Source organism: Pistacia vera, unplaced genomic scaffold (genome assembly GCF_008641045.1).
Source record: "Pistacia vera cultivar Batoury unplaced genomic scaffold, PisVer_v2 Contig171, whole genome shotgun sequence".
In the NCBI taxonomy this organism is placed as follows: Eukaryota; Viridiplantae; Streptophyta; class Magnoliopsida; order Sapindales; family Anacardiaceae; genus Pistacia; species Pistacia vera.
This window is the reverse complement of record NW_022195801.1, coordinates 782,074-843,021: the sequence shown is the minus strand read 5'-3', so window position 1 is coordinate 843,021 and position 60,948 is coordinate 782,074. Positions and strand designations below refer to the sequence as shown.

Genomic DNA, 60,948 nt, shown 5'->3' with positions numbered 1-60,948 from the left:
AATTCAGATACCAATAAACTCACCAATGGGCCTGACCCAAACCCAGCCCATTTAATATGGGAAAGATAAGGTTGGGTTAGCATACTCATGAATCCATAAAATTTTAGTATATTTTAAGAAATTAAATGTCATCGGACATCTATACCTAATCAATTACAATAATACTAGGTCCACAACCTTCTCTCACAATCTCCGACATGACAGTCCGTCATTAGTTAGCTCGCAAATAGGCAAGCGAAACCCATACAAACAAACTAGACACATTTTGCGAGCTGACCAATGATGAACTTCCACGTTGGGGGTTGTAAGAGAAGATTATGAAATTGGATTGTAAACCTAACATTATTCAAATGGTCAAATAAATGATGATAACATAAGAGTCTAAATAAGGTTGGCTTAGGGATTAAAGATGATTATTTTGTTTACCCTTCCCAAGTTTGGTCTATTTAATTAAATAATCCACATATGACTCCCTTTTATAAGTGTTACCTAAATAACCAAGGCCTCACGGAGAGACATTCTGAGAATTAATACCAAAGAGGGAAGGGAAATATTATATATTAACTAGTTATTTTTTTCAATTTACTTTCATTCTTGTTAAATTGGAAATGGGTGGACGGCAACCTAATTTTAAATATGAATTCTAAACCTACACCCATAAATATAATTGGAACCAGCAGTACATGATTCAATCAGTCATCAATAACACCCACATCATGTAAATTGGCCAGTCTGAAATATGCTTGTAGACAGAATATTATGAGTCGTAATGGAGGCTAATAGACTCGGACAAAAGAAAAAAAAAAAAAAAAAGGAACCGAATACAGTCAAACTTGCTTTCATATACTAAAAAAAAATGTCTCACTTTCTTACAAGTTAATGGAGTTCTATACAGGGGACTACTTTCCTCCTGCAACAATACCAAGTTCATTAACAAAGAGGTAAAAAACACCACCCTTTTACACAAGAGATCCAATCAATTCATATTTAACATATGGAAATCATATTAAAAAGCAATATGTGTTTATGAATGAGTAGACACCTTGAATCCAATCTAAATTAGTTAGGACAGATATGTAACAAAGCCAATACTAGTAAAATCAGATAGAAAAGTTTAACATGCTGGAATAATTACTTCCATCTCTTGAACCCAAAGCCTTTGTGCTTCCCAAACATGCCATGCTTCCACCGCTTTCCAAACTTCCCATGCTTAAACTTGCCATGCTTGAATTTGCCATAACCATGGCCAAAGAAGGGCCTGTGCCCAAAATGATGAGCACCATGGGTCAAATGGTGAGCCCCATAAGCGGCAGCTGCTGCAGCAGCGCCACCAGCTAGCAATGCTCCCATACCAGATCCATGTCCTGTAATTATTGTTAGTCGACCAAAATTATGATGAACAAACTGCAAGTATTAAACTAACAGCATTTTAACTCTTCTTACGAGTTAAGAGAGAAGCAAAACAATTTATTTTATTTTTTTGTTCAATTCTTCCTGCAAAAAAAGTTTCCAATACAATAAGTTTTTAGATTTATATAATTCAAAATGGAAAGGTGTTTTGATTATGGTTTATATAGAACATAAAAGACAAGATAAAAGGTAAAAGCAGGGGGAATATTGCCTCTTTTTGTCTTTTACCTTTATCAACCAAGAAATCAAGGACCACAAAGACCAGTTATTACTTAGATTCATGACAATCAATTCATACTAACATATATCAAAGTTGTTCTTTTTCAAATTTATCAATTTACCAGGATAATGTGGAGCTGATGGACCAGGATAATAAGGAGCTGATGGCCCGGGATAACCAGCTGGAGGGTACCCGGCTGGAGGATATCCACCTGGGGGAGGATAACCAGCTGGTGGGTATCCGGCCGGAGGAGGATAACCAGCTGGTGGGTATCCACTGGGAGGAGGATAACCAGCCGGCGGGTATCCACTGGGAGGAGGATAACCAGCCGGCGGGTATCCACCAGGAGGAGGATAACCAGCCGGTGGGTACCCTTGCGCAGGATATCCATGTGGGGGATATCCCTGAGGAGGATATCCTTGTGCTGGATATTGCTGCGGCGGATATGATCCATGTGGAGGGTAGTGTCCAACAGCATACCCAGAAAGATGTGAAAACAGCCCTTTGTCAGTGGTCTCACTCTCATTCTTGTCCTTTCCACCTCCCATTTTTTTTCGAGTTAATGCTACAAAAATTACAAACCTTGCATAATTAGCACAAATGGAAAATAGGAATTCATCCAACAAACATCTCAAAGAAAATATTATCAAATTGAAACGAGTAATGGATGTTTCCCCAGCTCCTCAAATGCTTTAACCATCCATCGGGTTTATCATAGCCTATGTCATCACAATTATACTTCCCCATCTCTCATTCTCAAATAAGCATGGCAGGTAAGACTTCCCCCAAGATTAGACCATCATTTTTCTGGAAAGCGCAAGAATGCCCATCTTACATATTGTCTAATGGACACCTCATTCATGACACTAAACAAACATAAACAAGAGTGAGGTACATCCTAAAACAATTACAAAAAGAATATGACAATAATGAAGGAACAAGGAAAGGGCATCTTCTTAAATCATAAGTTAATTTCAACAACATAGATAGTCTAGCTGCAACACAATAATTATGCACATAATAGTGTTCTCTGCAAGTCCTAACATGAAAAACAAAAACCAAAAAAACAAAAACCAAAAAACCTGGAAACTTTAGAAATTTAAAATTCAAATTAGCTAGTGGAATTTTCTACTCCAAAAAAGGCAATAACAAACCACATATATGTTAAAAGGGGTAAACTTGGAAGGTAAATTTCTATTGATTCATGTTCATCCCAGTTTCTGGGTTTGTTCAGAAACAGACGAAATAAGAATTCTAAATACAACGAAAAGGCAAACATCATAAAAGAATGATAATTACAGCATTCAAACAATAAAAGTAAGAGAATTTATAAACATCAATCAATCGTATTCTTGAAACTAAAGATGAATATTTGAAGGATAATTAAAAGAAAAGGAGACAGGAATTGGTTACCGTAGAAAAATAATAAAGCAGCTGAGAATGGGGAATTGTGTTTTGTTTGGTTAGATTAAAAATATAAAGGCTTAAGGATTGACATTATTTCTATGCGTAGTCTGTCGAACGCATCTGCTTCATTCAGGCGTGATGTGATACGCTTTCTTTTTTTGTGTTTTATTTGTTTCCCCTCTTTTGTTCCCGTTGGATATGGGACCGAAGTTTAAAGGGAAATATTATATATTATTATAATAAAATTTTATATTAAATTTGTTCTGTTTTATTAGAATAAATTGATGGTAGATGTGTTAGGTTGGATTAAAATAAATTAGTGGGTATGTTATATTGATATGTTTGATAGTCAAGAATAAATTGATGGGTATGATATATAGATTACTAAATTTTTCTTACTTTTTAAATATTATTACTATTATTATTATTAATGGAACTTTTTTAGCTCTCTACATTTGAGATTTTGCTAAAACACCCTAACCATAATAAAAGTTTAAATTTTAACAAAATCACCCCTACCCACCTAAGTCATTGTCGATTGCCGGCCATCACTGTCAGCAGTCGCCAAAATAGCGCACTACTAGCCAGATCCAAGCCGATTGTGCGAATTTACAACCAGTTGCCGTTTTCGATCATTGATCTGATTGAAAACAGCCAGATCGATGCATTGTTGGCTAGGTCCAACCTGTCGTATATCATTCTAGTGACTGTCAGACGTGGCCGACAATGGTGGTCGGCAATAGTGGCCAGATCTAGCTGTGATCTTGGGTAATTTGGTTGAAGTACAAGGACAATAATATCTTAAAAATCTTGTATATAAGGTTAAAATTGTCCATGAAATTTCTTGTAAATTGTTTAGATAACAAGGGCAATATTGTCCTAAAATTTTATTAATAAGGGGTATAATTGTAATAAAAATAAGATTACCAAGTAATCTCTAAGCTACCTAAGAAAATGTGGTATTCAGATTACTACCTATATAACTAGTAGTGATTATTATTGGTATTGAAAGATTACCAGAATCTTATATTACTTAACAACCAAACATGATAATGTAAGTAATATAAAACCAAACATGATAATATAAGTAATATAAAACCAAACATGATAATGTAATTAATATAAAACCTCAAGGAGTTGGCCTGGTGGTCAAGGAGGTGTGCTCCCTTCCTTGGCTTCCTAGGTTCAAACCTTAGGGTCACCTATCTCAATACGTAATTGTGTCTTACTCGGTTTATTGGGTTTGTAGGGTATTCAATAGATCCCGAAGATTAGTTGAGGTTTACGTAAGTTGGCTCGGACACCCCAATTACCCCCCCCCCCCAAAAANGTTGGCCTGGTGGTCAAGGAGGTATGCTCTCTTCCTTGGCTTCCTAGGTTCAAACCTTGGGGCCACATATCTCAATACGTAATTGTGTCTTACCCGATTCATTGGGTTTGTAGGGTATTCAATGGACTCCGGGGATTAGTTGAAGTTTACATAAGTTGGCCCGGACACCCCAATTACCGAAAAAAAAAAAAAGAATAATGTCAAATACCTCCCAACTAAACACACCCTTAATATTAATACAATATCATGTTTGTATATTTATTTATAAAAATATAGAAAAATAATTAAATTCTTAAAATGTACTTATTGAAGGGTCGAAGAAGATCGGTCAGATTATCCAATCCTCTCACATAGACCATTAGTATGTGGCATCGTTATACCGGATCTACAGACAAAATCGTCTCTTTGTCCCAATTGCACTCAAGATTAGGTTTCTAGGCTTTATACCAAAATCTAAGTGATTAGACTAGAGACAATGGCGGAATCTCTTTAATCCTCAATGTTTGTTCAATTTTCCTTCTATAAGATCTCTACGATTTGTAGATCAGTTCACCGGAACTCGTATAGCTAAGAATTCTGGACCACTAACACATAGATCTCTAAATCAAAAGGATAATGGAATATTGGAAAGAGTAAACGACATATTCCCACCCAAGGTTTGACGAAATCCCAGTTGGTACCCCACCTTACATTTATTCCAGATTCCCACCCTTAAAATAATACTGATAGCAATTTTTAGGGTATAGAGGGTGCAATTACCATAATGCACTTAACCCTAAATTAATAAATTATGTTTTAACCCCTAAATTAGTAGAATTATAAAACTTACCATTTTATTTTCAAATTATCTCAATAACACCCTCAGTCACTGCACACCCTTTTGAGTTTTGCCTGATCTGGGCTATTTCCGATGACGACGAACCCCCTGGTCACCTCCATCACCTTCCCCGTAGTTTTTCGTCCAAAACCCCTTTGGTTCCTGACTAATTGGCCCCTCCAATCACTGGTGCCGTTAGGCTTAGGGTTTCTCCATTCTTTATCAGATTCCGGTGGTGAAAATCCAATTGGACACCATTGCAACCAGCGTCTCCAACTCTATAAAACCCCTACAACCCCAGTTTGTGTTCATCGACTGTTTTTGGTGAAGTGGTGGACGAAAAACGGTGAGCTGTCGTGGCTAGGAAGGTTAGGGGTTTTGTAGGGGAGGATGCGAGGAGTCAAATGGTGGTGGTGGTTGGGGTTGCCGTAGTTTAAAACGGTCGAAAACTGGCAAAAACCAGTCACGTGTCGTGGCTACTATGGTTGGCAATCAGCGAGTGATGAGGGGACGGGTAAGGTTTTGTAGAGAAGAGGATAGGGGTTGAAATGGTGGTGACAAGGGTGATTTTGGGTGGAAGAATTGTTGGAAAAAAAGCGAAAAACGTCGGAAACATCGTTTGCTAACGTAGATTGTTAGAGGCGACGATCTACTAACGTGCACCATCCATGCAAGATGACCAATTTACCCCTTTTTGTTACATCAAACACCTTTCTGTCACTTTAAGGGTCGGAATCTGGAATTAATGTAACCAGGGGTACCAACTTGGGATTTTGTCAAACCTTAGGTGGGAATATGTTGTTTACTCTATTGGAAATAAAAATTGGAGTCTTATTAACAAGTTGAGGGCCCCTCCTAAGTGGAGACGCTTTTGGAATTATAAAGACTATTTGGATACCTTCAAACTCAGTTTTCCTCTGTAAGAGTAGTGAGTAAAGGTCTTATGATATCCAAGACTCAAATGGACTTCTCGTTTGGACTTTAAACTTGTTTGAGTCCATCTCAAATAGTATTTTCTTGGAAAAATAAAAAAATAAATACTACTTTAGTTGACACACCCCAGTGCATGGTGTTCGGTGGACAACCCCACCATATAGCCTAAAGTATGATATTAAATGTTACTTTTTTTACTAACAACAAGCGCGTTATCTCACTTTTGGCTCATGGCTGAGAACTCCAAAGGTGCCTCTCTTGTGTCACGACCTTATTCCACAACGTCGTGACGACAGCAATAAGTATGGAGAGTCTACGAGGTTGAAGGTTTTGCGAAACATTCACGTGGGGTGTGATAGTAGAGACGTTAGGTGTGTTTCCTCTTGACACATTAGTGATGCTTCATAAGACTTTTCAGGAGGGAGGTGTACTGTAAAAAGGGAGTGTAGGAGCCATTAGAAGTTGTTCTTCATAGTCGATGATGAAAAAGGGATTAGACCATCCATGTACACACTAGGTGGGAGCTAGAATCGCTTCCCTAATGAGTCCATGGCAAAACAAAACTAGTAAACCTTGAGCCGATGAATAGGTACGTGTAGGCTTATCCACTCTCAAGTTTGATGTTGGGGTGTCGCACAGGCTGTTTGGCTACGTGGAAACTCTAGTCTTGTGACACTTGGTAGCTATGCAAAGTTGAATGTCATCTTGCAACTTCACATTATTTTTTTGCCTTTATTCATACTACTTTGAGGGTGTGCTGAGGCCCCGCAATGGGCTTAAGAATGCACCTAAAATCTTCCAAAAGATGATAGATGAAATCTTTGAAGACCTACATCAGATTTGCATGGTCTACGTCGATGACATATTAGTATTCTCTAAGTTGATGACATATCTAGGCTTTTGCTTCAATGTCCATTATGCAAGGCTCTGATACTAAGAAGATTGATCAGAGTATCCAATCCTCTAACATAAACCTTCAGTACATGGCATTATTATACCAGATCTATAGACAAAATCGTCTAGACTCCCCTATATACCTCTTTGTAGGTGGTATAAACCTTAGAGATATATTCCATTCAAAATCCTCATAAACCTGTGATAGTTCATGAGACTCTTCTATACTCCTTGGAGCAGATAGTTTCCTCTTACATTAATACTACACTCACAAACCATTCTCACTAAATTTCTCTCACAAACGTGATATGTCAACTCATGATTGGTGAGCTCGCAATGGGACCTGCTTGCCCAACAATGGGTTCCGTCTGCCCAAATGCTAGTTGACCAATTTCGAGCTGCCACGTCAGCATTTGTGAGAGAAGTTTATGAGAAGTGTTTGTAAGTCTATCTTTATTCTTCCACTTACTAGGTTATTGATTGATGTGTTCGATATTAAGATGATGTTTGGTATTTTGATATTTAATGTCGCTCTTAATATAGTGTTTTTGTTAAAGTGTTGATGAAATAAATGATACTATTTATGTCACATAATAATATAAGTTTGTATCAAATGCAACTTAAATAAGAATTATAGCTATCCACATAAAAAAAAAAAAAAAAAAAAAATCTGTTGTTATTTAATTTTGTTATTATTTTTATGTTGTTTATTAAGTGTTATTGAAGTTGATGCAATTTTGTGGATAGATATTTATCTGAAAGAGATCGATACATTGTATTTGCTATGTATTATTGTTAATGCAAAATTAATGTGAAGTGTGAGGAGTGTTTATCTGAATGTGAAAGGTTTTATACATAATTCTTGAAATTAATGTGTTTGTTATATATATATGTAGTTGTTTATGTTGTCGTACACGATTAAGAGAAATAAGTAAAGGTACTTGAAAGTAAATAGATCATTGTCACCCCCCCCCCCCCAAAAAAAAAAAAAAAAAACACCAAATTGCTGGCATAGTTGAGATATACTTCTTGTTACAGGTAATGTGATACCTTCAATTGTTTTTATCTTTCTATTGTAATGCTATATATGTTGCATTATGAATTCGTCTATAAGAGCTATTAATTTGGGTATAATAATATTATAGAATTGTAATAAAGAAATTGACGAACAATATTACAGTGACAATTGTAAATCAATAAATTCTTCTTGGAGTTTAAAATTTCAGTACCAAACAAAAAATTCCGCATACCGTTAAATTGTGATAAGAAATATTTATAGTATGAATTAGATTATAAAATTGAAACATTATTTTATTTATTTATAATTGTGATACACCAACATTTGCTTTAGTTGTAAAATCTCCATTGGGAATTGTTATTGCTTTTATTGAATTGTATTAAGGATGAATTTCTTTTTGCAGGCAAGTCATAACAATGTCTAATAATTTTCTTAAAGATATTGATGAATCAAGAGATGATTGGATAGTCACTGTCAGAGTATCTAGATTGTGGGAATGTAGGAATTTCAGACTGGGTGATAAACTTATGAGCCTTGACATGATTTTGATTGATCAATAGGTATTAAATATAGTCTGAAAATAATGTTAAGACTTTTATTTCTGATTTATACAGGTCTGTTTAAATTTGTGATTTCTATTGGTTTTTTAGAATCAAGTTATTCATGCCTCAATACCAAAGAATAGGATTGCAAAGTTTAAAAATCAGCTTCATGAAGGGTCGATATATTTGATCAGACATATAAAAGTCATACCAACTGCTCCCTCTTATAGACCTGTTGACGGTATATACTGTATACAATTTCTCATGATCATGACTGTACAAGAAATAAAAGAATCGAGAATTGCTATTTCGAGATATAAATTTGAATTTGCTGGTTTTCATGATCTTCAGAATAGAACAAATGATACAAGGTTATTATCCGGTATAGTTAATTTGAACATTTGTATTTTAAATGCATGAGAAATATCTTTGTACATCAAATATGATAAATTATATGCAGATATCATTGGAGTTTTGAATGCAATAGGAGAAATTGAAGAGATCAAATCAACAAAGACTAAAAAAAGAGACATCAGATTGCAGATGGCAAAGTAAGTTCTTTTGTTAATATTTTTACGTTCTTCTTCCACTTTAAATAATTTACACTAATATTAATTTCAGAGAGGCAGTTGACATTACGTTATGGGGAAAATTTTCTGAAGAAATAGGTGAAGTTTGCAATCAACAAGTACCAACCCAATTGTCATAATAGTTACTTCAACAAATGTTAAAGATTTCCAAGGTAATAAAAATATATTACATGAAATTGATATATTTTCGATTACTAACTTATGTTTTTTTCCATACAGGAAGATTATATCTCAATACAACTTCGACATCTAGAATTTATATAAATTTGGATATTGAGGAGGTGCATTCTCTACAGAAAGAGTATGTGTTTGAGAAACAGTTTTTTAAAGTAATTTCACGAATAGAATCATATTTAAAATTTTATCTACTCTTTGTTATTTCAGAATGGGAATTCTACCAAAATTCAATTACAGAAAAAAATTCTGAATCAAGTTCCGATTGAGAAGGAAATGTTTGAGGATAGAACATCATTGAAACATGTTACCAATCTCGTGTGGCATGATGTTAATGAGGTACAGTATTCACTAAAATGTTAAACTGATTATTATAACATAGTTTGTGAACAAAAATTATAATTGTATAGGTGATGGAGTATACAATTAAGGCCAAGATAATCGAAGTTGATGATAGATATGGTTGGTGTTACAATTCCTGCACCTATTGCAAGAAGAAAATTCCCGGTATTAATACCTATTTATATTGTGACAAATGCAATAAGGAATCGAAATCTCCTTAGATGAGGTATATCATTGTTTATTTTTTACTGTTTATAATTATGTATTGTCAATGCAATAACAAGTACATTCAATTTTAGACATTTATTTGTAATAATGTTTAGTTAATGTTACAACATGTACAAGGTAGAAATGAGAGTGTCAGATGGAACTGCCGAAGCAACTTTTATATTGTTTGATATAGTGACCCAGAGATTGGTTGGGTTATAATGTTCTCAACTATTGAACAAACAAGGTAATGATCAGAAGAATATCCCGAAAGCTTTAAGTGAGCTGTTTGGACAAATGTTCGTTTTCAAAATCAAGTTGAGAATTATGGATCTGACTGAAGGATACGAATCTTATACTGTCACAAAACTTTTTCTGATTGATGAGAATCTTGAGAACGAATATAAGTTGCGAGAATTGCAAAAGGTCAGTATAATTTTTAATCTTAAATAGTTAATTTTCATAATATTGAAGTGATATCAATGTTTTGTAAAAAACAACAGGCAAATAATGGAGAAAATGGATCACAATCCTCAATGTCAGACATGACTAAATATGAAATATTGACACAAAAAATATAAGATATGTCTGGAAAAATGGTGGCAAGAGTAGAAGCTGATGATGCTAGACACATCGAAAGAGAGAGAACGAGGAAATGAGCAGAAAGAAAGTGGTGATGAGAATGTTAAAAGCAGCAGTAGGGGTTACAAAAGCAACCCAATAAAAAAAAAAAAAAGTTGAGGTCTTGATAAAGTGATCATGTCACATTTGATAGAGTAAGTATATAATGTAATTAGGACTTCATTTGTGAAAATGCTTTGTTTTGGTTGATGCATGCCAACATAAATAAATATAGCATTAAACCACAATCCATGTACATTCATAGATTTCAATAAAACAGTGACCAAAATACTTCGCGTAAAAAAAATATCACACCTTTCACTCAAGAATAACAAAATTGAACCTTTGACTCTACGAACAATCAAGGTGTATGGTTGGAATATGAAATATGATCAAATTATATAACGTATAACAACAAAAGAAATAGAAAAATGTCATTTATAATCAAATATAATTCTAGATTCGACATATTGTTTACTATAATTAGTATAAAACGTTATGGTTTAGTTTTGATATTTTGAGCCAAAGCAGACAGTGAATTACTTCATAGATGTTACTGTGAAAGAATTAAATACATGTTGTCCCCTGAAATTCATGTTAGTATTTATCTGTGTTATTTATAAATGCGATGAATTTTATGTCAATATTTATTTATGGGATAAGATTTGTTTGAATTATAGTTTATTGATAGTAATAAATTATTGAGGAAATACAATTTTTTATAAATTATCACAACATTAATCGTTCGATATACTTTTTTATCTGAAAATCTTTATTTAAAAAAAAATAATAATGAAACTATGAAATTTCTAATCAATTATAGTTTTCAAATTATTAAAGTTTTTGTTATTGTTTTAAATGAATAAAATAAGTATAACAGCAAAAATGGAGATGTGAGTATGTCTGACGGAATTGCTGAAGTAACTTTTATGTTGTTTGATATAATAATCCAGAAATTAATTCGATTATCATGTTCTCAATTGTTAAACAAACAAAGTTTTTGAATGAACTGTGTGGACAGATGTTTGTTTTGAGAACTGGACTAACGGTTACTGATTTTAAAGAAATATATAAATCCCATATTGTGAGAAAGGTTTTAGTACACAATGTCAAACTTGAAAATTATTATAAGTTACAGAAATTATGGAAGGTTGGTATAAATTTAAAGTTTAAATAGTTGATCTTGATAATATTCAGGTAATATTAAATATCATGCACAATTCACTACGAAATATTGACATCAAATATCAAAGACATATATGCAAATATAGTATCAATTGTACAAGCGGATGATGCTGAAAATTTAATTAGACCATTTTTATACAAGCATATTAGGGGCATCACAAAAGAGGAAAATAGGAAATTTACAGCAAAAAAGTTACTACAAGCATTTTTTAAGTACACATAAAAACTATAAAAGCAATCCAAAAGAAACAACATTGAAATTTTCATAAAGTATTCATTTCATTTTTAATAGATTAAATACATAAGCGAATTGGGCTTCGTTTGTGAATATTCTTTCTCTTACTCGATGGGGGTCTACCTCTGCGACGAGGTTGTTGCTCATGCTCTGGTTGAGAGGATACATTGACTATATCTTGAACATCTATTGAATTTTCTGGCAAGACCGTGTTCTTCCGTTTGTTCATCAATACCAGACATAATCCAATATACTTCTCTGTCTGCAGGCAAACAAAATAAACACAATTTTTCTGATCTTCCCAAGTGTTCAAATTCATTTCACCAATTTCATATATAAAATATAGTTTGTGGAAAGACATATTATTTTTCTATAAAAATATTGTGAGATTATAAAAGTGATACAACAATGTATCTGATTAATAATGTGTTGAAGTCATACTGCTTCAAGTTTTCCAGATGCATTTTGTAGCTTCAAAGCCAACTGATGATTTTCTTCTATTAGTTTTCAACCTAAATTTGAATGAAAAAAAAATCATTAAAATCATTAACAGTACTTAAATAGATATAGTATTTGAAATCATCCAGAAAAGCGAATGATATTCTACCACAATCTCTATACCTTCTTTTGGGATTCGAAGTACAAATCTCTATATCTGGTTTGTTGATTTTTTATTAGGTTTATTAAATGGTCAACCTTTCCTTTCAAATTTTCAATTGTATTACTTGGTTCAGTCTGTTTCATCTGTTGAGGTGATTGCAGTTCAACATCTTGGTCGCTGTTAGTGAAAATCACTGATTCTATCAGACGCTGAACGTCGTCATTGTGAGTATCCACAACTATTCCTTGATGTCTTGAAGAGTGCCTATCAGGACCTCTACCAACTTTCTTCCGTTTAGTTTTTAGAGATAGATTCTTTGCATTTCCTTTCATCTCAGTTTGTGATTCTACCATCTTTGATGATTGATTTGTCTTTTCCATTCTACCAAGATTACAAAATAAAGCAGATCAAATATGAAACTGAAATATATTAACAAGAAAAACAAACGGTAAAAAAAAAAAAAAAAAAAAAAAAAAAACATCATTATCTCAAACATGTAAACAACAAATTTCTCTCTAAAGTAGTTGTAACAATTTTTTTTTTTGTTTTTTTTTGTTTCTTTCGTTCTTGTGATCCTTCAAGTATTAATTTCTTATGAATGGTAAACCTAAGTTTCATTTTTAATAACACTTGATCCAATTTTTTGTACAAGTGTTGTAACTACATAGAAATAACTTCAATTCGTAGGAATGCCCATCAAATACAATTGTATACTATAACATTAAACAAATTTTAATGATAAATTACACAAACAAATAGATGAAATTGCTACCAAAAACAAAAAATAGTATTAAAAAAAGGGATGAGATATACAATAATTGAATCAGCAATGTAGAAGATGTCAACACGAAAACTTCAAACTCTTCAAAAAAAATCGGCATCGACATAAGAGAAAGCCGAAACAATTACACTGATAGCATGTTTGATAGACAATGGGCGTGAACACACCTTAAAGAAATAGAATATGCGTTAAATAAAGAAATAGCAGATAAATGAATATATTAATGAAACATAAATCAGTATTAATCCGCCAACTGTAGAAAACCAGTTGGACCAATGTTTTTGAAATAGTAGGTGCACTTTTTAATAAAATAATATTTAATTTTTTACGAATACCCCGAACAACATTATTGTTACATATTGCAAAAATTAGGTGAAATATATTTAATTCAAGTAAGTCAACCGGCGAAACATAAATGGAATGAAAAACTAAAATGTCATTTCTAATTTAATAAACTATTTAACTGATTAATATAAAGCCATCAACCAAATTAAAATAACAAATTACTTTAATATACGATTTCATATTGATTAAGTTTGGTAATGTTTATAAATATTATATCATTCATTGAACTATAACATTCTGACCATTCGTCTACTGAACAAATTGTTATACTAATATCATGCTGTAACTGCTGTATGAAACAATGGACTTTAACTAAATATATATTATTGTTTCTTTTGAAACTATCCGAACAATTTTTTTTATCAATATACTTATTTATTACTATTTCTTTGTTGGTTTTCCAGATGTAATCATTTATTAAATCAATGAAACGTTTCAAGTCAGTGCATATAACCTTGGTTGGGTTTTTGATATTTTGGGGTTCTTCAATCGTTGCATTCATTTAATAGGACATGTTTGTTTGTTTTCCATATGTTTGTTTTCTCTTCTTATTTAAGCTCTTCTTGAAACTGTATGTATATATAAGTATCAATCTCAACTTCTATTCATATAACTTTTATACGTTTATAGACTCCCTTTATCACTTTTACCTTTAATTGGTTCAATAATGGCTAGAGAAAAAGGAGACTTGAAATGGATTTTAAGCGACATTGACCACAATGTTACTGATATAAATACTGCGAAAACAAAAATCAAAGAAGGCATGCATTTGCTGGTCAAGGTCATGAATTCTATAATTGTTGTTGTTTCGGATTTGAAAGCAAAGGATACTTTGCTTTCTGCAAATGAGGAGCGACTTGGAATGAGAAGGCGTCAAGAGAGAAGGTAATACAAATTTTGTGCAATATAAAACTAAACAAAAAATAGTATAAATTCTTTGTTATTTGTTGACTTATTTATTTAGAATTCAACTTTATATTATCCTATTATATATATATATAATGATATATATAGATATATATATATATATATATATATATATATATATATATATATAATATATATATATATATATATATATATACAATTATATGCATTTGCATTTGCATGTTTAAATATTTATTTAAATTCATTGTTTTTTTAAACCTGTTGGTGCGGCAATGCGTGACAGACAAAAGGAGTTCAACAGATACTACCTAATGTTCACAGCAACTTAGAAAATCTAAATGGTACAGAGAAAAATGCAACGATATGATTGATGCTTTATTTGAAATTTGGACGATGTTAAGCTTATTGTTGCTGATCTTAATACACGTGAGTATTCGATCGATCTTAAAAAGAAGAATCGGAATGTTCTACAGATGACTATAGAACCTAGACCTACACCATTTGCTAAACCTGATAAAATATAAACAATGCACACATGTATTTTGATATTAAAATATTAATAAATCTTTGTTCTCATATAAATGTTTTTTTTTTTTTTTGGTTTACTCTTTGAAATTATTTTGTATTGGTTAAACAATAGGTTCACAATATGGCAATACCAGTATTTCAATATTTGCTGATACAATCCAAATTAATGTTCTTAAAAGTGTACCAGTCATTAACCAAGTATAGCAGTTACAATAGCTCCACACACAGTTTAGTAATAATATATCAGGGAATATTTTTACAAATACAAACATATGTAATATATAAACATTCACAATAAAAAATAATCAAAATTAGTCTATACTATTCTTATCAATTGCGATGCATCAGAGATGAGGAATATCATATGAAAGACCAGTAGTAACAGGGTCTGTCTCTTCATCTTGCAGAATCAAATTATCTATGAAACTGAAATCTTCATCAGGAAATCTAGACTTAAATGCATCACAATAGACTTCTCGAGTGTTCAAGAACATGTGTGAGACAACATCAGAAGCTCTATCTATTTCCTTTTCAAATGCAATAAGGGTAGATTTCAGCTTGCTGTTGCAATTCAACAATGCTTTCTCCTTTCTTTCAAGAACATCATTTTCTAACTTTGCATTAGAACATGATTGTTCAATAATTGATAATTTCTTCTTATTAAACTCCAATTCATTCATAGCTTTTGCCATCTTTTTCTCTAAATCCACTATTTCTTGTGTGATTTTGGCCTTGTGAACAACAAATCTTTTTTTTTTTTTTTTTGTTTCCAAATTTGCAATGACCTTATCGGAGACCAGCCGTTGCCTCCTGATTTCCAAATAAGCCATAAATCCCTGTCCCACAAACATGTCAACAGCAACAACAACAATATAAAAATTTTAATAAACTAAAAGTAAACAAAATTCATCAATTTTAAATCACACAATTCACCTCTTTTGATGTATTATTCAAGATCTTTTTTAGACATTGTCTTTAACTTGTTGGGAGGAATTGAAACTTGAGCTTCCTCATCGGACACCTTTTTATGCTTGCTTCGCTTGATCAGTGACAGCTCTTCTATATCTTCATCTTTATTTTTGATTTCAAATGTAGATGGTCCCACAGAAATAGGGCCCATCAAATTGGGCGTAGAAGTTGATACTGATGCTGTTGAATTTGGGGAAGCTTTTTCGATATCCACTATAACCTAGGGAAAAAAAAAGCTACATGAGAAACTATTAATAAATAAATGAAAACTGATCATATAAAAAATTACAATGCCTCTTCTGAATTGAAGAATCGAGTATTTCTCCAACATATCAAAAACATCAAATGTTTGTTGATTACGAATAAAATTCTCCAATGTCTTGATCCCAGGTTCGCTCACATCTATTTTACTGAGATTGTAGTGGGGTATTGTAGCTTTTGTCCATTCAGTGGGTAATCCACCCCAACCTTTTTTGCAACCCAATATAAAATATCTATCATTCCATCGTTGCACTTTACTAGATAATCCAGTTAACAATCCTCGCCCTTTCTACCCTTGATAAAATAAAACGGACTATTCGGCCTCTTTTTCAATGCATAAAAGTAGTTAAAAATATAAAACATGGGTATAATATCATGCATCAAACACAGAGCTTCAAAACCTAAAACTATTTTCCAGGCATTGGGATGGAGCTGACTAGGAGTAACATTATAAGAAATCATAACTTCTTCGACAAAATGAAGAGAAAGGAGGAGCTAGACCACACTGGAGAAAAATTTCAAAAAACGTGAAAAACCTAGGTGGGGGCTGCGAATTTATAAAAAATTTAAAACCATCATATGGTAACAAATCAAAATCGTCGGTGATATTGTAATGTTTTTGGAATTGCAAAAGATCAGCGTAGGTAACTACGCTAGGAATTTCTATAATCAACATGGTCAAATAGAAAAATGAGATACAAATAAAAACCAGTAGGAAAAACTGAACTTACCCACAAATTGTTGGTTAATGCAAGTAAAAACAGAGTTGAACAGTGATGTGAGTCGATAAAAACAATCAATTTAGTCAACAAAGTAATGTAATGTAGTTTGTTGATACATATGAAAGCTTTTGAAGTGCCACTCTGATTACAAAGTCAACGGAAAAAATGCCCTTAATCCCTAATTTGCTTTTAAAGATGATGAACATGTTAAACGGCAACGTTTTAACCAAGCAGAAGATGTCCAACTCCAAATATAATTACACCTGATAAAAAATTTATTGTAGTAATTTAAAATAGAAACAAAATATTTAATAATTTAACAACTATAATTAATTATGAACTTCATGGTTTCATTATTGTTTAAAAAATATATATAAAGATTTCAAAATTGAACTATTAATTTCCTAATGACTTATTTTGTAAAATTTAATTTGCTCATTAATGTATTGCTCTTAATAAGCTGCAAGTGAGATGAATCTGAATCTGATCCTATAAATAAATGGTGAGGTATAATTTATGGCATTTATTGATACATATATAAATAGTTATGTGAATTTCAACGGACTCATACATTGTATATGTTATAGAATACTGTGTTTGACTGGTTACTGAAATTAATAACATTGCTATATATCTATATATTATATATATATATATATATATATATATAATAATATAATATTAATATATATATATATATATATAGGAGAGAAGAGAGGAGAGAGAGAGAGAGAGAGAGAGAGAGATTTATCTGAATGTTAGACTGATGTTATCTTATGTATGGTGTGTTTGATCTACTTTAAGGTTTAGATTTTCATTTTTCTCTTTATATCATACTGCTTTTGTTTCTTAAATAATTTATGCATAATAATATTTATATGCTTCTTACTGGTGTCTTTCTCTTACATCTTTACTTTATTGTTCGTTAATGTAGATGTATATAGTTGGATGGAACGATTACTCCTTATAGTTACAGTGTAGTTCCTATTAAAGGTAACGATATATTCTTTCTATGGACTATTTTTGTACAATTGTTAAATTGAATATTGATTGTGATATCAAATTCAAATTACTTAATTTTAATACAAGTGAATTTGACAATCCTAATTTTTGAAAATATTTATATAAATTCTTGGACAACCAATAAAGGACAAATTGAAAACTTCACGGTTCATCATAATTTTTCATCTGAATTGTCATCAATTAAGATTTCCATGAGATCAAAATTTAATTGATGAACCATTTATTTATATATAATGGGCCTGTAGAATTGTGACAAGTTAATTAGAATACCATAATATAAGTATAATTGTAATTGATGCAGGTATCTTTTTGGTTATAATGTTAGAGTCGAACTTATTCTCAGTTGTCAAACCAACAAATGGAAGACATAATTTTGATAGATCATTGACGAACCAATGATTTATTCATAGTTATAATAATAAATGTCTTCTTTGTTTCAAAATCTCTTTGTTGCCAAACCATTTTTAATTGTAGTAAATCATTTGTTATCAATTTTTGCATACAATTATAATAATCTGGACTCGGCAAAGGTCCAAAAAAGAATGCAATTAACATAATATATTTTTGGTTTTGGTCAAGTACACGATTGTAAGATGGTTCTTACTGATCAAGATGTAGCAGCTATATAGTCATATATTAAGGAATTATATTTATTGAAAACTACAGATTGAAATATGATTCTGGAAAAACAAGTATCGTTGATTTGAGAACAAAAATATACAAGGAGAATAGAAAATTGAGAATGTTTATATGGAACAAAAAAAGACCTAAATTTCCAAAGTCAATCAGAAAGTCAACCTCCAAAAGGAAAAAAAGTACTTAATATTAGAACTTCATATAATTATTATCTAGAGAGTAAACAAGTTCAGTGTATATCTTTGTTGTTTTAGTTATTTGTCAACTATCTTCAGAGCAAACTGATCCATAATAAAATTCCAAAGAAAAGTAACTAGCTTATTTATTTGGTATAGTCATACAATTATTTTGTATATTACATGGTTGTCAATACTAGATATGAAATAATTGTTAAGCGAATTAATTACTGTTTTCTTTAATCATATAATTTGTTGTGTAATATAGTCTCAATCATATTATTATTATTTTGAATTCCAGGCGAGACATTTGAAAAGCAAAAACAATGTGTATTGAAGACAAAGAAAGATCCAATAATTTCTTTAAATACTTCTATAAATATAAATGAGATATTTAATGACTGTTTTTGCCTTTTGGTTAAGCCTTTCTATTATATAATTTGTTGCATGGTATAGTATTAATTCTATTATTATTATTTTGAAATCCAGATGAGAGGTCTAAAAAAAAGAAACAATGCGTATCAAACACAGAGAAAGGTTCAACAAGTTCTTCCAATGCTTCTGTAAATGTAAATGAGATACATGAGGAAAATAGAACAGAGAGAATGTCAAAATTAAAAAGGAAGAGAGGTAAAAAATATCATATTAGTGGTTACCTATGTTTTTTAGATTATCATAAGTTAAATTGGTTGACTAAATCTATGTTTTTTAGGTGCTTCTCCATGTGCAGAGCCTGATTCTAATATTCCAATTACTAATTCAAAACAATACAATAGTGAGTTTTGAATATGACAACACACATTTAAACATTTAGTTTGTTATATTTTAAAAACATAATGTTATTTCATAGCATTGTAAAAATAAAGGTGTGGAACTTTGTTGAACCATTTTTAACATTGCAAATGTTGTTGAATATTGTGATGATCTTTTTTTATTATTTCCATTCCCCAGGTCAGACATTGAAAAAACAAAAGAAATCTTTGTCAAAGACAAATAGAGGTTTAAAATCTCGCTCAACAGAAAGAGGTAACAAATGTCATATTGTTAGTTAGATATATTTAAATGTTAACTCAAATATTAAAGTTACTTGCAAAAAAAAGTGTCACTGTGAGTTTCCAAATTAATAGAACACATCTAAATATTAACTTTATTACTTTCTAAAAATATCATGTTATTTCTTTGCACAGTGGAAAAAGAGTCCTGGAACTTTGGTGAACCATCCTACAAGTGCATTCATTATGGATTAGTCATGTGGTACAAAGAGCGAACTGTTAAGAACCAAGAGCCAGCCATCCCTTTGTTTTCATTATGTTGTATGGATGACAAAGTATAGTTACCGTTATTGAAAGAATCGCCAGAACCATTAAAAGGTTTATTGGATGTGGACAGTGGTAACAAAGAGATTAGTTTCAGAAGCAAAATAAGAATATACAATTTATTGTTGTCATTTACATCGATGGAAGGGCATGTTGACCATGAGATTAACCAAGGGGGTGGTCCATACGTTTTCAAACTTTGCTTATATAATTACCATTTAATAGGATCGTTACTTCCACTTGAAGGAAGGAAATCTCAGTTTGCGTAGCTTTATATTTATGACACAGAGTATGAAACCAGTCATAGATTAAATTCTATATGAGATAAACAGCTGATGGTGCTATTGACACATAATTAATGAAGGAATTGCAATTGATGTTTGATGTGAACAATGAATTGGTTAAAAGTTTTTGTTTTGTCAGGAACCATATGCATTGGAATGATATTAGAAATATGCATTTGCGGTTAAAAGTGAAAAGGGAAAAAGATGGAAGACAATACAATTTGCCAACTACATATGAAATTGCAGGTTTAATTGTTGGTGATATTGGAATTTCAGAAACTGGAAAAGATGCAATTGTTCATCATTAAAAAAAGGGTCTTCAAAGAATTTCTGACTTGCATCCAAGCTTTATGGCATTAAGTTATCCAATATTATTCCCATATGGAGAAGATGGATACAGAATTGACATAAACCATAGAGAGTTTGCCTGAAAAAAGTCTTCAAAGAGAAACAAGCTAAGCATGAGAGAATATTATACATTTCGATTGCAATATAGATTATATGAAGGGCATACTCTGATGAGATCAGGTAGATTATTGAAGCAATATATTATGGATGCATATATGGCTATTGAAGAGGAAAGATTTCATTGGATTAGAAATAATATGAAAAAATTAAGAAGTGATTTGTACAGCAGATTGATGGATGCCATTTCAAAAGATGATGTTAATGCATAGCATCTAGGGAAATCTACGTTGCTCCCTTCATCTCACACTGGTAGTCCCTGATATCGTGTTCAGAATTATCAAGATGCAATGGTGATTTGCAGATGTTTTGGATATCTAGATATTTTTCCGACGTTCACTTGTAATCCGAAGTGGCTAGAGATACAATATCTACATAATTGTATTGGACAATGTGATCAAGAAGGTAGAGTAACTATAGTTTGTAGAGTTTTTGAGATCAAATTGCTTGAGATAATGCGAGAGATAAAAAAAGAAGAATATTTTGGTGAAACAGTGGTAAGTAAGTACTACAATGAATAATATTTCTACTTTCTTTAAAAATTGTGGTTCATTGATAATTTATTATATGAAATTATATTATACCAACTATTGCTGAACATGTTATGATTTTTTTGCAGTTATCTACACTATCGAGTTCCAAAAGAGAGGCCTCCCACATGCTCATATATTGGTTTTTCTACAACCTGAATATAAGAATCCTTCGGCATCCAAAATAGATGAAATAGTTTCTGCTAAAATACCAAATAAGGAAACTAATCCTGTTGCCTTTGCAACTGTCGAGAATCACATGATCCACGGTCTGTGTGGTGATGTTAATAAGAATTCGCCATGTATTGAGAGAGGAAAATGTAAAAAACATTTTCCAAAGAAATTTGTCAATCAAACATCTGTGGATGACGACGGATACCCAATGTATAGAAGACGGAATAATGGAGCATTTATTGAGAAAAAGGGTATCAAACTGGATGACCGTTTTGTTGTTCCTTATAATAGGAATCTTTTGGTTAAGTTTGATGCTCACATAAATATTGAAATATGTAATCAACATAGATCAATCAAGCATCTATTCAAGTATGTCAACAAAGGGTTGGATGAAACGAGAGTTTCTATGGAAATTGAAAACAATGGTCAATAGAACAATCAATGCAACATTTTACAGGAGAAAGATGAAATAAAGGCATATCTGGACTGCAGCTATGTACAAAATACATCAAATATAATGTTTTTATATTGTTTGTTGATGTTTGTTATAAATATAATATTAATTAATTCAATAAAAAACATTACATATATATCTCTTCTATGGAAGCTTGCTAGAAGATATTTTAGTTTGACATGTACTACAGAGAACCGGCTGTTGAAAGATTGCCATTCCACTTAGAGAATGAACAAACAAATAGTTATTTTCGATCCAAATAAGTGTTTGGTTAAACTTCTGGAAAGCAAGGTTGTTACACAAATGAAATTGATTGAATGGATGAAGTGTAATCAACAATACCATTTTGCAAGATCATCGACTTATCCTGATTTTCCAAGCAAATGGGTTTGGAAGGATACAGAAAGACAGTGGTCCCCATGAAAAAAATCAAGGTGTATTTTGCATTTCCAGGTAGTGGTGAGAAATATAATTTGTGAATGCTTCTAAACTTAGTAAGAGGAGCAACATCATTTGAAGATATTCGAACTGTCAACGGAGAAACATTCAGTACATTCAAAGATGCATGTTATGCATTAGGATTGCTGGATGATGATAAAGAGTGGAATGATTGCTTGGATGAAACATCAATGTGGGCTACCAAAAGACAGCTAAGACAACTCTTTGTAACTATTCTTGTATATAATGAAGTGGTAAGTCTAAGAGACTTGTGGCGAGTAAATGCAGAATGCCTATCTGAAGATATTCCCTACATTCTTAAATAGAAAATATGGATGACAGAATTGAAATGTACTGAGGAACAGATTCAGAATCATGCATTGTTTGAGATTGAAAACCTAATAAAAAAGGCAAGAAAATCCTTGGCTGATTTCCCTGAAATGCCAATTCCAAACTGTTCCTTTTTTCAGAATTCACATAATAGATTAATTGCTGAGGAATTAGATTATGATATCGACAACATCAAAACCATGCACAATGATTTATACAAGGGTCTCAACAATGGCCAAAGATGCATATATGATTCAATCCTTGATTCGGTCAACAATTAAAGTGGAACACCATTTTTTGTTTACGGACATGGTGGAATAGGCAAAGCCTTCCTATGGTCAACAATCATGGCCAAATTAAGATCCGAGGGTAAAATGGTAAAATTGTACTAGTTGTAGCTACATCAGGAATTGCTGCATTGTTACTATCCGATGGAAGAATAACACATTCATTTTTGCGAATTCCTTTAGATATCACTGACGAAAGTACATGTGACATCAAAAATGGGACACAATTGGCAAAACTACTTGAACAAACAGCTTTAATCATTTGGGATGAAGCATGCATGGCAAATAGGTATTGCTTTAAAGCTCTTGATAGAACTCTGAAAGATATTTTGTCGGCAAAAGATCAATCAAATGCAGATAGAATATTTGGAGGCCTCACTGTTGCCCTGGGTGGTGATTTTAGAGAGATTCTACTAGTTATACCAAAAAGGAAAAAAAACATAACATAATATAGTCCTGTTTATCATTATCTTTCTTTTGGAAACATGTAACAGTGTTGAGACTTACAGAAAACATGAGGTTGAAAACAGACTTGGTAAACCCAACAGAATTAGATAACTTGAAGACTTTTGACAAATGGTTACTTGATATTGGAGAAGGAAAGGACATTGCAAAAGATGAGAGTTATATCCAAATACGCAATATTGACACCATAAAATGAGACAGTATATAGATTGAATGACTATATCACCCACAACCGACCAAGAGATGGAAAGACATATTTCAGCTCAGACAACACTTGCAGAGCAGCAGGTATCTCAAACGATAATGACATTCTCTATCTGACAAAATTTCTTAATTCTCTGATATGCTCCGGCATGCCCAAACATGAATTGCTTCTGAAAATTGGCATTCCAATTATGTTACTGCATAATTTGAATCAATCTGATGGTCTTTGTAATGGAACCAGATTGATTATAACCCATTTAGGAAAGTGGTCCATACAAGCAGTGATTATTACCAGGTCAAATATTGGTGACATTGTTACAATTCCCAGAATAATAATGTCAAATGCAGATATAAAGTGGCCTTTCAGGTTGAAGAGAAGACAGTTACCTATGATAGTTAGCTTCTGTATGACAATAAACAAAATCCAGGATCAATCACTCAAAACAATAGGATTGTATATGAAACATCATGTCTTTACACATGGTCAATTATACGTCTCACTATCAAGAGTAACTTCAAGATAAGGTATCAAGATTCTGCTAGCCTGGAACAAGATGAACCAGCGGAGACATTGACAAATATTGTTTTCAAAGAAGTTTTTAACTAAAGGGATTGATATGTTGTATATAATATAAATAATTGTTTATAATAGAAAGGATTGATACATTGTATGTAATATAAGACATTGTTTATGAGAGATTAATGTGAAAAATTAAAGATATTTATATGAATATGAAAAGGTCACATCAAATGTTTAAAGATATACAGAAACATAAATTCCTTGATACAAAGATATTTATACATTTTATAGTATTATTGTCAGATACAATGAATGCTACATTATATGTGTTATGTGTTATAAATACATATTTTTTGCATATGCAACTCAACCACAAACTTTTGCGTGACAAACATCGTCAAGATATTTAACATTAATATTACAATTAAATATTTTAAATATTTACAGAAGTAACATTACGTAGGCTAGAGTTTTTTTTTTTTTTTTTTTTTTACTTACACAAAAATTAGCATCAACTAAATACATCCATGTCTGTAATAATAACACAACTATAAACACTTGCGTGACAAAATTGTCAAAATATTTAATGTTGGTATTACAGACAAGCAGTTTAAATATTTATAGAAGTGGCATTAAGTGGACCAGAGAAAGGTACAACATCATTGCAGTCAATATAATCTCTATTAGGCGGCATCTTCTCATTTTTCAACACAATTGTCTCTAAAAATACTAGCATCTTCATTTGGGAATCTGTCCTTAAATTCTTTGACACAAGCTTTTCTGGTGGCCAAAAACATTTCTGACACCAAATCATAAGCCTCTTCTTTATCTTTCTCAGCTTGTGCAATTAAAGATTTGATGTTATTATTTTCTTTTTAAAGACTTCCTTTTGCCACTGCTCATTTGCAAAAGGCTGTTAAGCATTTCTAAATGATTCTTGACAATGTTTCAATTCGGTTTCAACCTTTTTAAACGCTTCCTTTGATATCTTCAACTGTTCTTCCAATCTGCAAACCTTGGAAATCACGTCTTCATTTTCTTTTTTCAAATCTGAGATCACTTCTTTTGAAACAAGCCAACGTTTTCTGATTTCTAACAAACCATCATAAGCCTATTTCAAAAACAATGGAACCACGTTAATGTCGTCGTGCCAAATAAAGTATATATTCACATGATGAAGTGAAAAAACATTACCTCTTTCACTAGGCTGAATGTTTTGCTGTCTAGATCTTCTTTAGAAAGATTTTTTCATTTTTCGTTCAGAATTCGTATTTGAACCCTCTTGCTGACAAGTTTTATGTCGTTTCACCAATTTACATAATGGAATTTCTTCTGATTGATTATCTTCCTCTTCAATCAATTTAACATGGCAGGAACCAGAATCAGGTTTCACAAAATTAAAGAATGATGCAGGTAAAACAGGAGTCTATAAAGGCATTAACAATTTTGACTTGGAATCACTGCTTGATCCTCCTTTATACAATACTTCAGAATCAAGTGTTCGAATAAATTTCATCAAGTTTTTTGGAGCCATTACTATTGTAAAAAAAAATATCATCAAATAAAAAAGATAGAGAAAATAGACAATCAGTCAACTTAATAGAAATTGTAAGACTTTGTTATTACTTAAGAAACATTTATTCTTCGTAATATGTGATAGAGACACAAAATTACAACTGGTGATTGTGATTTGAAAACAGAATAACATGCAAGCACTGTATCAAATTGCTATTAATATGCTCACCATATATGACTCCAACTACTACAATTCTCATTAAAACAACAATATCTCAGACCTACTACAAAGAACACCAAAACCTTGGCAAGTGTTCTGAAAGATAAATAGATAATTAGATGATAACAATGATGGTAACTTTTGAAGCATTTATACCAGTGGCATTTCATAACATCAATTCATAAAACAACGATAGTATTACAATATAAACTAAATAAAAAAAGATAATAAACAAAATCATAATGGGAAAAACACCCATTTCAGTAGTAGATTTACCGAGAAAATAATCTACAACACGACTACCAAAACAACAAATAAACAACCTGAGTAGAACAAACAAAATCGTAATAAGAGAGACACCAATTTCGGGAGTAAATTTATCAAGAAAATAATCTGCAACATGACTACTAGAGAAATGAATAAACAACCTAAGCACAACAAATTATCAGCACAACCATCTAACAATAACTTCTTATAACTATAATAACAAGTCTCAAACCTCCGTAAGAATAACGTCTACTTTAATCAAAGTTAAAACCGATGACAAATTAATTAGACCAATGTAAAATTAAAAAAAAAACATTGTCGCTGTAACTAAAGAAAAATTACTTTACTTATCTCAACTTCATTCAACGAGAAAAGACGGATGTGGAAAACGTGACAAACAGACTGGGACAAATACCCTTAATGCCGAAACTGATAGAGAAAACCCTAAATCCCAAAATTTAGTTAAAGTAAAATACTGAGCATTAAATCCACATATTTGCTTTAAATATCAACAACATTTTAAACGACAACGTTTTTCATCACTTATGAATTTTACAAAGCCAAAATGACAGCACACTGTAAAACTTTAATATTACTGTTTTAGTCAAACAATGTCACTATAATATTGTCGTTTCAACACATACAAACTTAACATAAAAGTATAAAAGAAGGGAAAATTAAAGATTCCTTCAAAATCTCACTATCAAATACTTAATCTGATAATAGAAATAAATTTTAGACTAACGATTACAAAATCAATAGAATTTCCAATTCAATAATAGAAGCAATAATAATTCCATACATAAAATAACATGAATTGGAAATAGTATTTGCAATTCAGGGTGGAAAAAATGTAAATATATAAGTATAATATATTGAAAATAGAGAAATCATTATAATTTAATTGTAACGATGTAAATGACAAATAAAATTCTCAATTGCGTATTACTTTGAAACCATTTCATTTTGAAATAACATTAATTGACAACAAAAGATCAGCTTGAAGCAACAGAAAGTGAAATTTTACCATATGTACATAATCATGCAGACAAATAATACTTTTCGCATGGGGGAAGATCATTATGCAAGTGTTACAGTGTTGACGACCTAAATTGAAAGTGTTAGGAGGATGACAACCTAAAACACAATGGACCAATTCTATATATGCTTATTCAACAACATATTATGTAGATATTACATACAAGAAAAACAAAATGTAAAGCAGAGGTACACAAACTGTAGTTTCTGACCACTAAATTACAGTCTCTATAGTGTTCTAATCAAAGAGCAAGAGACCTCGCCTCATCAATTTTCCATAGGCCTTCCTCATACTTGTACCACCTCAGAAAGGCTTCATCACTTCGGGTACATTGGCACATGATCCACGAATGCTCAGTACATGTTAAGAACTCACGTAATTGAGCAGTTTTCTACAAGATAATTTTATCTAGCTTCCTAATAATTTTTTCGGGCTCGGTGGAGGAAGTAGTGGAGCTTCTATAAGAAGGCAATGTGATATGTTGAGGACTTCTAGGTTTGGTAGGTCATCTAATATTAGCATTAGGGCATCCTTAACTATCATTGAGCATCTCAAGCTCAAAACCTTCAAATTTGGAAGAAATTTGGCTATCATAGAAGCAAAGAGAACGTCAAAAGGACCCATGACCTTGAGTTCACTGAAGTTCTTGCAATTTAGGGCTATTTCCTATATAAGATAAGGGGGATATGCTATACTAGGCATTGTCAAGGATTCAAGACATCTCCATGTACGAATGGCCTTGCAAATTACATCCTTCTTTATTCTGTTCCAAGCTGGCATAGCAAGTCACCTTAGCTGGTGGCACCTACAGACAACAATATATGGTGGATTACTTCCCAATTCACTGTTCGAAAAAGAAAATTAAAGATGATAATCAGTGGTATCAAAGGCAATGCCAAAGACTCAGTCAATAAACAGCGAGAATAAAAAAATTTACCTTTCAGCAAGGTTTTAAACAGAAACATAAAAAAAGTTACTTTTTAGCAATATAAGTAAATTGTTCATCCCCTACATACAAATTGAAGTGAAAAATCAAGGTTCTTATGTATCCTCGGCTAAGACTCAACGAAATCTTCAATAAATGAGTCAATGTCTTTAGAACACTCATCCACGTAAACATCTGGCTCTAATGGGATTTTGATGAAATTTGATCTCAACATTGACAAATCAAGAGTTTTCCAAAGAAGAGGATCACAGCAAGCTGAACACCATGAATTACAAACGTGAGCAATCCCCGAAGTCAACTACAAGACATCAAAAGATAGGAAGATTTTCACCAATATGTCAGTGTCCAGGTTCTCCTATCTTCTTACAGCAGAGGCACTCTCTTCCATTTCACCAGTTGCCCAATTATCTCATAGAAATTTCAAAGCATTAGCACACTTGCATAAGATATCTACATAATCCGTGTAGAATGCATAAAATATCATTCAATACATTAATGTATATTAATTTAAAAAGATTCGTACTAATCGAATGTATCAAATACTTAATATACCTACGTAGAGATATAGATAAATGCAAACTATTTACATTTAAGATAAATAAATACTTAACATTAAATGATTAAGACCAAAAAAGTTTATATTCGTTAAATAGAATAATCAATTTTTCTCAGTAGGAACAACAATGAAACAACGATAACTGATATGTATAACAAAATCAAATAATTAATGTTCAACAAAATAAAAATACCATCATTAATTTACAAAAATACTAAAAATGAGATTCAAATAACAATACTGACTCTCATTAATAATTAACATGATATTATCTACCAAATCAAAACACACAGAAAATTGTTCGCTATTCAGTATCCACACAAAAATTATATAAACCACTAAGACCATAATAACATCATAATATCCATATACTTGCAACAACCAAAAAAAAAAAAAAAAAAAAAAAAAAAACAATGCCGCAAAAACATCATGATTCCTTACAAAACAACAAAAACACAACCCACAAATCTATTACAATTACCGTCACAAATTGTGCAATGAATCATTGCAAAAGCAACTCAAAATAACAACACCACTCTTTAAGTAATACAGTTGATGTAAGTTTTACTAATATCATCATATTTCGTTAATCCGTTTTGTTAATCATATAGAAAACCGTATTTCAACTCCCAATAATTGAAATGGATTATGCTGAATCACTCGTGTCTTTAGTTCTTAACAATTTTCTAATAAAAAAAAAAAAACCAAAACACATGTTAGAATCAATATTTAACTGAACCATATTTTTCACACTTTTTCATTGTTAATTTCTTGATCATACAGGTAATGATATTATGATTACCAACTGTTGAAACCATTATTTACATTTTTTTTTATTGTTGTGGATCTTGTGTTTGAAAAACACTTTTTTTATTTTTTTATTGTTGTGGTGTTGTGTTTGAAAACCATTATTTACCTTACAATTTACGAGTGCATATCTCTAAACGAACAAACAAACATAAAGGAAGTCTTACATAGAAGAAACATCTTCAAACAACGACACAAACTACTAGCAATAACAACGGTAGGGCTTTCAATTCTAAAGATCCTTGCAGAAGCAGAAAATAAACATGCTTCGCTATTGCTTGGAACACATTTGTTCTTCATGGAACATGATAGAAATATAGGATTACAACTACTCATTGCAGCTTGCAAACAAAATGACTAGCAAGCAATGTATCAAACTGTCATTGCTCTAATCACTATGCACGACAGTAAAGGTATAATTTTTTTGATGAAATTAGTGAAACTAACCAATCCATTCCACAAACTGAAAAATTGCAGGGAAGTATTCAAGTCCATGACTCCAACTGCGATAATTCTCATTAAAAGGAGAATATTTCGGACTTGCGACAAAGAGAATCAAAATCGTATACATTGGGACAGATCAACGTCGCCAGAAAATATCACGCGTCGAAGATGTAACGTAGATTACCAGATAGTATGTATGAAATATAATTTTTAGTAAGTTCCTTGTATGATTTATTACACATGTAAAAATTTAAATGCTTTTTAATTTATTCTAAAAATAGAAGTTAAAACTCATTGGATTGTCTACACATGTTTGACAAACATCAATCTAAATATATTATAATATAAATTAACAAAATCTATAAATAAGCATTCCTATCGCACATCGAAAAAAACTTCCATTCTATTACCAACCAAATTAAATCCCATGCCGAATGATAACATTCATTTGGAGCACGGTTGCCGAACCATTTTTCACTATCCAACCAATATATTATAATATCATCATGACGTTTTTTACTTGAATAATTAACAAAATATTTATTACACTTTTTTTTGATGTTGTGCAAACAGTTTGCTACCGTTTAGTCTCCTCTTATCCAAAAACTTAATAACATTTTTTCAATTGATGTGTTTACTTATTACGAGACATCTATTCGTTTTCCCAAAGCACCTTTTGTATTCTCAAAAAACAAACAAATAATTTTAAATTTTAAATACTATTAAAGTGATGCCAAGACAAATTCAAAGAAGTCATTGACCAGATGTTAAGATAAAATTAATAATTGTACCTCTATAATTATTAATATCAATTGTAGATAGATATTATTAAATCACTCATGCTAGTTGAGAAGACTACCTGAATATTATATGGTCTAATCGTACAATCGATATTTGATGTCATTTTTTCATGCATATACATTTTTACCACCTTTTCTAATCTATTCTTCTTATCCTTTCTATTAAACTTGTGCCAATAAGATTTTATTCTTCTTAAACAACCATGTTTATTTATTATAACATCTTTATTCATATTCCATCTGTTTCTTTTGTATTCCTAATTAAACAAAGCATATCTAAATATGTGCTTATGTGAATCAACAAAATTTTAATTAAAAAACTAAGATACTCAATAAAACATAAACAATTGAACAAGACCAATATCGAACCGTATAAATATTTTATATTAATTAATATATTATCACATCATCACAACATCTTTGACTTGAATATTTATTACCGTTTCCTTTAAAACTGTGCCACAAGATATCATTATTATTAAATCACCATGTTTATTTATTGTTGATCAGTGCATTGTACTATTATGTGATATTTTTAATGTGACATTACTATTAAAAATTAGGATATTAGAATTTGGGTTTAATTATGGGTTAATGTACTTACTTTTTGATTGATGTGTTTGATATTTTGATGATATTTGGTATTGTGATATTTAATGTCATTCTTAATGTACTAATTTTGTTAAAGTGTTGATCAAATAAATGATATTGTTTATGCAAATATTTATACGATATTAATGGAATTCATAAAAGCAGATATTTATTTTGATGAAACACGATCCGTTTCCCACTAGTTTAAAAAAATTCATACTAATCAAATGTATCAAATACTTAATATACCTATATAGAAATTTAGATGAATGCGGACCGTTTACATTTAAAGTTAATTAATACTTAGCATTATATGATTAATACAACCATCATTAATTTACAAAACTATTAAAAACTAGATTCAGATAACAACATTGACTCTCATTAATAATTAACAGAACATTATCTAAGAAGTTGAAATACAAAAAAAAAAATAAATAAATAAATTGTTCGCTACCCACACGCGAACTATATAAACCACAGATACCATATCAACAACATAATTTCCATATACTTGCACCCAAAAAACAGCACCAAAACATCATGATTCCTTAAAAAAGAACAAAAAAAAAAAAAAAAACAACCCACAGGTTTGTTACAATTACCATTAGAAATTCCACAACGAACATTGTAAAAGCAACCGACAAAGACAACATCGCTTTACAAGTAATATAGTTAACGCAAGTCTTACTAAACCATCGTATTTCATTATTTTCTTAGTAATAAAGGAAATAATATTATACAAAATGGTTAAACATACAACTAATAACAATAGGATAGTGGTTTGTTTCGCAGGAGTCTTATAACGATAATGGTTAACCATACAAATGATTGTGCCAAACCATGTGCATCTTTAGTTGTTCATAGTTTTTTAATACACAAAGACCAAAATGCGTTTTAGAATCCATATTTAACTGAGTCATATTTGGCACACTTATTTATTCTTAATTGCTTAATCATACAAGTAATGGTATTGTGATTCCTAACTATAGGTTTTTTTTAAGTATTACAAATTTTGTGCTTCGAAACCATTATTTATCATACAATTTACAGGTGCAAATCTCTGAACAAACAACCAAACATAAAACAAATATTACAAAGAAGGGACATTTCAAAACAACAACACAAACTGCAAAAAGTAACAACAGTGGGACTTTAATTCTAAAGACACTTGTAGAAGCTGAAAATAAACAAGCTTTGCTACAGCTTGGAACACATTTGTTCTTCATTGAACATGATAAACATATGGGATTACAACTACAGATTGCAGTTTGCCAAAGATATAACATGCAAGCAATATATCACACTGTCATTGCTCTGCTTAGTTTACATGACAACAGAGGTATACAAATTCTAATGAAATTAGTCAAACTACCTAATCATTTTTACAAACTGAAATATTGTAGGGAAGAATTCAAGTCCCTGACTCCAATTGCCACAATTCTCATTAAAAGATGAATATTTGAGGCTTGCAACAAGGAGAATCAAAATCGTATACACTAGGATAGATCAACATCACCAGAAAATATCACATGTCAAAGATGTAATTGTTAGTGTATGCCCTAGGAACCAATCGTGTCGTCGGTTCCAAGGTATTTTGTTTTGTATATATATAATATATATTACATGTCAAATGTTCGGATGATACAAATCTTTAGAAGATCAAAATCATCAAAATATTTCCTACATAGGTAATATTAATTGGGCAATAATATTACATAGTAGGCATGTTGAATGCCTCTGTAGAATATCATGTGATGGTATTAGTGTGGGTGATTATAAAAGTTATATCACGAGGGCATTAGCATGGATAAACGGTTAGTGAAACGTTTATCAAATATGGCCATTTATGATGAATCACATGGGCATTTAAAATGTAGTCAATGATGCATCATAAGATCGTACTAGTATATTATTAATCCTTGGACCTGAGATATCAAGGTTGGATTCTAAATAAACGCATATGGTTCATATGGTGTATAAACACGAGGCTAATCATGTCATGTGTTAATAAGCCGATTTAACCATGTGTTGTTTATGTGTGAGGATAAGTGATAGTCAAGATGGGATCCGTTGACTTGGTATAGATTGATATCAAGTTCCTAGACAAATATCAAGATACATTGGAAAAGGGAAATCTCCAACTGGGTATATAAAATGTTACCTGAAAGGTTGTTTCATGGTGACACATTCCATATGTATTGATTGTCAATTTGATATAAAATTAAGATAAGCATTTTGACATACCATGAATCCATTCTTAATTGGGATTAGACAACAGAAGGATTTGATTATACAGTGTGTATGATTATAAAAGGGTTCATTGGAGTATATCTTCATTATGACTTAGGGGTTATGGAGCATTGCTAGATGTCCACCATAATCGGTGAGAGTTTTGTTCATAAAGAGTTATGACAAAACATATCAAAATAGACTATGATATTGGGCCCACGGCTAGGCCACAGTGAACCTAAGATGTCACACATAAAAACTAAGGAGAATGGAGAAATAGCCAAAGAGAGTTGATTATCCAAGGGTGGCTAGCACCTACCAAGGGTAATAAAGTTATTTATATTATTATCATTGAATTAGATTCAATGGAAGGTTATATTAGTTATTTATGAATAATTTAAGAGTTAAATTGCTAATTGGAATTAAATGGAATTCCAATTCATAATTAATCATTTTCTTTATATTAAATTGGATTTAACAATGGATTGTAATTGTAAACAATTTAAGGGTTTAAATGTTATGTAAACAATTTAAGAGTTAAATTGTTAATTGTGATTAAATGTTAATCCAATGTTATTATTTAAAGAAGTTTAACAGCTTCATAATAATTATGGAATTATTTACAACTCCAAAACAATTATGGAATTGTTTAAGGAAGTCCAAAACAATTATTGAATTGTTTACAAGGCTACATATATAAAGAAAATGATATATCAATTTTGAGATAGAGATCAAAATTTCTAAGAACCCTAAATGTCTCTCTTGGCCTAATTCTTCTTTTACCGTAGTGTGGATACTCTTTTGTTTAATTTCTCTTGAAATTAAAAGTGTCCAAGGTTGCTAAGGACTTAAGGTAACAAGTTATACCTTACTTGTTTTCAATTGGATTGAAAATTTTTGTAAAATATGAATATACATGTTATAGTATCACATGCATCATTCTCTATGCATTCCATCTTTCAAATGGTATCAGAGCCAAGGATTTGATCCTTATTTGTCTAAAATTGGCCAAAAAAGTTCATGTTCATATGTTGAATAATGTTGTGTATTTTTACAAATTTTGATTTGTGAAGTTACATATTAACTTGCTTTGTAAGAGTTGTAGATCCATGCATGTGTATCCTTTATATGACATAAAAATTTGTTTTTGATCATGTTGGTTGACTTGCAAAATTCGGCCATGGCTTAAGTTTTTAAAATTTTTAATTGCACTTTATGTTCTTATGATTTTTTTTGAAAAACATGATGGTTATGGCACAAACATCAAGATTTAATTGAAATTTTAGTGTTTGATTGAAGTTGGCCAAATGAGTTTTGGGTTAAAATGTTGCTTGTTCAATATTTATGGCTTGGAGAATAAGATTCTTGATGGTTAGGACATTGTATGGATGCTAATATGTCAATTTTGATGAAAATTGATGTTGTTCAAATAATTTTGATTATGTGAAATTTTGGCCATGACAAGTTTGTAAATTAATTGTTGATTAATTAGCATACTTGTTTAGACAATTCAAATGAATGTTTTAATAGTGATTAAAATGTTCATGGATGCATGGAGATGAATTTTGTTCATGTGAGAGATTATTGTGTGTTTTTAATTAGGTGCAAAAAGGGTTGTTTGATCTTCTTTGGTGTAATTTTTCATACTACATTATGTTTGTTAAATATGTGATTTAATGGACATTAAAGGGTATTAAGATAATTTGCCTTAAAGAGTTAAGGGTAAAATTGTCTTTGTGCCAAAAACATGGAAAGGTAGTGTGAACACGATTTAATTGTTTATTATGTCTTTGATAAGATTAATTGAATCAATCGTTAATATATATTGATATTTCATGTGATAAAATAAGCATAAATTTACTCCACCAACTTTTCATTGTCAAATGTTGGTTGTATAATTGCTTATTTAATGTAAGTGTTACATTATCCCCAAAGTTTCATTAATAATTATTAATGGGCAATTTATTAGATATAATTGATATATGGGGTATATATGTGTTATATTAATACAATGTATATTTGTTATGTTTGATAACATGTGATGCCGTACTAAGCATGTAATATGCTTGTATGATTTATGCATATTAATTATGCCATTGTTTATAGTTAAGTTTTAATATTTATATGAAGTGTTGAAATTTAATTTTATGGCGTGACATTTAGTTTTAGGTTTGTAGTTTGGCGTTTATGTTTTATATTTAGTTGATACATATGGTGGATATGTATAAGGTAGATATTAAACCATTAACCTAAAACAAAACCTAATCTTTAAATCTTCCTTAATTAAAATATTAAGTATAATCCTTCCATTATGAGTCAATTAATTCTTTGCCATAGAATTAGAGATCCCAAGATTTCTATTATGTGAGGGATGCTAATTTATGACATATAATTGATTGTCTTAGTTCTTGGATAGAAATTCTCATTGTACCCAAGATTTCTATTATGTGACGGTATAATAGGAATTCTATTTTGAGAAAGCATAATGGGTCGGATTTAACTAGTCTAGGGTACCAAAATTTCTATTATGTGAGGTATCCGAAACAAGAGGCAAGGAAATGAATCATAGCTTATATGGTGATATAAAAGGAAATAGTTTCCTACTCATTGAATTTAATGGACCAAGATTTCTATTGTGTGAGGTTTATTAAATTTGATAAGAATTTGATTTCCCACTAGAAATTTATTCCAATGAAAATTTTGAATCGTCATTTAGGGTAGTATGGGATTTGAATAAAATAGTGGGAGCTAATTAGTTAGCATTAAAAGGTTTAAATTTACAAGACACTGATAAAATGTTTTAATTTCTTACAACTTTTTTACAATAGTTGTTGTGTGATATTTAGTTGAAAATGAGCAGTAATCTTCTTTGGAGGATTTTAGATGACAACAAGTTGACCGGACCAAATTTCAAAGATTGGTTAAGGAACCTGAGAATTGTTCTCAACTTTGAAAAGGCGACGTATGTTATGGAAGCACCCTTTCCATTCTCTATAGTCCTGGATGCCACACCGGAAGAGAGATAAAGGGTAGGGCTTCTAATGCAAGAAAGATGGACATTCGAAGAGGATTCATCTTCTATATCATGAGAGCTTGAAGAAAGCTCGAGTAGGTATGTTCCATTCTTATGTTATAGAATTTGAATTAAGTGTTAATTTAAATGATCATTCTTGGATATTAGATTTAGTTGCTATATCTCGCATTTGTGTTTCATTATAGGCACAACAGAATAGTTCTGCATTGTCAAAAGATGAAATCATTCTAAAGATGGCAAATGGAGCAAAAGTTGTGGCCAAGACCATAGGGACTTGCCGTTTGACATTGCCATCAGAACACATGTTGTGTTTGTACTTGCTTTTTTTTTTTTTTTTTTTTTGTTTATTTTTTTTTTTGTTTTTTGTTTTTGCCAAAGCAACCAGAAATATCATTTCTATTTTTGTTTTATGTAAATCTGGTTACAAAATACAATTTAATAGAAATGAGTATCTAATTTATTTTGGAAATAAATTAATTGGCAAGGCTATTAATACAAATGGTTTGTATGTTGAAGAATAGAATGATAACAACATAATTAATACCATTACTAATAAAAGAACTCGAAATGAAATAAATCTTAAATTACTTTGGCATCATCGATTAGGTCATATAGGAGATAAAAAGATAATCAGCTTAGAAGTAAATGGGCTTTTAAGCCCATTGGGTTCAGAACCCTATCTGACCTGTGAATCTTGTCTTCAAGGAAAAATGACCAAATCTCCTTTTAAGAGTAAAGGGGAAAAATCCAAAGAATTATTGGATTTAATAATTCAAATGTATGCGGACCATTTAGTGAAATGGCTTGAGAATGTTTTCAATATCTACTTCATTACCTTTACCGACGACTAATCTAGGTACGAGTACATGTATTTGATGAAATACAAATTTGAATCCTTTGAAAAGTTCTGAGATTTCAAGAATGAAGTAGAGAAACAAACCAAAAAAAATATTAAAATTCTACGATCAAATCATGGTAGTGAATACTTGAGTACGGAATTTCGAGATTTTTTTTTAAAAAAAAGATAATGGTATAATATCCTAGTTGACTCCTTTGAATACACTACAACATAATGGTGTGTCATAAAGGAGAAACCGTACTTTATTAGATACAGTACGGTAGATGGTGAGTTTCACAGACTTGCCAACATCACTGTAGGGATTTTTCCTTGTTACCACTGTACACATTCTGAATAGGAAACCATCTAAATCTATCAAGAAGACACCATATGAGATTTGGTATGGTAAACCTCATAGTCTCACATGTATGAGATTTGGGAGTGTCCAGCTTATGTCCAAATTTTTGAGATAGATAAGTTGGACGTTAGATCTAAGAAAGGTTGTTTTATTGGATATCCTAAAGACAATTTGGGATATTATTTTTTCTTTTGTTCTGATCAAAGAGTTTCGATCAGTAATAAAAAAAACGCACGTTTCCTTGAGAAAGAGTTCTTAGAGGAAGGTGGTGCGGGAAGAAAAATTGTGCTCTAGGAAGAGTCCAGTGAGCCTCAGACCAAAAATACTCAGATAGATGGTCCCTCTCAAGAAATCCAAATGCCTAAAATATCGGTCCCTGTTTGTCAATTCTTTAGAGTATCTCGACCTTCGAAAAGATATGGATATCTTCATGAGGAGATTTTTTGAATCTATCATGATTGGAGAAGTCAGTCACGAGGATGATGCTAGAACTTATGAAAAAGCGATATTAGATATCAATTATGGTAAATGGCTAGAAGCTATGAATTTTGAGATAATTCCATGCATGCTAATCAAGTATGGACTCTCGTTGATCCTCTAGAAGGAATAGTTCCTATTGGATGTAAGTGGGTCTTCAAGAGAAAGATTGGCAAAGATGGAAAGGTATAGACCTACAAAGTTGGATTGGTTATGAAAGGCTATACTCAGAAACAAGGGTTGGATTATGATGAAAATTTCTCACCAGTCGCTATGCTTAAATCAATCAGAATTGTGCTAACCATGGCTGCACACTATAATTATGAGATATGACAAGTAGATGTCAAAATAGCGTTTCTTACTGGATTCATTGAGGAAAATATCTACATGCAACAACCATAGGTTTTGTATCCAATTTTGAATGAAATAAGGTGTGCAAGCTGCATAGGTCCATTTATGGGTTAAAACAAGCTTTAAGAAGCTATAACATCTGGTTTGATGAAACAATCAAATCGTTTGGTTTCAAGAAGAATCCTGATGAACCTTATGTTTATAAATGGACAAAGGATCATACCATAATATTTCCCATGTTGTATGTAGATGACATACTACTGATGGGAAATGACATTGGAATGATGACTGAAGTTAAGTCATGATTATCCAGAACTTTCTCCATGAAAGACTTAGGAGAAACGACCTATATCCTTGGAAATCATATCTATAGAGATAGAGCGAAATAATTAATAGGCTTATCCCAAAGAATGTATATAGAAAAGATGTTGAAACGGTTCAACATGTAAGACTTAAAAAAAAAAGAAGGTATTTTGCCTGCAGTCATAGAATTCATCTTTCTAAAGATATGAGTCCCAAGACTAATCAGGAGTGTGAGTGGATGCGTGGGATACCTTATGCTTTAGTCGTAGGTAGTCTCATGTATGTTATGTTATGTACTGGCCTTGATATAGTATATGTTGTAAGTGTTATGAGCATATATCAGTCTAATCTAAGGGAGAAGCACTAGTCTATTGTTAAAACAATCCTTAAGTACTTAAGAAGAACTAAGGATTTAATCCTGAGTTACAGAGATTTAGAATTAAAAATCCAGGGATATTCAGATTATGATTTTCAATCAGATGTAGATGATAGAAAGTCTACATCTGGATTCATATTTACATGTGATGGAGGAACAGTTAGTTGGAAAAGTTCCAAGCAGTCGACCACTACCAACTCCACTATAGAAGCTGAATATATTGCTGCTTCAGAAGCAGCAAAAGAAGGTGTGTGGATACGCAAATTTGTAGCTGAACTTGACGTGGTTTCGAACATGAGTTATCCGATAACCTTGTTCTACGACAATAATGGTGCTATTGCACAAGTAAAGGAACCAAGAGCACACTAGAAATCAAAACATATTAAGTGTAAATATCATATTTTGAGAAAGCTTGTTGAAGCTAGAGAAATTTCGATGCAGAAAACACCTTCAGTGGATAATGTAGCTGACCCACTTACTAAAACGATGACACAGAAGCAATTAGATCATCATCTTGAGAAGATGGGTATTAGATACCACAACGATTGGCTCTAGTGCAACTGGGAGTTTTGTTAGTGTATGCCCTAGGAACCAATCGTGTCATCGGTTCCAAGGTATTATGTTATATATATGTTAATGTATATATTTTGTATATACATTTTTATCTTATCAATAGAAGAAAGTGTTCTTATTTCACATGTGGTTTATTGCTTCATTTATATATATGTATTACATGTCAAATGTCTGGATGATACAAATCTTTAGAAGATCAAAATCATCAAAGTATTCCCTACATAGGTAATATTAATTGGGCAATAATATTACATAGTAGGTATGCTGAATGCCTCTGTAGAATATCATGTGATGGTATTAGTGTGAGTGATTATAAAAGTTATATCACTAGGGCATTAGCATGGATAAGCGGTTAGTGAATTGTTTATCAAATATGGTCATTTATGATGAACAACATGGACATTTAAAATATAGTCAATGATGCATCATAAGATCGTACTAGTGCATTATTAATCTTTAGACCTGAGATATCACGGTTGATTATGTATAAACGCATATGGTTCATATGGTGTATAAACACGATGCTAATCATGTCATGTGTTAATAAGCCGATTTGGCCATGTGTTGTTTATGTGTGAGGACAAGTGATAGTCAAGATGGGATCTGTTGACTTGGTATAGATTGATATCAAGTTCCTAGACAAATGTCAAGATGCATTGGAAAAGGGAAATCTCCGACCGGGTATAATAAAGTATACACGCATGTGGTTCATATGGTGTATAAACATGAGGCTAATCATGTCATGTGTTAATAAGCCGATTTGGCCATGTGTTGTTTATGTGTGAGGACAAGTGATAGTCAAGATGGGATCTGTTGACTTGGTATAGATTGATATCAAGTTCCTAGACAAATGTCAAGATGCATTGGAAAAGGGAAATCTCCGACCGGGTATATAAAATGTTACCTGAAAGGTTGTTTCATGGTGACACGTTCCATATGTATTGATTGTCAATTTGATATAAAATCAAGATAAGGATTTTGACATACTATGAATCCATTCTTAACTGGGATTAGACAACTTAAGGATTTGATTATACAATGCATATGATTATAAAAGGGTTCGTTGGAGTATATCTTCATTGTGATTTAAGGGTTATGGAGCATTGCTGGATGCCTACCATAATCGGTGGGAGTTTTGTTCATAAAGAGTTATGACAAAACATATATGAATAGACTATGATATTAGGCCCACGGCTAGGACATAGTGAGCCTAAGATGTCACACATAAAAACTAAGGAGAATGGAGAAATAGCCAAAGAAAGTTGATTATCCAAGGTTGGCTAGCACCTACCAAGAGTAATAACGTTATTTATATTTTTATCATTGAATTAAATTCAATGGAGGATTATATTAGTTATTATGAATAATTTGAAAGTTAAATTACTAATTGGAATGAAATGGAATTCTAATTCATAATTAATCATTTTCTTTATATTAAATTGAATTTAACAATGGGTTGTAATTGTAAACATATGAACAATTTAAGGGTTAAATGTTATGTAAACAATTTAAGAGTTAAATTATTAATTGTGATTAAATTTTAATCCAATATTATTATTTAAAGAAGTTTAACAACTTCATAATAATTATGGAATTATTTACAACTCCAAAACAATTATGGAATTATTTGAGGAAGTCCAAAACAATTATTGAATTGTTTACAAGGCTACATATATAAAGAAAATGATATATAAATTTTGAGATAGAGATCAAAATTTCTAAGAACCCTAAATGTTTCTCTTAGCCTATTTCTTCTTTTACCTTAGTGTGGATACTCTTTTGTTTAATTTCTCTTGAAATTAAAAATGTCCAAGGTTGCTAAGGACTTAAGACAACAAGTTATACCTTACTTGTTTTCAATTTGATTGAATTTTTTTTGCAAAATATGGATATACATGTTATAGTATCACATGCATCATTCTCCATGCATTCCATTTTCACAGTATGAAAAACCGATGTACTTATTTCTTTTATAATAAAAGTATTATTCTCTATCCTTAACTTTATCTTGATTTTGATGTTACTTATTAATTGATTGAAAATTGCTCCTTTAATTGATCCATTGCATTTACTGTTTAGTGAATCTACTAAAAATTCTCCATCTTGACACGTTGGTTTTGATTTAATTCTTCCATTTTTACATATTGGGTGAGTATTAATAATAATTATATAACTACATGACATAGGCATTCCAAAAATTTAACCATTTTAAATTATAACGTATAATGATGGAAGTTAGTCTCTTCATATTCTGTTTTGTGGTTCTACAATTATTAACCTCGAAATTAATTGAGTTATCATGTTCTCAACTGTAAAACAAACAAAGCCTTTGAATGAACTATGTGAATAGACTTTTGTTTTCAAACCTTGGTTAGGGATTACTGATTTTAAAGAAATATATGAACCTTATATTATGAGAAAAAAATTGACCAGTCAATATAAATTTTAAGTTTAAATAATTGATATTGATAATATTAATTGATATTAATAATTATAAATGTACAATTATTAATTTTATCTTAACACAACTCTGTACATATATGGAATTTATATTTACTCTAAAATTTTATAATTTAACAATTATCATCTTTTGATTTAATTACTTTATTATGTTAGAATAAATTTATTTACAACCTATTTCAAAAACATTAAATAAATATACCTACGCAATATGCTGACCCATGTCTAGTTATTACAGATTTCAATGAAAGAAGTTTAGTAGATATAGGCTTCGTTTGGTTTAGTTTTAGGAATACTATTATTAGTATTCCAAAAAACGTTAAACAGTAAAATGTCATTATTCCCAAAATATTATTCTATATTTTTCAATTTTTTTTAAATCTCCTAAATTTGTTAATTTAACTAAACACCCCCAAATATTTTTTTTAGAATTTGCAAAAATACTCCGGCCACCTCCGGCAGTGGTGGCCGGCTATCCGTATTTAATGAGTGGGTTGGGGGTGTTTTTGTTAACTTTTAATATTTTATTATAGGGGTGTTTAGTAAATAAACAAACATAAGAGATATTTTTGTTAATTTCCAAATCCTACATCGTAATACCCGCCCAATTTAACTTTTTTTTCAAAAGATTATTCTAAAAACTATCATAATAATGATCCAAACGGATTGTTTTAAGTTGGGTTTGATAAATTATGGTTAGTTATTGAGTTAATTTTGAATATGGTTTAAAGAATTGATGAAACCCTAAGTTGTAGAGATTTGGGGATTTGATTTAACTTCGATATATTAGTTAGTTACTTGATATTTAGAGTTAGATTTGATGAGTTTTCATTGGTTTATTAGTTGAATTTTATTGGGTTAGAAGAAATTGTTTGAAAAACCTAGTAGAAATTGTTTTAAAAACCTAAGTTATGAGTTGAATTTTGATAAATTTGTGTTGTTTTTTAATTGTAATTGCAAATAAATTATATTTGTGATAATGAGAATTCTTTTATTTTTTTTAGTTATGGACAAGTTTTTAATCAAAAGAAAGTTTTCTAATAAGAACCATCAATTAAACAAAACGTAAGACGTCATGATAGTATTCACAATAAGCCTGTGAAATATAGTTCAAGACAAATATATGTTAAATTTAACTTGAGTAGTCTTCATGCAGATCCTGGATTGGTGATTAAAATTTTAGAATATCATCCTAATGATAGAGACAAAGTGAGAAAGGCATACTTGCAAAAAGGACATTGCCAACCACGCAATCATAATTTTAAAAAGCGAGTAATTGAGAATTTAATGCGTCGTTTTAATCCCATTTGGTTTAAAGAATATGCAAATTGGTTGGAGTATAGTGTAGAAAATGAGGGTGTTTTTGTTTGTGTTGTTATCTTTTCAGACATGAAATTAGCATTGATATTACCTATTGCAACTGTAAGTGTTGAAACAACATTTTTTGCCATGAAGATTGTGAAAAATCGACTACGGAATCGAATGGGAGATCAATTGTTAAATGATTGTCTTATTACATATATTGAGAGAGAGATATTTGATGGAATTGTCAATGAAGCAATTATACAACGTTTTCAGAATATGAAAAATCATCGAGGACAATTGTATAATTGATAATTTAGTATATATAACTTTTAAAAGTACATTTTTTTATACTTATTACCTTAGTATATATTTTATTGTAAATTTATCAACTTTAATATTTTGAATCCATTGACTCAGAATCCTGGCTACGTCCCTGCATGTTGTTGTTAAATTTTTATAAATTTATAAGTTAAAAAAAAAAAAACAATATTACCTATATTGATTTTGAATATGATGACTAGGAGATAAAAAGATAAGACTTTTTTTTTTTATGTTGAATGTTAATAGAAATTAGAAAGACTATTAAAGCAATTGGGTTAAATTTTAAAAACTGAAATAAATAATCAAAAATATTATATCTTATTTTTTAATTAATTTTATTACTAAAATTATTAAAGTATATTTTATTAATTAAAATGTCAAACAGGTCAAACATTTTTTAAACCTAAACCCAAACACGGTCTATTATGAAACATGTTACTAATGGGTTGATCCATTAATGACTGGAAAAAATAAAATTAAGCACAAACCCGCATTTAACGAATGGTTTGTCTGTCATTATCGGGTCGGGTCGAATTTTACTAGACTTCAGCAAATCAAAACTATGATTGGTGAATCACATATTATATTATACTGAAACAATAATGCTATATACACCGATAATTTGTATCAAGTTTTTGTACCAATATACATGACATTCAGTCAGTAGGGATGAGCGATTTCAGGTACCTTGCATTTTTCAGGAGAACTAGAATCCGAACCACACAGTGCAGTTTCCCAAAAAAAGGAATCGGCATCGGAATCGCACAGTGCAAGTTCTTAAATTCAAGGAACCGAAAATGTTTACAAATACACCACTAACAACTTTTGATTACTTATTCATTTGTGTCCAATGTGACTCATAAACCCTCTAATTTCGAGGCAACACCTGAATTCAATCAATTCATCACAATTCACATAAAATTCCTCAATCAAAACCAAAGCACAAACAATAAATTAAATTAATTAAAAAATCATACTATAAATCTATAATTTAATATTATAATTAATTAAATTCTAATCATTTAATTAAGCATTGTACTAATGTTTATAATGGAATATTATAATTAATTAAGTAATCATACTATAAATCTATAATGTAATGTTATAATTAATTAAATTTCTTATTATTTAATTAAGTAATATACTAATGTTATAAATTACAAATATTTATAATGTAAAATTATAAATTTATAATTAATTAAGTAATCATACTATAAATTTATAATGTAACGCTATAATTAATTAAATTTCAAATCATTTAATTAGGTATTATGCTAACGTAGTAAATTACTAATGTTTATAATATAATGTCATAATTAATTAAGTAATCATTTAATTAGATAATATTATAATTAATTATATGATCATACTATAATATAATATTATAATAAATTAAGTAATCATACTATAAATCTTTAATGTAATATTATAATTAATTAAATTTATATTCATTTAATTAAGTATTATACTAATGTTTATAATAGAATGCTATAATTAATTAAATAATCATTTAATTAAGTAATCATTTGTTCATAACGTAATGTTATAATTAAGTAAGTAATCATACTATAAATTTATAATGTAATGCTATAATTAATTAAATTTCTAATTATTTAATTAAGTATTGTGTAAATATAATAAATTATTAATATTTATAATATAATGTTATAATTAATTAAGTAATCATTTGTTTATTATGTAATGTTATAAACTTATAATTAATTAAGTAATCATTTAATTATAATGTAATGTTATAATTGATTAAGTAATCATTTAACTATTAATATATTAATGTTTATCAATTTATCATATATAATTAATTAATTACTAATTTACCACAGATATACTTAAAACTTGATAATTGAAGTAAATAACTAAATATTATATTATTATTCAATTAAATATACTATTTTATTCAAAAATAATTCTTTTAATAACATTAAAACACTTTTAATTGGTCTTAATCCAGTTATACACTTAATTCATCAAAACTTTAATATTAATATATTATAATATATTAAAGTTTTTATATGGTGTAGTTTATATGTGATAAGTATAATTGTATATTTATTTAATTAGGTTATTGTAAAAATTTAACTTTTTCCATTTTAATTTTTTTATATGTAAAATTACATGGACCCCCATTCTTCATAGATATTTCATTTCAACCCAAGTTCCAAAACAGGGTGCTCACTGCAGGTTCTTTTTTTTAGGTTTCGGTTCCTCCACATGTAGGAATCGGAACCGGAACCGCACAGTATCGGTTCCAAAAGAATAGAACCGAAACCTACCTGCACAGTATAGGTTTTGGTTCTGGTTCTACCCGTTACCTGTGCTCACCCTTACCAGTTAGACGCTGTTGTTAGTGTATGCCCTAGGAACCAATCGTGTCATCGGTTCCGAGGCATTATGTTTTGTATATATATGTGAATGTGTATAGTTTGTATATACATTTTATCTTATCAATAGAAGAAAGTGTTCTTATTTCACATGTGGTTTATTGCTTCATTTATATATATGTATTACATGTGAAATGTCTGGATGATACAAATCTTTAGAAGATCAAAATCATCAAAGTATTCCCTACATAGGTAATATTAATTGGGCAATAATATTACATAGTAGGCATGTTGAATGCCTCCGTAGAATATCATGTGATGGTATTGGTGTGGGTGATTATAAAAGTTATATCACTAGGGCATTAGCATGGATACGCGGTTAGTGAACTGTTTATCGAATATGGCCATTTATGATGAATCACATGGACATTTAAAATGTAGTCAATGATTTATCATAAGATCGTACTAGGGTATTATTAATCCTTAGACCTGAGATATCACGGTTGGATTCTGCATAAACGCATATGGTTCATATGGTGTATAAACATGAGGCTAATCATGCCATGTGTTAATAAGCCGATTTGGCCATGTGTTGTTTATGTGTGAGGACAAGTGATAGTCAAGATGGGATCCGTTGACTTGGTATAGATTGATATCAAGTTCCTAGACAAATGTCAAGATACATTGGAAAAGGGAAATCTCCGGCCGGGGTATATAAAATGTTACATGAAAGGTTGTTTCATGGTGACACGTTCCATATGTATTGAATTAAAATTAAGATAAGGATTTTGACATACCATGAATCCATTCTTAATTGGGATTAGATAACGGAAGGATTTGATTATACAACATGTATGATTGTAAAAGGTTCGTTGGAGTATATCTTCATTGTGACTTAGGGGTTATGGAGCATTGCTAGATGCCTACCATAATCAGTGGGAGTTTTGTTCATAAAGAGTTATGACAAAACATATCGAAATAGTCTGTGATATTGGGCCCACGGCTAGGCCACAGTGAACCTAAGAGGTCACACATAAAAACTAAGGAGAATGAAGAAATAGCCAAAGAGAGTTGATTATCCAAGGTTGGCTAGCACCTACCAAAGGTAATAAAGTTATTTATATTAATCATTTTCTTTATATTAAATTGGATTTTACAAGGGGTTGTAATTGTAAACAATTTAAGGGTTAAATTGTTATGTAAACAATTTAAGAGTTAAATTGTTAATTGTGATTAAATGTTAATCCAATGTTATAATTTAAAGAAGTTTAACAACTTCATAACAATTATGGAATTGTTTAAGGAAGTCCAAAACAATTATTGAATTGTTTACAAGGATTCCTATATAAAGAAAATGATATATGAATTTTTGTGGAGAGAAAAAAATCTCTAAGAACCCTAAATCTCCCTCTTGGTCAAATCTCTTCTTCCCTTGGTGTGGATACTCTTTTGCTTAATTTCTCTTGAAATTAAGAGTCTCCAAGGTTGCTAAGGACTTAAGGTAACATGTTCTACCTTACTTATTTCAATTTGATTGAAATTTTTTTTTAAACTATGACTATACTTGTTATAGCATGATATGCTTGATTCTTCATGCATCCATCTTTCAGCTGCTACATTAGAGACAACACACGTCTTTCGTGAATGAACGATTGTCCAATAATTATGAATACTTGTCCATATTTGATGAATGACTGTTCATCACGAATAGATAAATATCTATAAAAATAATAATAGACTCCTATCCATATTATTTGAACGAGAGTCCATTTACTAGGTGGACGCCCATCCATTAAATTTTCCCCACTTGGGAAATCATTCTTATCATAAGATCATAAAGACTTCATAAAGACTTCATAAAGACTTGCCTTTTCCCAAGGCACTCAATGATGTCACTGGTAAGAGTTGATCTTATGTTCAAAAGCAAGAGACGCTGCCTTCCTCACTACAGCAGACCCAGCAATGCAACTCAACGCAATTGGATTGGTTGGACTGTAACGCTCACATTTAATTAAAAATAAACTGTTACCAACTCAGAGAAACCAAAGAAACAAAACTGCAGCAATGGTGAAGTGATAAGATGGGTGAAGAAGTTATGCTTTCTTGGACCGAGCAAGAACAAAAAAAATTCAACAATATAGTAAGATTAAATCCTTCATCTCTTGATAAGTGTTTCTGGGATCAGATATTCAAGTTTTTTCCAGCCAAAAGCAGGGAAAAGAAATAGCCAAAAGAAGAATAAGAAAAGAAAGAGAGACAAACCACTAATTTTAGATGGACGCTATCCATATAATATGGACGGACATCCATTAATTTATTTTTAAAATTTTATGGACGGAAGTCCATATGATGAGATGGACGTCCGTCCATAGTAAATGGACTCTCGTCCAAATAATATGGACGGGAGTCCATTGTTATTTCCGTGGATGCTCGTCCATTTGTGATGAACGACCGTCCATCAAATATGGACTGACGTCCATAATTGTTGGACAGCCATTCATTCACAGAAGACGTGTGTTGTCTCCAACATGACCACGTCTGACTAGATGTCACGTATGTCAGTATAAAAAATCAGTGTAAATTATCGATGTCCGTAGCATTATTCTGTACCTAAAAATCAATTTTCATTGTAATCATACTCTGTTATTTGTATATGCCAATCCTATATCATGGAATTCTCAAAAGCAAAAGACGATAGCTCGCCCAAAAGCCATATATCAAGCGAGGAGCGGAACGAGAAAGTTTTTTAGGGAGGGTTGGAAATTGTTTCTAAGTAGTAATACATAAATTATATATATATCGTGACAAAACTCATTGATACGTGAAACGTTTATTAATAGGAAAACAATCATTTATCTATTTGGGTACATATAAATGATTCATACACTTCAAAAATTATTATTATTATTATTATTATTATTATACATCAAAGAAATTGTAATTAAATGGTAATAAAGTAAACAAAAATGTATGACCAGGGCGCATCGCCCATCTGCTTCCTTCCCGACAATTTCAAGCACTCTTTCACTTTCTTTTCAAAGTCCTTTTCATCTTTCTCTCGTAGTACTTGTTTGCTATCAGTCTGTTGGCCATATTATTTATCTCCTGATTGGGGCTGCATTCCCAAACAACCCGACTCACAGACAGCACCTCGTGGTGCGACAGGGTCCGGTCGCGATGGTGCTCTCACCCTCTCCAACGCCCCTTTCCAAGAGACTTGGGCTTGGTCGATTGCTGAGGACACTTCTCCAGACTACAATTCAAATGTTGAGGATGCCCGATTTTCAAGTTGGGGTCTTCCTGGTTCGCTTGCCGCAAAAGAAATAGAATATATATATATATATAATTTTAAAGGGGTTACCAAGTGATTAAAACTTATGCTGAGTGGGTTACTTGTTCAATTTAGTTCAAATGAGTTGAGAATAACTGAATTAAAACATACATAAAATCAAGTGAAGAACACGCTCATTTTTACATGGTTCGGCATCAAGCCTACATCCATGGGACCACGTCTAGAGGAAGCAAATTCACTATGAAATACTTATGAGTTCAAATACAAAGCAAGATAACCACAGTAGTAAAACACTCCTTGTTTTCTACACAACGATTCAATCTTCTTTGGTTGAACTTCAAGCCATCACAGCAAGCTTCACATGCACAGCAACGTCATGTTGAAGAAGAGTTCCTCTCAGGGTTCAACAATGAAGACATGAAAATAGCTTACACTCAAGCTCTCGTCACAAAGGAAAACAACATTCAAAGATCTCACACAAGAATAAGTGATGAGGGTAATTTTAAACCTACCAAAGCATAGTAAGAAACTTTAGCAAAAACAAGAACCTCAGATAATATTCAGAGAGACAAAACAATGTAATTAGGTTTCATATCAAACAAAAATAAAACGGGAGAATATAAAGGATCAACACGTTAAAGGATGAGGGACAAAAAAGTTAAACTTTAACTATTATGTCTTTCTTTTTGCACAAGACATTTTGTGATCACAGACAAGAGAATTATTCCTTTTCTTACTCAGCAAATAAACATGAGATAAGTGTAAAGAATAAGACAGATAATCAATCAAGGAATAATTATGTCCAGAAGAAAAACAAATACGTGAGGTGTGATTTGAAGAAAAATATATGTCAGAAACGATGTAAACATTCATAGGTAAAGGTGCTCACACTTGTGAAGATGGTTACCTTTAGAAGTGTGTGCACAATGGATCATAAGATGACAAAAACATTAAAAATATATATATTGTTTGAAAATTATCCTATTAGTTATAATTATTCATAAAGTAGGAATCATAATTTATAAAACCCAAATTCATTTAGATTTAACATTTTTTTTCAAAAGGTTTTATTAAAACCCAGTTTAATCTTGAAAATTATCCTATTAGTTATAATTGTTCATAAAATAGGAATCATAATTTATAAAACCCAAATTCATTTAGATTTAACATTTTTTTTTTTTTTTCAAAAGGTTTTATTAAAACCCAGTTTAATCTAATTTTTTCTTTCAAAACAAGAACGTGCTTCCGCCCTCGTATTGAGCTATTATTGCCACCGCTTCCCAACTAAACTTGGATCTAATCTTTTTTTTTTTTTTTTTTTTTTTATATATGACATGGGGTGTCACGTGCCAGCTTGCGTGCACCTCAACTAATCACCCAAGACCATGGAACTAGCGATTGGATAAGAACTCTAGTGGTCATCCCTATTAGGGGCTGAGGTGAATTGAACTCAAGACTTTAAATAATATATACAAAAGTCCTAGTTAACCACTCGACCACCCATGATGGTTAACTTGGATCCAATCCCTTCTTCGGGAACTTAGAATTTCTATCATTATATACAGGCCTAGAGGTGGGCATTTGGGATTGGGTCCAAAAACCTAGTCCAAATACTCGGTCCTAGGAGGTCTGGTCCTAAAACGGGACTAGGCCTAAGGAGGAAGGCTCGATCCCTCCATTGGGCCCTCCTCCAGGCCCGAGCCCAAATTCTTTTACACATTTTCGGTTTAGTCCCCTATACAATTACATAAAACCCCCTATAAATTTTAAAATAAACATAAATTATAAGGGTTAAAATGAAATTTTACAAAATTTATTTTTAAAAAAAAATTTAACTTTTCTCTAACAATTGTTGGCTAGCGCCAACCCTAAAATCTTTCATTTTTTCCACACCACTCAATCTCTCATTTTTTCCACACCACTCAATCTCTCATTCTCTCAATCTCTCTACTCCAAATCTCCAATCAAATTCTCATTCAATTTATATTTATATTCATAATTTATAATTTATTCATATTATTTATTTATTTATTTATATTATTCAATTTTTTCTATTTTTCAATATCATCTCTTATTCATATTATTATTTAATTTCTTTTCATTTTAATTATTTATTCTTTTATCATAAATTCATTATGGATTCCCAAAATGATGCATTCAGAGGATCATCCCCAAATGAGTTTTATGTTCTATCCACCAAAGAAATGGAAGGGTTCAATCCATTTTCACCATTTCCTCCAGAGGCAGCAGCTGCAATTTCACAACCACATTCGATCAAGACGAGGAGTAGCTAAACACATGCGAGCTGCTAGTCAACGGGCACGGGCATAACCCAACCCCTCCGATCGTCAAAGAGGGTCGTGTTCGATGTATGGCGATACTTCACCAAATTAAAATGGCCAAAGACAAATGGGGAGGGGGAAGAATCGTGTGGGATATGTAATTTCTATGGAACCATTATTGGTGCTGAGAAGGGGACTTCGACGATGCGACGACACGTGGAGAAGAAGCACCCCCAAATAATGCAGTTGCTGGATACATCTTCAAGCGGATCAGGTAGACAAATTCGTGTTAGGAAATGATCCATTGAGGTAGCGAAAAACAAAAATTAATAACAACACGGATCGTTCCATAGAACCAAGATCAGGGCACAAATTTACAGTTTATATCAAAACAAGAATCTGCAGAAAATTAGTTTAGACTTTAAGAAATTATATGCACGTTTGGAGGCTCTTTCAACTTTGTCTTTGAACATATTTTGCTACCGACCCAAGTGTAGGATTGAACCGACGTAGTCTACACGAAGATAATCGCAAGGAACTAAAGAGGGATTTGCTAGATCCTCTTTAGTCTTAAGAACAAAGAAGAAATGAAATGTATTTGATTTTTCAATCAAAACTAAAACTAGTGTGGGAGAGAGTGTTTTGGGGCTATGAGTTTTTCTTTTCAATGAAAAAGAATGAATAATGAATTTTCTCCCATTTTCAATTAAAACTTTTCTTTTATAGTGACATTTTAATTGTCATATTCCCATATGGTATAGGCTTGAGCTCCAATCCAAACACCCCTTGTTTCTAAACACTCCCAATTAGATATTTATTTTAGTTCATCATTATCTCAATTAAAATCAATTAATATATATATTTAATATATATATTAACATTTAACAATAATGATAATATATTTAAATATATGCGAACACATATTTAAACTTAATTTCACTTATTTAATTTTTCTAACAAATTAAATAAAGGCTGCGACCTCAACAAATTTAATTGCACTGTGAAATTACCAAAATACCATTTCGCCTAAGAAAGACGAAAATGCCCTTCTAACTTCCTGGCTCTTAAATTATCTTCTATATGTGTGACTCATAGGCTCCTCATCATACCGGTTGTGTGTAGTATCGCGATTAACACTAATTAATCGTCTCACTACACACAGACCAAGATTGGCCTCTAGCAAGGTATCATGGACACCCGATAGATTTAGATTCAGCAAAGTAGCTACCTATCAACGATATGGTTACCGTACAATTCGATCATTTCATCATCCGTTATCTCGACGAGACCGAGGCATAGAAATAGTGTCAACCTTCTGTTACTCTCGATATTGTGTATTCAGTTACTAGACATATGACCTGTATTATAAACTGGACAGAGCAACAACTCAATCCCACTGTGGCCATAGTTTTAGTGTCATTGCTATTTACTAAATTACGCCGTGAGATAACTTCTCCCGTACCCGGAAGTGATGAATCCTCTGTCTATCCACCATAGTCTTAATACACTCCTTGATATAGCCAATCATTGCCGTACTGACAGCTCTGAATATAACTATGTTAGACTAGTGTCAAACTGCACCAATCGGTGCACAAGGTACTCCGGTGATCTCAAGTCTAAGGATCACATGCACCACCATTCGTTGGAGGATTTGTTCCATAGAGACTAGGGTTACTATCCATATGGAATCCTCTCGTGGGTCAGTCTAGTAAACTTGTTGCGGTGTATTCACCTACAGCAAGCATCCATGTGTAGCACCAGGTTGTCACCAAACAACCTTGACAAATGAGATCAGTCACTACCTTTCGACAGGGTCGTTCAACACTATGATAGTCTTATCGTATTATCTGCGCCCTTACTTCAGAATAATACTGAGGCTACGGACGTTTCTAGAATAGCCACCATATGTGCTCATAGGGTTCTCACTATCAAGATTTGAAACACTTGATACCCTCGTCACGGTTCTACCATTCTAACGACATATATCAATACATATAATGATGATTTACGCGATAGAGAATAAAATGCCTTTTATTGATCAATGAACATTATTACAAAGAGTCAATTCTACAATAATTGATTGGCTTTAGGGCATCTACTCTAACAATTCAAACTCAACTTAATTTTAATTCACAATCCTCAACTCTCTCAACATGGCAATACAATGCACATGTTGCACGAGAGGAAATAGCAAGATTCATAGTTGCTACGGACTCTCCCATTTGTTTATCTGAAAATCCTTATTTTATTCACATGATTAAAACTGCATTTTGTCCAGCATATACCCCTGTTAGTAGAAGTACAAGTAGAAGAGATATACTAAAACTTTATAACAAAATAAATAATAAACTTAAAAACGAATTCAAAATTTTAGGAATATATATATTGCACTTACATCAGACATATGGGCTTGTAGATCAAAAACCGATTTTTTAACTGTCACAGTACATTTCTTAGATCATAATTGGGGTTTACAACAAAAATTGATGGGTTTTAAACCATTATATGAAAAACATAGTGCTGAAACTATTTATTTTACAATTCTTGAAGTTTTGCAAGAATATTTATTAACTGATAGAGTTGTAGCGCTAACACTTGATAATGCAGCTACTAACACCGCGACAATCTCTTTATTTGAAAAGAGATTGGATCCGCGTAGTGAAGGCAACTTTTTTCACCAAAGATGTGCTTGCCACATCATCAATTTTATAGTTAAAACAGGTTTAGATGCTATACATTCGAAGATGGAGATGGTGCGTGCGGCTATTGGATTTATCGTCGGTGGTAGCAATAAAAGATGGTAGGAGTACGTCAAATATTATAAGCAAAATGACCCACCAATTCAACCTTTGAAGTTATGTACGAACATGTCTATCCGTTGGAACCCCATCTTTTTTATGTTGGAAAAAGCTTTGCCAACCACGAAACAAATTACAGATTTCGTTAATCGGAAGCACTATCCAGAGGAAGTTGTCAGCTATGATGATTGGGCGGTTTGTGAACTTTTTTATTCATTTCTTCAAATTTTTTATGATGCTACTAATACATTAAGTGGTATTTATTATCCGACTACTAATTTAGTGTTAGATATTTTACTTTAAATTGCTAAAACTTTTGTTAAATATAGATATAATAAGGTTTTAAGGGAAATTGTTTTAAAGATGGAAGAAAAATATGAGAAATATTGGTTGGATATTCCATTCTTATATGGATTAGGCATTGTTCTAAATCCTAGGTTTAAATTACACGTAGTTAACTATATAATTACTGAGTTAGGCCAGCATTTAGGATGTGATTATACGTCTTATTTGACTGACTTTAAACAAAAATTGGATAGCCTTTTTTCTTTATATGAGAACAGATACAATGGAAGTGAAAGTGAAACATTCAGGAGAGAGGATCAGGACCTTAATGCAGCCCTCCGTCAAGGATCGAGCAAGTGGACGTATGTGGAACGTGGCGGAAGTAACAGCTCCAACTCGTACATATATGGACCAAATGAACTGAATTGCTACCTACAAGTGGACCTGTCCTTTATGATGATGAAGGAGCAACATGACATGGATATTCTTCAATGGTGGAACCAACATGAAAGTTGATTTCCCATTGTAGCCCAAATGACACGTGACATTTTATCTGTGCCGGTTTCTACAATTGCATCTAAGTCAACATTTTCAACGAGTGGTCGGATTGTTGAAGACAGAAGATGTTCTTTAACCGATGAGATGATTGAAGTGATAACGTGTTTACGGGATTGGACTCATGCAGAAAGAAGACTACAACAGCACCCTTAATATCCCGAACTACTCGAACTATTTAGGAATACAGATTTGAATGATGTAAATATTGCCGACGATGAAAATGAATAATTTGATAAAAAAATATATATATATTTAATTGTTTATTTGTAAAGCGTGAATGTGTGAAATGTGAATATTATATTTATGTTAAAAATTAAAATTAACTATTAATTAATTTATTATTTTTTAAATTAATTAAATTTTTGGAAACTTACTAATCTGCCGTTAAAAAATACTAAAAACCCCTCTATAAAATTTTATTTCGCCTCTAAAATTTAAAAAAAGATTGGGGGGAAGAAATTATTCAGGTCTATAGGACCAGTCCTGGGCCTATAGGATCAGTACTAGGGATCGGTCTGGATCCTAATATTGCTCATGAGGACAGGAATGAGACCAGTCCCAAAAGGATCAGTTCCAAACGGGCCCAGGCCTGGCCTGCTTGGGACTGGTCCTTGACCGGCTCTATATACAGCCCACAATCTACTGTGACAATGTCGGCACAATAGTTTATTCATGTGCTAATTCCATTATTTCACTCTCACGTAAAACATATTACTATGGACTTTTATAAGTATCTCGTATTTCTATGGACTTTTATAAGTATCTCGTATTTCTATGTCAAATCAAGTAGGAAAAGCGTTGACAAAACTATTGTAATGGTAGAAATTTCTACTTCAAATCAAGATTGGTGTTGTCAATCAAATCACCATAGCCCACAGAGGCACATTAAAAAGAAAAAGAAAAAAGAAAAAAGAAAAAAGAAAAAAGAAAAAAAAGATCTCATTCTCAATCAACCTCCGGTTTTCTCAATCAAACAAATTTAAAACAATAATTGGTAGATCACATGTATTAATCCTGAAAATAGTTTTCAATATTATAATCATGCTATATAAATTGTATTTGTGCATAGTTGTATGTATCAATCAATGCATATAAATATAATATTGAAAAGTAGACTGAATGAAAATCTTGCCTTAACCTCTGCAGATATGACATTGTATTTATATGTCACCAGAAAAAGAAATTCTAAATGCGTAAATTATCAAAATATTGTTAATGATACCTTATAATTAATCGCCATAAAAACGAAAACATATATATGTTTTGAAATTTCTGCACTAGTAAAATCATGCATGGCTATTTTTGTTTATGATTGGGACAGCTTACCTTCATGATCAGACACCTCAGGAGTCGATTATCACTTAGTTTTAGAAATTCACGTCTTCTATTATCCACGGAAATTTATGGCATTAAAAGCATACGACTAGTCAGTTGGCACTTGGCAGCCATTATTGTTGATTAATAAAAGGTTGAATCACGAGATGAAGCCATGAAATCAAACCAACGCTGTTAAGATTATTTCCTAGCAAAAGGGGTATCCAAAATTAGGAGATATGCATAGCAAATAAATTAAACAGTCATAATTTTCTTTAATTTTTATTCAAAAGAAGAAAAATATAACTCCTACCTTTAAAGAGAAGCTTCTGTTGGAGTTATCGACTACTTCAGCATTAATAGGTAACGGAGACGTACTCGTGGGTCGCAGGGGCAGCGCCCCCGAACCTGTAGGCGGTTTTGGGCTTTTCAATGTATAACCGCTGTAGGATTTCTTTTAAGTTACTAATTCCTTTTTGGGCTGGGCTTAGGAATAGGAATCCTTGTAAAACTGGGTTTAATCTCTTAAACCTAGTATATAAACATACTTTTCTCTCGTTATGATAGGGAGAGCAATTCATTCATTGTAAACGAGAGAGGTGAGGCATATTGCAATAATATTGACTCAGCTGGACGTAGCCCACATTAGGTGAACCAGGGTAAATCGCGCGTATTATTTTCTTTGTTTACTGTTTGATTTGTTTTACTATTATATTTTGTTCCTGTTGTTGTCTCTATTTCGTTCAGCTTGACCCCCGCGTTTGGTGGGCTTTTTGAATAAATAAATTTTACTTATTTAAAGTTAAAAAAAAAGTTCAACAAATATACAGTAGGGATCGGGATATTGTGACTTAAATTTTGACTCTTTATGAGACGTTGATTAGTACTGATCCAACGGTAATAAGATTCACTTGTCACGTCAATTTTATGAGATTCGTTTGTGAATATATCTTTATTGTTATTCTATTTAAGTATGTAAAGTAATTGGCTATTATTAATTGATCACTTATTAACCTTATGAAATCCGAGTGAAGAATCCTTGAAGTGAAGCATTATGCATTATTTCAGAGTGTGATCCTAATTGGATAGCCTGAAATGAAATATTGTACAAGTCGGAAAGGAATCTATCAAAAAAGTTATGGCAACATGACTATCCAGGAAAGGAATCTATCACAAAAGTTATGGCAACATGACTATCCACTACATATTTCATCTGCAAGAGTCGGCAATATCAACACTAGTGGCTACAGTTTAAAGAACCCAATAAATATCAAGAACTATTTCATCATGTAGTGGTTGAATTACTGCACAAAAGCGCAGAAATGTTAGACTTGCATAACAAACTAAATTTTGCAGAAGATGATTGATTGACCATTTGTTGGGCTTGAAATTAATCTAGTGGTACAGATGCAGGGCACAATTTGCAAGATTTGTGGAGCTTGGACGTAGATGTAATGGGACATTATTGAAGGATTTCAAACAAGATTGTTATGCGGGAGGGTAGGTGATTTTGTGTTGAATTTTTGGGCATTCAAAAGGACACAGTAGTTGGTGCAGTCTAGAAAGTTGAAAATGAAATTTACCTTTAAGATTTTTTACAGATTATTCAATTAAGCTTCGGTCTTCAGGAGCTATATATGGCAGTGATCAAGAATAGACGGGCAAAAGATAAAAGATTAAACGAAGAATGGGCTCATTCATCACCGCATTTAGCGGCGCCTGGACTGAATGAATTGCTGAAGAACGGGAAACATGGGTCACCACTCCAGGCACTCACCAAAAGATAAATATTATTATATATATGAAAGAAAGAGTAAACGAACTTTTTCCCACATAAGGTTTGTCTTAATACATTTTTTTCATAAAAAAATATTTTAAAATACCACTTTCTCATTTAAAGTTTATATTTTATTGATATCTAAAATACATTTCACTTTTTTAATCGGTATTGGATGAATTACCAGAAGTCAAAGTAAAAGAGGTTTTATAGAGTAAAAACTGATGAATAGATTATAAATATGTATAGAGTTTAATATATACAACATTTAGATCAAATTACTATTCTTAAATATTTTATGATTGAAAATAACAAATAACTTAGTACAATCAGACCTACTTAATGTTACACATGTTCAGTCTAAATAAATAATATAATAAATCGGCTTCATGTGAAAACATTGAACTTGTTTTAAACAAGCATGCTCACAAGAGAACAAAACCTATAGTATAACATAATCCCTGATCAAACAAATTTCATGTGAGCATATAGTCATATTATCTTGGTAGGATTAATTGCCTATCATCAGCAGCAACTTCAATTATTCCCTTCCCCATATAAAATTAACATTAATTTATATTACATAAGACTGACATATTGCTTAGGGCAACAACCTTCTAAACTAGGACTAATCTCTTTCAGCCTAGTCTTATCAACCTTAAAGATGCCTTTCCATAAAGAAGAAATATATTATATATTATTATTGTATACATTATATACACTTTAGCCCGTACTGCTATATAGAAATTATTTTCAGAATATGGAAGCTTGACAATTGTCTAAATTAGAAGAGGTAAATAGAAACATTGAACTTAAAAAAAGTATGAAATTGTCACCATCAGTTTGGATTAATAATAGCTAGGTGTCATTTTGCGTTGTTCTTTCAACGTGCTGGCCTCATTGTCAACTTTTTTCTTTCAGTTCTTTTCATGGTTCTTTATATATAAAATCTTGTGTATTTTGATATCTTAATCCCTTAATGATGGAGGGTAGGACCAAAGGGATTATTCTATCATGTTTATATTGAATATTTAAGTGGTTTATATAAATACTCTAATTAATGGAGATATTATGGGGATTTAAGGAAAAAAAGAGTTTATGATGCATGCGTGTAGATATTGGGAAGACAAAATGTGTAAGAAACAAGATGTAATTAAAGTAATTAAACTGTTGATTTGTTCGGATTAATCTTCTGTATTAATATTTAATTTAGTTAGCCTGTAATGCTAAAAGTTTCACTCGTTATCAAAGCTAATTTCATTTGATCTGGAATGATCAATAATCTTTAGAAATTATTACATATCCCTATCACATGATTCTTTTATACTTTTATAAGTTGATTTTTTGACATTTTTAAAAGATTTTTTTATATATATATATTTTAAGGAGATTTTTGTTAATTTTGTTAATAGTTTCCAAAAAGAATAATACTACATATACAGATTTTAATACTCATCTTATATACAAACTCATATATACAAACTGACGTATTTTAATGTAATTAAATGATTTTAAATTAGAGATAAGTTAAAATATTCAAGTAAATGATATATCAAACATACAAGATTGTCACATCAATATGTAAGAAATAATTTATATAATTAGTTTGTATATGTAGTATTACTCTTCTAAGAAATGTCAGGGCTTGAGATTTAATTAGTAATCTCTTATGGCAAGATGATATTAAATTTCCTTATTATAGTCTTTTTTTTTAACTTATTAGAGTATATTTACTATAATTTGGTTTGAATTTTGTTGTGGGATAACTACACTTTATGATGACATTGCTATTCAAATTTTTTTTATATTAATCAAAATTATCATGATGATTATACTGTTTTATTACACATTTATTCAGTTACATGGCTGACAACTTTGGAAAATTTTACTGAAAATTATAGAAGTTGGAGTTTCTTCATTGGCTGCTTGTAAAGAGCATAACCTGTAAGAACACAACTTTAAAAAAAAAAAAACGTGCGACACAGAAACATTGGTGGTTGTTTAGTCATTTCGAAAATAATACTAATTTTTCATCAACATGAATTCTGTTGCTCAGTTGAATCAACAATCAACAAATTTTACACAAAAGTGATAATATTAATGCAATCCCTCTCTCTTTTTAATTTCTCATTCAAATCCTGTGATTTTGGTATATGAAGATTTCCATT

At 31.2% G+C, this 60,948-nt stretch overlaps 1 protein-coding gene and 1 pseudogene across 3 annotated transcripts; both read right to left on the bottom strand.

Moving 5' to 3' along the window:
* Positions 1-822: 822 nt before the first annotated feature.
* On the bottom strand, positions 823-3,135 carry LOC116125765 (glycine-rich protein A3-like). 3 transcript variants are annotated; one of them, XM_031411481.1, is made up of 3 exons: positions 3,044-3,135; positions 1,752-2,195; positions 823-1,364 (listed from the first exon to the last, which is right to left on the bottom strand). In XM_031411481.1, exons 2-3 carry the CDS (start codon positions 2,176-2,178, stop codon positions 1,132-1,134), a joined length of 660 nt encoding a protein of 219 aa, XP_031267341.1. In that variant the 5' UTR covers positions 2,179-2,195; positions 3,044-3,135; the 3' UTR covers positions 823-1,131. The 3 variants fall into 3 exon arrangements, with proteins under 3 accessions (XP_031267341.1, XP_031267340.1, XP_031267338.1); XM_031411480.1 differs by lacking the exon at positions 3,044-3,135 and adding an exon at positions 2,289-2,806; XM_031411478.1 differs by lacking the exon at positions 3,044-3,135 and having other exon boundaries at positions 1,752-2,805.
* Positions 3,136-27,604: 24,469 nt separating this feature from the next.
* On the bottom strand, positions 27,605-28,697 carry LOC116125757 (annotated as a pseudogene).
* Between the last annotated feature and the right edge of the window lie 32,251 nt (positions 28,698-60,948).

Coding starts and splice junctions, on each gene's coding strand:
- LOC116125765 (XM_031411481.1), bottom strand. CDS start 2,178: ATGGGAGGTGGAAAGGACAAGAATGAGAGTGAGACCACTGACAAAGGG. Junction 1,365..1,751: donor ATCAGCTCCACATTATCCTG/GTAAATTGATAA, acceptor CAATAATTACAG/GACATGGATCTGGTATGGGA.